Genomic DNA, 72,089 nt, shown 5'->3' with positions numbered 1-72,089 from the left:
AATTACTTTTTTTTTTAGTTTCCATTGCTGGATCATCATCTTCTCCCTTTTAAATATGAGGGTCCCTTGAAGTCCTGTCCTTGTCCCTGTTCTCTTGTCTAGATGTTCTCCACAGCTCCTATGGATTCATCTATCAACTGTGTAAATGACTCAGCCCTTCTCTTTTATTCTGAGCTCCAGACCAGCATTACCAATGGCCTGCTGGACATTTCCTACAGGAAAGACATTTCCTTTGCTATCTCAAACTCCACATGTTCAAATGGAACTCATTATAATCCCCTTAAAAGCCTATCACTCTTCCAAAATTCTCCTTTTCTGTTGAGGACATCTAAGTCTTCTAATGGCCCAATTTTGCAAAGTCTGGGTCAGTTATCAATTCTTCCTTCTTCCTCAACGCCTGAAACCATATGCAATCAGTTGTTAAATTATGTCGATTCTACCGTCACAGTATTTTTTTATTTGAAAAATTTTTAACGAATTAATGAATTAAGAATATTTTTCCATGGTTCCATGATTCATGTTCTTTTCCTCCTTCTTCCCACCCCATTCCTATAGCCAATGAGCAATTCCTTTGGGTTTTTCATGCCTCACAATATTTCTTGTATTTGTCCCCTTCTCTCTCCTCACATAGCCACTGCCTTAGTTCAGACCCTCATCACTACTAGTCTCTTAAGGGATCTCTCTGCTTCTGGTCTCTCCCTTCTCTAATCCATCTTCCAAGCAACCACTAAAAACTTCCTAAATATACATTATATATATGTATATACATATATATGTATATATACATATACCCAATCCCTCATATAACACATATATATGCCTAAACATGTATACCCATATGCATACACATATACTCATCATATGCATATACAGACACTGGTACATATAAGACAAACTGTACAATGTAGAGACACTTAGATATATCCCATATATATATATGTGTATATATATATGTATATATATATATATATATAGTATACTTAGATATATCCCATCCTCTAAACTATATACTCATATAATTCTCCTGTACATATATATTTATGTATATATATATGCACGTAGTATACACATACATCTATTTACTCATACCCATACATGTATACTTCTGCAGTAAGCTCTTCCTGAACCCTCTAAATAATTGTGGTTTGTCTCTTCTCCAATTACCCTGCATTTGTTTCTCTGTTCACATATCATTTATTTCTATACAATATAAGCTCCATGAAGCCTGGGACTGGTTTTTTACTTTTACCTTCGTTTCTCAATGCCTCATATTGTGCCTTACCTGAAGTGAGTACTTGATAAATGTTTTTGAGATTTGGGGGGGCATTAATAGATCTTAAGAAATGGAACCAGATTGACCTTAGTCAGTGCCCCCACAAGGTTCAGTTCTGCTTCTTTGAGATTGTCCATTGGCCACTCCAGGAACATCTGTAGCACACGTTTAAGGCTACACACTGTAGTTACCTCTGATGGGCTGTCCCTGCCAGTTTTTGTAGGAATGTGAGATTGTTCAAAATGAGTGACTCAGCACACCCTCTGGCTGCTCCATTGAGCTGGGATTGTCTGGTGCTCTAGGGAAAGAATCACTGGACGGTGTCCTCTGGCAAAGTCCATAGAATTTTCAGGGCTCTTAAAAGTACTCAGCATTGTAGCTGTTTCTAGCATCAATCAGGACTCAAATTTTTTGGTGTTGCTCAATTTGAACTATAAGAGTCTTCAGAGGGGTTCCCACCATTGCCATCTTTCCAAAACCAAGGTGCCCAAGTGGTTTCTTTTTCTCTGTTTTGATTCTTTTTGTTGAAGGCTGACAGGCTGATGTTTTCTACATTTTTAACTTTGACATTAGAGCCATTTTCTAAAGCAAACTGAGGGCTAGTGAAATGGCAGCTAAGTGAATGTTATTGAGTTGATTTCACTATGCACATTGACATGAAGGTTCAATTCAATTCAACAGACTCTTATTAAACAATTACTTATTACATGGCACTATGCTAGGAAGTTGTGCAACCAAGAATAAATGCTGGGTCCTAGAGAGTCAGTGTGCTTGAATTGCCATTAGAGATATCAAACACGCAGTCCGCCATGCTTATGAATACTGCCCAAACCAGATTAAAATGTAATGGGATGGGGTAGGGGGTTACAGTTAGGCAGCTCAGTGGATAGAGTACCAGGCCTGGAGACAGGAGAACTTGGGTTCAAATCTGACCTCAGATGCTTCCTAACTATGTGACCCTGGGCAAGTCATTTGAACCCAATTGCCTAGTCCTTGCCAATTTTCTGTCTTAGAATTGATACTAAAACAGGAGGTAAGGATTTTTAAAAATGTAATTGGGAAATATTTGATAAAATCAGTAAAATTGCAGCAAAACATGGATAATATTACATAATAAAACTAAGTTGATGTATGGTCCACAGGGATAATTATGTATGGACTAGTGGTCATCATTTCTATTTTATTTTGACATCATTGCTATAAACTATGCTGTTTGGAAATGATTCATCTTGTTCAATAATTTCATTGGCAGGGGCAGTTGGGTGGCTCAGTGGATTGAGAACCAGGCCCAGAGATGGGAGGTCTTGGGTTCCAATCTGGCCTCAGACACTTCCTAGCTGTGTGACCCTGGGCAAGTCACTTAACCCCTATCACCTGGCTCTTGCTGCTCTTCTGCCTCAGAACCAATACACAGTATTGATTCTAAAATGGAAGGTAAAGGTTTTAAAAAAAATAATTTCCTTGACATCAAACTCAATATGCTCATTTTTACATAATTCACCTGGACATTGAATTTCCCCCAAAGCTGCTTTATTCTATGAAAACTCAACAGGACAATGAAAAGTCACAAAAGTACTGATGGAACTCTTTGAACTGGAGGCTAACCCCCCCCCCCAAAATATACTGAAAGAAGTAGAAGGTCACGTTGTCTCCATTTCAGTGAGATGCCACATTCCACAACCTTTCCCTACCACCTTCTCTCATCTTCTCTCTCAGACTTCAAATATCATTTACCCACAGTCTGTTTCTTTGTGGACTCAGGATCTTCTGAGTCAGCTTTATTTATTTGGATTTTTCCACTATTCTTCTGGACCTTTCTTTATTGTTTGTCCTGATGATATGCAATTACATAACCTCCAAAATTTCAGTTGGAAGATGCCATGGAGGTGATCTGTGATCATCCTTCTCATTTTACAAACGAAGCAGCTGGGACCCAAAATAATGAAAAGACTTGCTCAATTAGGTCATATAGTCAGTAAAATGGCAGTCCCTGAACTCCAGTCCTTATTTGGAGTTTTCCAATCTCAAATCTGGGGGTTATTTCTATTAAACTGAGTTCCCCGGGGCTTGCTCAGCTGTGATTGAGCCACACTTAGCAGTTTATTTCCAAAGCCCTAATGTAAACTGTAGGTGCCCTCAGTTGTTATCTTTGACGAGATTACTAGTTTACTGGACTCCTGACTTTGGATCATTTGGCAAATTTCTTTACTATTACTGATTCCCTGACCTGATTACTTATTAACAATCCTTAATTGCTCTTTTCATAATGCGTTTAAGGAACCATTTGGGGGCTGCCAAATGAGTCGATGACTCTAGGCAGAACTTGCAACTTTAGCATCTGGGACAAGCTGCACAGAAGGTGCCCTCAAATCCACTTTTTTGTTCTGTGACACTACAATAACTCTGTAGGCAGAGGATACCAGAAAGGAAACGAAGGATCCCTTCCTTGGTATATGGTGAGGAAGTGTATGCTCAAGCAGATTCTTTTTTTTTTTTTAATTTTTTAATTTTTTTTAAACCCTTAACTTCTGTGTATTGGCTCCTAGGTGGAAGAGTGGTAAGGGTGGGCAATGGGGGTTAAGTGACTTGCCCAGGGTCACACAGCCGGGAATTGACTGAGGTCAGATTTGAACCTAGGACCTCCTGTCTCTAGGCCTGACTCTCAATCCACTGAGCTACCCAGCTGCCCCCTCAAGCAGATTCTTTTTAACCTAATTTTTTTCTAACTAGTTTCTAAACTGTTGTTTCTACAGCCCTGAAGGTCTGCAAGTGTTTTTAGTGCATTTTAAAGGCTTTGCTTTGGGCCCAAACTCCTATAGTTCTGTCCTAGAGATAGCTCTCACAACAAGGAGTGAATATTATAAAATATACCCTATAGAATATAAGTATTTAACAATACATTCTTATTGGTAGATTTTATTTTTATATTTCCTCGATTTTCTCCTGCATTCTTCCCCTCCCAGAGAGCTATTTCTTATAAGAAAAGTTTTTTTTAAAGAAAAGAAACACAGCAAAACCAATTGACACATTGAAGAGATCCCTAGATGATCTTTCTTATCAATTTTAGGAGAAGATCTAATTGTATCATTAAATAATATGTTCCTAATCATAAGAAGGCGTTAGCTCATTTTATGTACTGTTAGCGTTTCCATCCTATCCTGTACCTAAATTTATTCTCTTTGGTTTTCATTTCAAGCATAGTCAGTCTGCTGGGCTCTCTACAGAATAAGCACTTATCATAATTTCTGATTTCTGGAGCCTGCTTTCTAAGATAGCATGACACAAATGTCATTCAAGCTGTAATTGCTCAAGCATGTACTGATAGCATGTTAAAAAGCCTATTTAGGCACTTGTTTGAATTCCATGGTGGCTCATTCCTTCTCTATGCCACTGGATTTCTAAGGCTATCCTTTTAAAAATGAAATTAGTTAATTAAATCATATAATCCAGGGGAAAGTGAAATGCTCATTAATTTATATAAAATTGTGAATGTTTTTCTACATCAACAAATGTTAGTCACTTTTGGATGCTACCTGATGTCTTGTTAAGTTTTCAGCCCCCCTTATCTATTCTGCAGATGTCTTCATTAAACTGATTATGATGACTTACACTTTCTTTCTGAGAAGTTACAAGGAATTCAAACCCCATTCATGCTCCTCCAAAGTCTTCCTGAGCTTGTGAAGGTTGCATTTGATTAGCCATTATCATGGCCAATGAGTCATTTTTGCTAAGGCCTCCAATAGCTCCTGGAAGTATACTCTAGCCTGCCTTAACTAACCTGAATCATTTAGTGATTCTAATAGATTTTGCCATCTTTTGATTAAATTCAATTCAATAAACCTTTACTAAATAACTATTCTGGGTCAGACGCTGTGCTAGGGACAGAAGATATAAATACCAAAGATGGTTCCTGTCTTCGAGGAGCTTGGATTCTTCCAGGGAGAACCAACATGCATAGAGATAACTAAATACAAGAGATATGAAAAATGAATCTAAAGGAATTTCAGGGAAAGAGAGAGAACTGAAAACCTCTTGTTGTGTATAGCATTTGAGCTAATCTTTGAAGGTGATGAAATAGAAATGGAAAAGAATATTCCAGGCATGGGGAACTATCTGTGAAAATGTGCAGAGATGGCTGATAAGATGTTGTGTAAGGACCAACAAATACACTGGTGTGGCTAGATCATAGAGTGTACAAGGAAGAATAGAATATAACCAGATAGGAAAGACAGACTGAAGTCAGGTAATTTAGAAAAGATCTTAAATGGGGGGGGGCAGCTGGGTGGCTCAGTGGATTGAGAATTGGGACCAAATATGGGAGGTCCTGGGTTCAAATCTGGCCTTAGACACTTCCTAGCTGTGTGACCCTACCTAGCCCTTACACTCTTCTTCCTTAGAACCAATACTCAATATTGATTCTAAGATGGAAGGTAAGAGTTAAAAAAAAAAGATCTTAAATGCCAAAGAGAAGGGAAAGAAATAAGCATTTATTAGATACCTGCTACTTTATAAATGTTACCACATTTGAGACTCACAACAATCCTGTGAGGTATGTGTTATTATGATTCCCATTCTTTAGTTGAGGAAACAGAGGCAGAGAGAAGTGAAAAGACTTGCTCAGGGTCACACAGTGAGTAAATGTCTGAGGTCATATACTCAATGTGGGTCTTCTGGACTCAAGGCCTATCATTCTATCCATTCTGCTACCTAATTAATGTTGGATCTCAGAGGTGATGGGCAGCCACTGAGCAGGGTAGTCACCTAATCAGACCTGGGCTTTAGGGATATCCATTTGGCAGTTGTGTGCATGGTGGATTAGAAAACATAGTCTAGATTGAAAGATACTGGCTAGGAAGTCTATTAAATAGTCCAGGAGAAAGATGATCAATTAGGGTAATTATAGCATAAGTGAAGAAAAGCAAACAAATATCAAAGATGTGACCTTGGACAACTCACTGTCTCTTGGGAACTCAATTTCTATGTATGTAAAATATGGGAGTTGGATCTGATAACTTCTCTTGTCCCTTCCATCTATGAGCCCACGATTTATGACCCTATGTTATGGAGGCTAAATCCATAAGATTTAGCAACTGCTTTGATTATGAATGTAATTAAGAGTGAAGAGTTGAGGCGAGCTGAGGTTATGAACCTGGTTAAAAGAAGTAGGAAAGTTAGGAGTTGAAAGGATGGGTTCAAGGGCAAAGATGATGCATTCTGTTTTAGGCATGTTGAAATTGATATTGAGAATGAATAATCCCTGGGGTGTTAAAGTGGACATGTCTAACAGGTCCTGAGCTCAGGGAAGAGATGAAGTCTGAACACACTAATCTAGGAGTCATCTCCCTAGAGATCACTGAACCCATGGGAGCTGATGAGAGAAAAAAGAGAAACGTGATGGAGAAAAGAATAAAAGGCTCCATGCATCATACTGGGATAACTCTACATATTGGGGTGGAACATGAATGATGATTAACTTTGGGGTGCAAATCAGTGGTAAGTAATAGAATTTTGGCATTAGCCAGTCTTGACACCATCAGATTCTTTCTTCCTTCTACTCCCAACTCTATCTTTAATTGGGTCACTTACAATAATACTATTTCAACTCCCTAGGGATATAGAAACCTAAAATGTTATCCCTTTAAAGAGTTAACATACTGAAGATTTTTGTTTTGAGGCTAAAGGGGCAAGCAAGTATCAGAGAAAGTGGCATCTTTCATATTGGTTGCTTCCCGCCCCCCTTCATAGACAAATATTCAAGGGCCATATTGTTTGGAGGGGAAATTGCAGAGAACAAATGTATATTTGCTTATTGGTAGCAGTTATTCAACAGATACTGATTGAGTAACCATTGTATAACATGTTGCACATATATATAAAGAAATAGAAGCTTCTCAAACTAGTTAGATTAGAACTCAAGTCCCCATCTTTCTGGTCAGGACTATTCTCATGGTATCACATGTGTTACCTGGATAAAGTTGATCAGGTCTCAAGTTCAAATGGGTAGGCGTAGGAAAGTCACTCTATGAGATACCCATGATTCACCCAGTGAAGTGAGCCTAATTGCAGGCAATTATAGGAAAAAGCACAAATAGGCAGACTTACACTCAATGAATGCAATTTTTGTCACTGAGACCACAGACTTGATTACTGGGGACACAGCAGACCCCTACAATTTATGGTTACCATAAATGCACTAGATGCAGTCAGGATCACTACCCCAATTGCTGATTGTCTCAGCGATAACCTTGCAAGCCCTGCCTAGAAGAGACAGATGTTTATATCTTTTTCTTAAATAACTCATCTTCTAGCTTAAAATCAATACTGTGTGTTGGTTCCAAGGCAAAAGAGTGGTGAGGGCTAGACAATGGGGGTTAAATGACTTGCTCAGGGTCACACAGTTGGGAAGAGTCTGAGGCCAGATTAGAACCCAGAATTCCCATCTCTAGACCTGGCTCTCAATCCACTGAGCCACCTCTCTCCCTTCCTCCCCACAAGATATTTATATCTATAGGGTGCTAAATGGAAAAGCTGGATGTGGCGATCTATGCTAGCAGTCCCTGCTCCAGGAGATACTAAAGCTGGTAAATCTCTTGAGTTCTGCAGTTCTGAGCTGCAAAAAAGCTAAATCTGATCAAGCATCCCTTAATAGTAATGTGGCAAGTTCTTGGAAATGGAGGCTAGAGGACCAGGAGGAGTGAGCTGACCCAGGCTAGAAATGGACATGTCAGAGCTTCTGTCTTTAATGGGGTTGAGCTCATCAATGACACTATACTTCCAGCCTGAGTCAGGTAGGCAGACCCAGTCTAAAAGACCATACTCAACATAGAATTATAGGATCATAGTTTAGAGCTGGAAGAGACCTTAGAATTCCATTCCCTCAATAAGGAAAGAAGACCAAGAGAGATAAAGTCATTTGCTCAAGGTCATGCAGCTCCTGACGCACTGGTCCCCCACCACCATCCCCACCCTACAACTTAGGCTAGTTTCCACAGAATGGAGGAGTATGGTCAAGCTTGTAACCTTGGGCTTGGGGCATTGTGACAATTTTAAGATAAAATCCTCCCTTGTTCGTCTTGTACAGGACATCAACAATGAGGGGGAGGCAGTAAAGAAAAAACCATTCATGTCTTCTCTATCTCTGGTGGGAAAGTCTGAGGCAGAGGTGAACTTATTCCTGTGAAAAAGAAACCTGAGTAGAAAAGAACTGAATACATGACTATATAGCTATCATATCTGAGGTATACAGAGACAGCTTATGGATTTAGGCCTCTCAAGCCAATTCATAGACTAATAATAGAACTAGGCTACTATAAATTCAGTCAGTAAGTTAGATTGCCTTGGATTGGTATAATTAACTAGAAATCTGTATTTATATTTATATCTTTGTATCCCATAGAGCACTTAGTGTAGTGCTTTGTATATAGATGTTCAATAAATATTTATTGGAGGAAGATGCTGAATTCTGTTTTAGGCATTCTGAGTTTAACATATGCCTTCAGTTATTTCAGTCATGCCTGACTCTTCATGTCCCCATTTGGCAAAGATACAGGAGTGGTTTGTCATTTCCTTCTTTGGCTCATTTTACAGATGAAGAAACTGAAACAGAGTTAAATGACTTGTCTAGGGTCATACAACTAGTGTCAGAGACTAGATTTTAACTCAGGAAGTTGAGTCTTCCTAACCAGTTCTGTCCCTCTATCCTCTGTACCACCTAGCTGCCCAAAGATATACTATTAACATGCTGAAAGACAGACTATTTGCACCAAGAATCTAACCAAGGAGAGTGACCAAGACTATTTTAGAGAGAAAACTCGCTCCCCAACATATCATCCCCTTGCTAACTCCTCAATATATCACTTCTTGTTTATTTGTATTAAATTAGACAAAGCATTTTTAAAACACTTACTACTTGCTAGATACAATGCTAAGCTCTGGAGATACAAAAACAAAAAGAGGGAGCCCAATCTTTAAAGAAGCTTATATTTTAATGAGAAGTCATCACATAAAGGAGAAGTAGAAGAGTGGCTTGCTTTGTTGTTTGTCCTTTGTTTCCTTCCTTCCTTCCTTCCTTCCTTCCTTCCTTCCTTCCTTCCTTCCTTCCTTTCCTACATATAATTTGCTTAGTATAAATTTGTTCCCTCTGAAGAGACCAGGGATTGTTTTATGTCTCTTTTCATATCCCCAACATTTAGTACAGTACCTGGTACATAGTAGGTGCTTAATAAATATTTACTGACTCATCGATAATAGAAGCAGAGAGTTTTGGCCTTCAAAAATGTATAACTGAATGCAGGGGTGGTGGTGGAATTCAGCACACAAAAGGGAGTGAACTAGAAGGGGAGAAACAAAGGCACCCCACCATGGGGTATGGTAGGGAAAGTCAGTTCAGCAAGTTCAGCAGCAGTACTACCTGGGTAGGATGAAGACATAGTTGGACTATGCCTCCTCCTTAAAGTTTGTGGAATGGGGGAAGCTGGGTAACTCAGTGGATTGAGAGTCAGGCCTAGAGATGGGAGGTCCTAGGTTCAAATCCCGCCTCAGACACTTCCCAGCTGTGTGACCCTGGACAAGTCACTTGACCTCCATTGCCCACCCTTACCACTCTTCCACCAAGGAGCCAATACACAGAAGTTAAGGGTTCAGAAAAAAAAATAGTTTGTGGAAGGAAATAAACAGAGGGAGAAGCCTCAAGGGAGGGGAACATACTTCCAATGGGAGAACTAGCCAAGGATAGAGTGAGCTTCCAGAATGAAAAGGTTTCTATATCATGTTAAGAGAAAGCCTTGTGGAGATGAGTCAGCACTATATCCTAGAAAAGAGTGGAGAAGGATGTGATAATACAGTTAGCTTTCAGCAAGACTTTTAGTAAAATGTGTTATATCCTTTCTGACAGGATGGAAATGTGGGATGAATGATAATAAAATTCATTGTATTTATGGTTTTTAGACTCTTTTAGACAAGATCACTGACTAATGGATTGATGTCAACTTCTCAGAGATCTCTAGTAATAGGATGCAAACCTCTGTCCTTGTCACTAGTATATTTCAATGTTTTTCTGTTAAAGGCTTAGCTATGGGCAAAGAAGGTTTGCTTATTACAGATGTGGATAATGTGAAACTGGTAAGGATTAGCTAATCTATAGAGTGACAAAAACATGATCTGAAAAAGTCCCAACTGGCTGTGCTAAAGTTAACAAGATAAAATCTAGTAGGGTGAAACACCAAATTCTACACAGGTTAAAAAACGAAACAAAACAAAACAGGATAGAAGAGATCTGTTTTAACAGCAGTTCATATGAAAGAGACCACTGGTTTTAATTAACCACTGATTCAGCATGAGCCAATAGCACAAAACAACTGCTTTAGAAAGACTAATGCTTTCTGAGACTGTATTTATGAATGTAATGACCAGATCAAAGGAAATAAAAATCTCACTACTTCGGTCAGATCCCTGGAGTATCCCCAGAGGAACATGACTAAGATATGGAAACCAAATCACATTAAAACAGTTGAACGACCTGAGTTTGCTCTCTGAGGAAGGAGAAGACTTCTGGGGATCAGAATAGTGCCAATATATGTTTTAATGGCTATAACACTGCAGGAGGTGATGACATTCTGTATAGCTAGAACCAATAGGCAGGAATTATAGGAAATGTTTTAGCTAAATGGCATGAAAAGAAGTTATAATAATAGACCTGTCCTTATATTAAATGGACTGCATTATAAAGGAATAGGTTATTCAGCAGCAGCTGGATGGCTGCATTTCAGGGATGCTATAAAGTGATTCCCATATTGGATGTGATTGAGCTAGATGACCTCCAGAGTTCCTTCCAGCTCTAATATCCTATGCTTTTATTATTTCTTCTCTGCAGAAAACCAAAAGCTTTGAGAGGCATGGATTAAAGAAGGCACACTGATCCTTAATAATACTGACAAGTAGATCTGCATTTGTTCACACTCCCCCTTCTGACTTTCTGCCAGCTTTCTCTACTTTTTTTCACTCTTCTAATTCTTTCTTTTGCATATTGTAATTATAATGTGAGAACTTGCTCTGAAGAATGAATGAAGCATTTATTAAATGCTTGCTATGTGCAAAGCATTGTACTAAGTGCTAGGATACAAATAAAAAGTAAGACAGTCCCTGTACTCAAGAAGCTCATGTTATATTTGGAGAGACACCACTTATGGAAGGTCTCCGCTGCAAGCCAAATGGAAAGGGACTATGGTCCTAAGGGTGCAGCAGCAAAGCAGATTTATTTAATGCTCCTTATTTAATGTCATTTTCACTGATAAAATAATCAGACTTTGATATTGAATTATTTGGTAGAATCCTTTGACAAGGATTTTTGTGACAAGGACTTTTGTTTTCTGGATCTTCAGTAAGTATGGCTGTCACATCTTCTGGAGCAGTTGCCAGACTGCATTTGCAAAAGGATCACTTCCTAGAATGATGGCTGAGGGCAGGCACTTGCCTGGAATCAATGCTACTCCTAAGGTTCTTGGGTTCAAGATCCTGGACTGAGATAGGGAGATCAGGGTCAAGGTGATGTGGGTGGTTTGACTTGCTCAGCACATGCCCATTTCTCCCTAAGGGTGCAATGCTACTTTAGCTAGACTGGCATGCTGCCATGTGTAGCAGTTAATCTGTAGTTGGAAAATATGGTTGACTCCTTTTCCATAGGAGACGCTTCCCTGGAAGATGGCTGGGAATGTTGGAGTAGAAGTAAGACTGGTGGTCTAGGAGGTGCTACTAAACTCAGGGATCCTGTTTTAATCTGTCTATTAGTGACAGTTGGTCAGTAGCTGTTGCTGATGGTGATGAGGAAGATGGGTCTCTTCTCCACAAAGATTTCTCTCCTCAATGATGGCTATAAAGGCTGGTGTGAAAGCAGGGTTATAGCAGGAAGAACATTTGACAAGGAATTGGGATACTTGGGTTTGAGGCCATAATGACCTCTGTTATGGGCAACTCATTTACTACTCCAGACCTTTGTTTCCTCATCTGTAAAATTAAAGGGCCTGACTAGATAATCTTTAAGGTGCTTTCTAACTACAACTATTCATAAATATCTAGGAGTATCTATGAAAAACTTATTATTTGAATATTCAGAGCATGCTCTTCAGAAAAAAATAAATGGGAGTTTAAAATATGTTATCCATGTGTATTTAGAGGGCATTCTTCAATGATCATCTTGGATTAGAAGCAAGAAGTAGAAAGAACTTTTAGATAAAGGCCAAAAGTATAGAACTGGCATAAAAATTCAGGCAGCGGATCAAAATCTGTACCTAGAAATTAGATAAACATAGAATGTGAAGGTAGCTTAAAGGTCAACTAGTCCAAACCCATCATTTTCCATATAAAGAAATGGAGGCCCAGAGAGGTTGTGTCTTGCTTAAGATCAAGCAGGAAATTAATAGAAGAGCTAGGAACCCAAATCTTCTGATTACAAAACCCACCCACATAATTACCTAGAAAGGAAAATATATTTGAGCAATTGGAAGGAACTAAGTAATGATGAATGGCTTACAGTTGTAACAGGAGGGAAAGAAACAGATCCATTCGGAACCCCACTGTCTTCAAACAAGTAAAACAAACCAAATTCAGAGGGTAGATTATAAAGGGAAGAATAAAAGGAAAGAAAATGAGAACTAGTGACATAGGTCTGGGTAAGGTGAAGAGAGGATAGGTAGTAAAGTGGAAGTATATCACTTGAATTACAGCTAATTGTGTTGATCAGATTCTTTTTTCTTGCCACTCTCTTCATAAAGAGAAGTATGGGGGTGAAGAGAAGAAAAAGCAGAAGAGGATATGATGGAGAGATATACATAATTAACCATCATAAGTAGGGATGGGAATGGGATGAACATAAAAAGGAAGAGGGTAGTAGAATTGATTATAGTTGCTTGTTGAAGTGATTGTCAAGAGGCACCATCTCCATGTAACTTTGAACTGTTTTTCTAGAAAGCTAATCAATGCTTCCCTGCCAACCCCTCTCTCACTTCCTCCCCCCACCTTTTCAGGCTTTTAATTTTATTCTAGTATTTTTGTTTGTTTTTTGGAGTCACTGAACTCAGTTTGGCCCATTTTCATTTTTAGGGAGTTTGCTTCTTGGGTATGGTTTCCATCTTCTGTTCTAAACTACTTATTCTCCTTTTAATATTATTTTCCATACAGAGTTATTTCACTTATAATTTTTCTGGTATATCAAGACTGAGTATTATGAACCTCAGAGTTGCTTGGGGCACTGAGAAGGTAAGTGATTGGTCTTTAACCCAACAGCTAGCATATGTCAGAGGCTGGATACACATATTCTCAATTGTATTGTAGCTATTTTTATACCTGTCTTATGTCCCCAACTAGATTACAAACTCCTTGAGGTTAAGGAGTGTATCTAATTCATCCTGTTATTACCTGGGGGCCTCATATCATGTCTTTAAACCAAGAAGCTTTTAATATTTGTTATTGATTTGAGTTTGGACCGGGCATTTTTCATAATCTCTTGGAACCACTAATAGCAACGAAATGGCTAAAAGACCAAGGGCAAGAGAGAAAGAAAAGCCAAAAAGCATTGACCCTGTGGAAGGTGAACAATTAAACCCTGAAATAATGAGTAGTGGTAAGGTACATATCTTTTTTTTTTTTTTTAAACCGTTACCTTCCATCTTGGAGTCAATACTGTATTTTGGCTCCAAGGCAGAAGAGTGGTAAGGGTAGGCAATGGGGGGCAAGTGACTTGCCCAGGGTCACACAGCTGGGAAGTGTCTGAGGTCAGATTTGAACCTTGGTCCTCCTGTCTTTAGGCCTGACTCTCAATCCACAGAGCTACTCAGCTGCCCCCAGTAAGGTACATTTCTATTACAATCAGAGGACTTCATTTAGTGGCTGGCAAAATATGTGGCAAGGGACAATGCTCTAACAATGTTTGAAAGTTAGAGTCCTGGAAAATTTATCTTCACTTTGGAAAATCACTCCAATTTTATTTTTTGCTCAGTTGATTAAATGACAAAAACAACAGCCACCACAACCAAACACTTTTTCTGTCTCGGTTTCAATGTGAAGTATATTTTGGTGTAACATTGGCGGGAAGGAGACGAGGAAGTAGATGCTTGGAGGGGGAGGTCATTTGTTTGACGGTAATATTGAGAAGGGAATCTTGCCAGGGAGGCCCATTCTCTTTTTGGGACTGTCTCTATCCTCTTCCATGATTTCAGCCAAAGATCTAGTTCCATATTCCAGGAAAGGTCTTTCCCTCACTTTCCCATACAGTTGGAAGCATCTCTTGTCTTCTCAGATATAGGTTTACAGATGAGAGATGATTTCATTAACCTTATGTATCATATGCTGCCTCTTTTCAGGGAAGAGCAATGAAATGAAGATTAACAGGTGTTTTTTTCTTCTCTGGCACTTTGTCGCCGGTAGAAGATTTGTTTTTCTCCACTCGCCCTGGGGTTCCTGGTCAGGGTCTTCTGAGCGCCTGACTCCCTCTGTCCCCTCCCCTGGTATACTCCAGGTATTCTGGCCTCTTCTAGATCCTGGCACTCACCCCATCACCAAGTCCTGGGATATGTATGATTTGGGAAGGGAGAGGAAAAGGGTGGGGGAAGGCGGGGGCTCCCAGGTAATTATTGACAGACTTGCCCACTGAGGGAAGCGGAGGTGGGTGAGACTGCGGGGAAGACGCGGAGAGCGTGGAGGGGCGGGGAGGGAGGCAGGCGGGCGCAGAGATAAAGGGGTCCGGGCTGGGCGCGAGTACCTCATACGCGCGCTCCTCTGTCACCCCGCACGTAACATGCGCCCTCACGTCTGGGCCAGGGCTGCCCCGCGGTGGCAGGCTCTGCCTTTGCCCCTGCTGTGCCTGCTGTGCCTGTTGTGCCGTTGCTGCCTGCACGCTGAGCCTGGGGATGGCGTGCAGACTTGGGCCCGCTTTGCCCGCGCTCCATCACCCGAGGCAGCTGGGTTCCTCCACGACACCTTCCCCGACGGCTTCCTCTGGGCAGTGGGCAGCGCTGCCTACCAGACGGAAGGAGGCTGGAGGCAACACGGTAAGGGCGCCTCCATCTGGGACATCTTCACCCACCGCCCCTCTGCTTCCCCCGGGGACGGACAGCCCCAGCTCCCAGCCCCGTCCAACTCCTGGTCAGCACAGCCCTCTCTGCCACCGTTTCTATCCCATCCCGCCACTGGAGACGTGGCTGGCGATAGTTACAACCACATCTTTCGCGATACCGAAGGGCTGCGACAACTCGGGGTCACCCACTACCGTTTCTCCATCTCATGGGCTCGCGTGCTGCCCGATGGTGGCGGCGTGGGCGCAGGGCCCCCCAACCTCGAGGGGCTGCGCTACTACCGACGCCTGCTGGAGCGGCTGCGCGAACTCCACGTGGAGCCTGTGGTCACCCTCTACCACTGGGACCTGCCCCAGCGCCTGCAGGACATCTACGGAGGCTGGGCTAACCGCACGGTGGTGGACCTCTTCAGGGACTATGCGGAGCTCTGCTTCCGCCACTTTGGTGGCCAGGTCAAGTACTGGATCACCATCGACAACCCCTATGTGGTGGCCTGGCATGGCTATGCCACGGGGAGGCTCGCTCCTGGTGTGCGGGGCAACAAACGGCTCGGCTACCAGGTGGCCCACAACCTGCTCCTGGTGAGTCCCGGAATGGGGGCGATATCAGTCCTAGGAGGCTTTGCAGGGCTGGGAGGGAGGGAGTGGGGGGATGCAGGGGAGGGAGAGATCTAGGGACCACAGACCCAGTGCTGGAAGGCACTTTAGAAGTCTTCTGGCCTAAACTTTTCTTACAGATGAGAAAACTGAGAATCAAAGCAGGGAGATTAACTGGCCCAAGTTCACCCAGCTAGTCAGTGACAGCCCAGAGAAATGAGTTGGAAAGGGGCTTCGATATAGAGAAGTAGAGTATAAGAAGACAAGCGTACCAGATATTCCCATCTGAAAGAAAGGCTAGAATAAAAAGTTGTGGAGTTGGACACCTGAGGCACAAAATTATTCATAGGATTATGAGGAAGGCCATCTAATACAATTTGGTCTCCTTGTAAATGAGGAAAGTGAAGTAAAAAGGTCACTGAGATAGCAAACGTGAGTAGGATTTAAACCCAAGTTATCTGACTCCATAGCTAGCTGATAGTCTGTCTTTCCACTGCTCTAAATCCCCTCTTTAGCACCCCAGACTGCACAAAACTGGTACTAAATTGGAACAGAGAGGGAAAGTAGTGAAATACTTTCTTAGGCTCAGTACTTAAGCTGAAATAGATATAATACTAATAGTAACAATAATAACAACAGCTGGCTTATATACTTCATTTGACTTTAGAGGTCAACTAACCCTGGTACTCAATGGCTCATTAAAATGTTTAAAGTGACTTTCCTAGTAAAAGTGCCTTTGAGATCACCCTGAATTCGTGCCTTGAGCATTGAGATGGATTTGTGAGGGCTTTTTCTTTTGTTTGGAGGTGTTTTTTTGTTTTATACTTATTTAGTTATTGGAGAAGAAAGAGGAAAACCACAGGAGAGAAGTTTTTCAAAAGTCATGCAGATAGCATCAGTAACCAGTCTTTCTTGTAGTTGGTGGATATGGGACATCTTAAATGTTTCCAGTAAGAGCAGCATTCATTTATTCTTAAAAGAAAAAGAAATCACTGTAATAAGTTTATTTGAGCATCCAATAAATAACAGTTTCAAAATGACATTTCTGGGTCATATTGTACTTGACAGTATCACCTGTGGCTGAGTAGCAGACCTACTTGAATTACCATTCCAAATATTTTTGGTTCAAAATATCTTAGAAAATGTCAAAAAAAAAAAAAAGGACCAATATACACATTTTGTTTTAATTGTAATAAGATTGTTGATCATATACTTTTGTGTCTCTGCAGTGTCTTCAGTTTTGAAATCTTCCACAATGAATGAAATAAATCATATTAACTCACTGCCTCATAAAATTAGTTTTACTGGTAAATGGCATAAAATTTTGATATAAAAATGGTTTTAAAAGAGCCAACAGTCCCCATATAGAACAATAGTTGATAATGGGTTAAATATCATATTCTCTTTTTTTCTTCTTAGGTAACATTTCATCTTTTAGGATAGTAGATCTGTGCTGAAAGGTTTCAGCTCATAATCTATTAATTAGATGTGTAGAGCTTCTACAAATATAGTTATTGTAAAAATATTTTATTTGCATTTTATATATGTGAAAGTTGTTTAAACAGTTTTCATGTAAAGCTTATGCTAAAAACTTTTTGTTTGACTTGTAAAACTTAATTTAAAAATCTACACATTTGGACTAGATTCTAAATAAAGATATTAAATAAAAGCTTCATTATCCCAAATTTTGTTCAGAACCAAAAGTGAATCAGTTCAAAAATATAGCATTAGGATATCACAGAGTTGAAATGATAATGTTTATAAATTACTTTATAAAGTGATGTTCACATTTTAAATAATGGCAAAAGCAGCTCCTTAAAATCTGTTCCTCACAGATGGCACCTAACAATAAATAATGTTGAATGTGTTCATGTGTCTATTGAATTTTTCATATCGATGTGTTCATTCTTTTTTGCAATGTTACTTTAGCTAAATGATTTACATAATTTTTTGGGTTAGGGAAAAACAAAAATAGAAACCACAGTATGACAGCTCAATGAAGACTGCTTTTGATGAGATATCATTGAACAGTATTATAATTAAATTACCAAATTCAGATCAGAATCAAAAATAGATACTGTCAAGTTTTAAAGACAGAAGAACCACTTGGAGTACCAAACCTTGAGTAACCACATAGCTTTAGATAAGTGTCTCAGTCTGTATTTTTTAAATGTCTTTTTTTTTCAGATTTATGGAAATATATTATCTTATTTGAAATTACTTACTGATGATTCCACATATAAAATAAGGAATTGTGTTTGCATCATATGATAATTATACATTCTACATTTACAATCATCAAAAAGTCCTGAATTCTTATGCACACTGATCAGTTCCCCCTTTTTATTAGCCTACTTACTATTTATGTTTGTGAGTCCTTTACATAGGAAAAAATCACTGAGTAACAACATACTGTTTATTAAAATAGTGGACTTTGTAACAAAAGGAAATTAGTAACAGATGAACACCTGTTTTTGCTGATGTAGCAAATAGAATGTCAATGGCTATAAAATATTAACATTTTGAACAGAGTTTGAAATGTGGACATCTTGATTTTAAAGAGAACAAATTAACCAGCATATCTCAGATAGCTAAAATATTCTAGTTATGTAATTTCTTTTCTGGGAGCATCTCCTTTGACAAAATCTAAATGTAAACAAAAATTTACTTTTGTATCACAGACAATAATGGCAAGTCACAATATAAATTAGCCCTGTGAGAATAGAATAATAGGTCTGAAGGAGAAAGTAGTAGTATTTTTCCATTTATCTTTAAAGTGTGGGGAGAGATCAAAGAATCTTTCTTTTTCATGAATGGATATTGAATGTATGCTTTCTCATGTATATAAAAAGAAGAATTTTTAAAAGTTCACTAAAAATCACAAATTCCCAAGAATACTGGACAATTAAAAGCAACGTGGAAAGAACAGATGATTTTTTTCCTAGCTACTTTTAATTATTTAAACTTGGATTTAGGTAGATAGATAGTGGATTATAATGTCCTTGAACCAAGAGGTTCTTGGGTCAAGCCCTGCAGAGAACTCATACTGCTAATCTTCTAAGATTGTTAAATTCCAGAAAAGGTGCTGACCTGGATTGGTAGAAGGAATTTCCTCACTAGAGTTCATTGTAGCAATGAAATCACATGGTCAGTCCCTATCTTTAATACTAGATGAATGTATTTTATACCCTGGGCATATAAAAATACAGATATCTTATTTTGATCCTGCCCTATTGGGATTGCTGACATGTTTTTTTTTATACCCTTAATTTTGGTGTATTGTCTCATAGGTGGAAGAGTGGTAAGGGTGGGCAATGGGGGTCAAGTGACTTGCCCAGGGTCACACAGCTGGGAAGTGGCTGAGGCCGGGTTTGATGACGTTTTAATTTAAACTTTTAATGTGTTGTTGTTCAGTTGTTGCAGTTGTCTGACTCTTCGTGACCTCATTTGGGGTTTTCTTGGCAAAGACACTGGAGTGGTTGGCTGTTTCTTTAGCTCATTTGAGAGATGAAGAAATTGAGGCAAACAGGGCTAAGAGACTTACTCAGGTCACACAGCTAGTAAGCATCTGAGGCTAGCTTTGAACTCACAAAGATGAGTTTTCCTGACTCTAGTCCTGTTATTCTATTCACTAGGCCAGCCAACTGCCCTACAAACTTTCAACTAATATTCTGATGATGAATCTTTTAAAAACTTAAACCCTCTTATTAATTATCTTCACATTGTTTGCTTGGTGATTTTATTTAATAAGTTAAATTTTCCTATCTTCTGTAAATTAGTTTAGACTTCTAAATATTATATGACTCTCCTAAAAAACTTAAAACCCTTCTTTTCTGTATTAGAACCAAACATTGATTCTAAGGCAGAGTAGGCAATTGGGGTTAAGTGACTCATCCAGGGTCATCATCCAGGCCATATCTGAAGCCAGATTAGAACCAAGGATTTGTAGGTCCTCTAGGTTTGGCTCTTCATCCACTGAACCACATACTTGCCGCTCTCCTAAAATTTTTAATATCTTCTTATCCTTCTCAAAGTATGGGATGTAAAGCTAGCCATTACTATATCAACTCTTTGTAAGTAGCATTGTTTCTTTCATTGTATTTGTATTTCTAGTGCTTGGCCCAAGATATGTGCTTAATAAATACTCAATGGAAACCTGACTTTTGGTAAGTAGAGGTAATATTACTCCTGACCACTATGAACAAAAAGTAATTATTTCCCATTTGGAGGGTTTCATTAGGTGATGTACAAATAAAAGTCTTGATCTTAGACTTTTGAACATGCTGTATAGTTAAATATATGGCCCATTGCTTTAAGAGCAAATGTTCTCAACCTTGTTTGTGTCATGGACTCCTTTGTCAGTCTGCAGATGCCTATAGACCATTTCTTAGGATGTTTTTAAATGAATAAAATAAATACATGGAATTATGAAGGAAATTAATTCCATCGAAATAGTGTTATAAAAACATTAAAGCCAAATATCTGATATAATAAAGACATTAAAATGTAGGCAAGTTAAAGGGCCTATTACTTTTAGTATTTTAGAAGTAGTGAAAAGTATATAAATGATAGCTCAATATAGTTGCCACATCCATAATGTGATATAAAAACATCTGATTTCTATTGCACAGGTTCTATTTCTAAGTCACAGGTACTACAAATATTACTATGGTTTGTTGCCCACATTTAAAATGGAAGGAAATACTAAATTTCAAATAGAGGTTATTGAATCAAAGACATTATCTTTCTTTCCTTCCTAGATCACAGATTAACTGCAACCTTTCCAAGGACTCCTAAAGAGGCTGGGGGTCTCAGGTTAAGTCCTTCTGCCGTAGAAGCTTAAATCATGTATCTGTGAAGCCATTGCACTAGGCCGTGGCACAGCTAATAGGATAATTTTGATTCTGTATGTGATTGTGAAACAATTTGCATTGATTGTTAAGATGACTACAGCGAATAGATCAGAGTTATAATCTGTTTATTTTGTGAAGGGACACATTCAATCTTCACTATAATAATCACATTAATTACCATTTGCAATTTGCTTCTTGCTCCAAGTAGTCTACATTATTGATTGCTTTTAGTTTATGGATTTTGTTTTGTTTTATATTTTTCTGAATTAGTTTTAGCCAATCTATACTTTGGATCTGGGGTTTTAATTTTTCATTTCTAGGTGCCTTTGCCCTACTAGGCTTTATATTGACATTCTTCTAATTTGTATTTTATCTTATCTTTTGAGGTATAGTATGGCATAGTAGACAGATGATAAACTTGGAGGTCAGAATAGCTGCATTTAAGCCCTCCCTCTGACATTTAACAAACAAAAATCACCATAGAGTCTCTTCATTTTTAGTGAATGCCTCAGGCTACTTTATAAAAATATTGGAGTATTATAGATTGGTTGTAAGAATTTCAGTACCCAACAGTTCTCTACTATGATGAAAACACTAGTCTGGACAGAAAACCAAATGAAAATAAAATAAAACAAAAAGCTTATATTAATATGGTTTGGCAAAATATTATAATCCTCACAATCTAGAAGGTTTGTGGGCTAAATGAGTGTGACTTTCAGTCTCTAATAAAGAGAAAACCAAGCCAAACACATTGTCCTGCAGAATTTGGTTTTATCATTTTAATTTCAAAATCATATTTGCTTGGTTTAGTCACAGCTAAATTATGTCACTATGTCTGAAAACCTATTACTCCTTTGACATAATGTTCTAAGGTAATTCGGTATGATTGTAGCTCTTAGAGAAGTTTGATTATGAAGACTCGTGGTATCCAATTCACAACTCTGAGTGCCACTAACTAGAGTTGGGATAATTCATTTCCATGGCTTGTGTAGTGTTTGAAAATTATCTTTCCTTCTATTAGAAGCCTTCAGAATAAACATGCATAATTGATTTGCAATAAATATCTACATATTGTGATGAATGGGATTTCCTGGCATTAAGATTATGTGTATTTATAAAAATAACACTTAATAAGGGTCTTTTATTTTATTTCTTCCCTATGGGTCACCTAATCCTACTGGTGACTGGCACAATCACTGGGCTTACCTCTGGAAACTGAGGAAGAACCTAGGAGTAATGGGATTAACCTGGTTTTCTTCTTAATTTCATCAAACATTGACAATGTCCCAGACTGATGGTCTCTAGTACTATGCAGGCTCATTTAATTGGCATGTTTGGTTCTAGAGTTCCTTTTTCAATGTGACTAGGGCAGTGAGATGGTACAGTGGACAGAGGTCCAGGCCTGAAGTCAGGAAGACTCGTCTTCCTGAATTCAAATCTGGCCTGAGACAATTACTAGCTGTGTGACCCTGGGCAAATCATGTAACCCTTTGCCTCAGTTTCCTGATCTTTAAAAAGGATTTGGAAAAGGAAATGGCAAAATACTTCAGTGTCTTTGTCAAGAAAATACCCAAAAAACTTGTGAAGATTCAGACATGGCTGAAATGACCAAACAACATTCTGTTTTAAAAAAATATGAAATGTATCATGTAAATACTCTAGCAGTGATTTTATCCCATTTAATGGAAATGATGACTTCTTTTAGTCAGGTTATTTTTAAAAAAATCATAACAGAAACTTCAGAGTGGACAAGAATATGTCTTTGGGAAGAACAAAAAGGGAGGATGAAGATGAACCACCTGAATACATATTAACATTGAGACACTCTGAGATTCCTTAATATACTTTGAATTATACTCTCATTCAGTAAAGGCACAAAATAAGAGCTGGAAGTATAGTATTTACAGCCTTTGTGTCTTTTATCCAAAATATACCAAACAAAACCATTTCTAGTATGCAGCTAAAGAACATATATGGTTACACATTGGTTCCCACTGATTGCTCCATTCGTCTTCCCCACCACTTTAAATTTTACATCTCATTTTTATATCTTCATAGATAAGCTAAGATATTCACAGAGATAAAGCTTATTATCACGTGTGGACTTTGTGTTTTCAAGGCAACAGAACTAGTAATTGCAAAAGATCTGTCTCTTCTAGGCCTAAATATATGACCCCTCTAGTGGAATATTCTTAAGGTCAAGAGTACTCACTCTGGGGGATCAATATCCCATCTCCTTCTGGCACTGACATTAGGTTCTTAGAGTTCAACTATATCTACCTCAGGGTTGTAGGGGTAACCCTCAGGGGTTTTGAGGTTGTTCTAATGCAATTGGTTCAAACTCTTATGCAGTATAATTCCATTAATATCATTTGCCAGTGCCAGAATATAAACATATCATTTATCATTTATCCAACTGATATCACTGATAGACATCATTTAGTTTTTACAAAGGGATATTTACTAAGAAGATGGAAGAAGAGCAGAAGCATAAACATAACTGTACTACCCCCTACCTTGGGCCATAAGAAGAGTGGGCTTAAATTTAATGTGGTTTCTTCCATTTGTCCTGAGTTCACTTCCTGATTGGCATAGGCACCAAACAACGCACTCTCTTGCATGGAGGAATCTGTGTCTCAGGACTTATAATATAATGAATGCATGTTGCTCCTTAGGAATGAGTTAGTTCTTAGATGCAGCAGCCACAGCAATCTTTGTCATGTACTCCCATTCCTGGACCTCTTCTGACACCTGGGAGGGACTTTTCAAATATGACAGGGTCACAGTCTGTTCCATTTTATCTCTATAGTCATTTGCCTAGAACAAGGAAGAATAGACACAAAGAAGCATAAGAAAGAATTGCCATGTCTTCATGACCACATGATGGTTTGGGAGAGTAGGCTTCTGGTGCTATCTGTTTCCCTACCTAGAAGTTGAGAGATGTCCTTTGCTCTATCGCCACCAGAAAAGAGAGTGATTGGATTTCTCCACGGGAACCTTTTTTTATGTACACTCAGTTCCATCTCAACAGTCAATTCAGAGGTTTTATCACATAGTAAATAGACCAGAAATGGTCACAGAATACCTGCACATACTCTGAATTAGGGACAGGCTCCTTCCATTGTGTGTTATTGTGCATTTCTGGAATCAGGATACTGAAGCATCCATGAGGGTCAGCAGCAAGCAGAGCATACTGTACATGCTCAAAAGACTAGGTCTCTCCTGGCCATTCCACCATTTGTATCTGTAGCTACCTAGCATCCTGCTTTGAATATAGTGAGTGCTTTTTAATAAATGTTTGTTGAATTTAGGATAATAAAGGGTTTGGGTTAACCAGCAGCAGATGGGACTTGTCCAGCACTTAGTATGACAGTACTTGGCACATTGTAGGTGCTTGATAAATGTTTATTGAGTTGAATTTTTAAACTCTTAGCCCTATTGGATTTGGCAAGAGAAAATGTCTGAAATAATCTGGATGAGTGCAATAAAAAAATCCCTATTTTTGCCATAGTAACAATTGTAAGACAAGATTAAGTGATTTGCCCAAGGTCACACAGCGAGTAAATGCCTGAGGCCATATTTGAATCCAGGTCCTCCCAACTCCAGGCTTGACTCTCTTGCCACTGTGCTACCTAACTGCTCTCTGGATGAGTATCAATAAAGATAGATACAATCATGGTATTTTCATGAGAGTATACCACTGACAATTTGTATAGAAGGAAGAATTAGATGAAAAATTCAGAAATCAGGTCATAAATCTAGCAGATTACATTGTAGTGGTGGAAAATTTCAGTTATTCAGACATCTGCTAGAATTTTTCCCATGCCAAAAGCAGAGCAGTTGATTGGACTTTATGATCATCTTTCAAAAGGTGGAAGAAGCAACTATTCTTGGCTCAGTTTTGGCCAACAATGAAAGACTAGTGAATGAAAACTCCTCCTTCATACTTAAGTTGGGTATAGTTTGATGCTCACTAGATTTTAGGAGAGCAGATTTCAATGAGTAAAGAAGGAAGAGAGGTAGGTTTCATTAACCTAATATTATACATAGGAAGTCAGCCTAAGAAGGTTGGGAAACTCAAAAGCATAAGTCTGAATATACAAGATTAAATGATTCCAATGGAAAAAAAAATGGTGAGCTGCCCAGTGACTTGATGTAGTTATAGGTCAGCCAACTCAGATTTTCAGAAAGTCAAACATGCATGAAAGCAATGTTGAGAAACTCAGGATAAATTCAGAAGATTAATATGATTCAGTAATTTAATCTTTAGAATGAGCTGAGACTAACAATGAATGACAAGAATGTTAAAATGATCTTGTTTTCTTATGATGGAGGCAAGAGGAAGATAAATTTCAACCACTAAAAAAAAAAAAAACCCTTAAAAAAACACAAAACAAACCCTTACCTTTTGTTTTAGAATCAACACCATGTGTCAGTTCTAAGACAGAAGAATGGTAAGAACTAGGCAATGGGGGTTAAGTGACTTGCCCAGGGTCGCACAGACAGGAAGTGTCTAAGGTCAGATTTGAACCCGGAACTCCTGTCTCAAGACCTGGCTCTCAATCATTGAGCCACCTAGTTGGCCCATTGCTTCTCTTTTCTAAGGAGAATGATCTTTTGATTAGGAAGGATAGATAAAAAATAATTAACATGGTTAAAGCCCAAAGTATTCAAATGATAAGAGTTTCTCCTGCTCCCAGAGTTTTAAGTCATCCAGCAAAGAGGAAGTACATCTTAGAATACTGAAAGAATTGCCAGGTGTGATACTTTTTTGAGATCTCTAAAAGATCTTAGAGAATAGGAGAGGTACCAGATATCTAGAGAAGGGTAAATGTTCCAGTTTTCATGAAGAAGGAAACTGATTAAATCATCAAACTGGGCTGGTGAGCTTGACTTCTATTCTTGGAAAAATTGTATAACAAAATTAATGGATATTTCCTGAGAATTTTCAAGTGAAGCAGTGATTACAAAAAGTGATTTACATGTCTTTGCCAGAAATAGGTGATGAGAGACTATCTTCATTTCCTGTTTTTATAGAACTGATAGATCATGGAAATTCTGTAGATAAGAAGAATAATCTTTAGACTGGAAAGGATAGAATAAATATAGCTAATAGAGAGTTGATAACCAGGATAAGTAGGGAGATAGTAAGACAATAAGATAGCATCTGGCTACCTTTGGCAATTGACCATCCCAGTTGAACTTTATCTTCCAGTATTAAAAAAAGGGCACATTTGGTTGCCAGGCTTTACTCTGTTAGCTTTGAAACATTGTGGACAAGAGAGGCACTGCAGGCTTAAGGAAGAAGAAATCCTCCCCCACTTTTTTTAAAGGAAGAGATTAAAGTTTTCAAACTCTAGACCAGCAAGCTTGGCTTGGATTCTGAGCAAAATTCTAGAACTCATTTAAAAGTGGAACATCTAGAGCAGGAAACAGAAGCCAGCATGACTTCTAAACTGAAAGATCTAATACATTGATTTATCAAATGAATGCTATAGATGCAGTTAACCTAGATGCAATTTTTATGAACACAAAAATGGAGATGTGGGCTAGAAGGTAGTTTAGTTAAGTGGGTTTGAAAGTTGACTCTATAGGGGCAACTAAGTGGCTCAGTAAGTAGAGAGCCAGGGCTGGAGACAGTAGACCCTGGTTTCAAATGTGACTTTCTAGCTGTATAACCCTGGGCAAGTCACTTAACCCTAATTATCTAGCCCTTATGACTCTTTTGCCTTGGAACCAATACTTAGTATTAATTCTGAGAGAGAAGGTAAGGATTAAAAAAAAAAAAGAGAAAGTCTAAATGAGCAAATGAGATTGCCAAGGGTGATCATATAAGGGAAGAGGCCATTTGGAGGGGTGATGGGAAAATTGGCATACTAATGCACTGTTGGTGGTTCTGTGAATTAGTCTTGCCAAATATTCTGGAAAGAAATTTAGACTTGTTAAAAAAATTTCCTGAATTTTGACCCTCAAAATACAACTATTAATCCTATATCCCAAAAAGATCAAATAAAGAGGAAAAATTATCTAAGGAAACAAATCTTGTAGAGAAAAGGCCAGCCATCTTCACCAACTGCCATACACAGGGCAGGAAAGCCAACCTTGTTGAAATAACAAGTTCTCCTGAGGGAAAGGCAAAAAGGCAGCAGGTGCCAGAAGCCATACTACCATCATCACTTTGACTATTCTGTCTCCTCAGACCATGATGGAGATAGACCAGGACCTTCAACCTAAGAGTCTTAGGAATAACAAATGTCGAGCCCAGTGCCCTCAGCCATTATCTTAGGAAGCAACCCCAATGGAAGTGCAGCCTGGCAACTGCTCCTGCAGGTACTATAGCCACAGCTATCAAAGACCGAGAAAAGAAAGATCTTGCCACCAAGTCCTTGCACTGTCAAGCAGTTCAACATCAGAAACTGATATTATTTTATCAGGGAAATGGCATCAAGAAGCAATAACATCTACTTTGCCATTGCACCTCGAGGACTGTGGGGCTTTTATACCTGATTTGCATTTAACACTTTCCACATGTATTGCCACCCCCATTAGAATCTAATTTCTTTGAGCACAGGGACTGTCATGCATTTCTATTTGTATACTTATTGCTTAGCACAGTGCTTTGCACAATATTATTGGTGTTTTTTAAGTTATTTCAGTCATACCCAACTCTACATGACCCCATTTGAGATTTATTTGGCAAAGATGCTAGGATGGTTTGCCATTTTGTTCTCCTTTTTACAAATATTACATTTTATATATGAAGCTATTTGGCCAGATGAAAAAAAACACTGAGGGTTAAATGGCTTTCTCAGGGTCACATAACCAGTAAGTGTCTCAGAGCAGATTTGAACTCATGTCTTCATGAATCCTTGCTCAGTGTTCTATCCACTGTGCCACCTAGCTGCCTTCCTTTGTAATAAGAAACAATATATACACTTCCTTCCTTCATTCATTCATTTAGCCCTATGTGTAAAATATTTATAGAATCCCTTTTTATTAGCAACGGACTGGAAACTAAGGGTATCCCATTAATTGGGAATGGCCAGGAAAATTATAGGATATGAGTTTAATGAAATATTATTAATAATGTAAGAAATGAAGAAATGGCACTTTCAAAGAAACTTGGGAAGAGTTGTATGAACTGATGCAGAGTGAAGTGAACAGAATGTGGAGAAAAATATATGTTATTTGTAAAGAAAAATAACTTTGAGAGACTTAAAAATTCAAATCAGTGCAATAGCCAACCCCAGAGAATCAGTGATGAAACATGCTACCCACCTCCTGACACACAGGTGATGAAATCAAGATGCATTATGAGGCACACATTTCTAGCTACAAGCAATGCACAGTAATGCGCTATTGGTGGAATTGAATCAATCTAGGGAGTTTGGTTTGATTGTGCCTACTTGTTGCAGGAGGTTGTAATATTTGTTGAGGAGAGAAGAACTACCAATAAATTATTATTTTAAAAAGAAAAGATGATGACAAGCATTTTTTTAAAACTTGCAGGAGAGAATAGAGATTAGAAAGGCCTGCAAGAAACAGAGAAACAAAACATTTTCTAAAGTTTTATGATGAATTTGATATATACTTAAAAGAGAAATCAAGTTGAATGTAATAGGTATTTATAGTTTAATATACAATCTTATTTTTCAGTTGTAATTTGCATATAGAAACGTCCATTTTATGCATGTTTGTTAGGTTCAGAACAACAATAAAAATTTTTTTAAAAGATTACTAGGGGTGACAATGGAGGTAAAGGTTTTCAACCTAGGATTAGAGTCTGTGAATTTGGATGTGAAAAAAATTACATTTTTAGTCTTACTAATCTCTATCTAAACTCTATCTAAAAATAATCATTCTGAGGCTTCATGTTCAAAGAACCTTTGGAACAGAATGATGAAAAAAAATCATACCAAGGATAGATCATTGGTGGTAAAACAGTAATAGAGGAATGAGAAAGCCTAATAAATGAAAGAACTCATGGAATTTGATGGTTAGGAGGAAAGCAGAAAGTTGGGGGAAGTGGAAATATTATAGACAGTTTCTCAGGTGGAGATCATATATCTTAAATGTATAAGGAATTTTGTCAAATTTAAAAGGATATAAGCCTTTCAACAAGGGATAAATGCCCAAAGGTTTGAATAGACAGTTTCTGGATGAAGGAATCAACACTATAGAGCCATATAAAAATGTTCTATGTTATTGATTAGAGAAATACAAGTCAAAACAACATGAAATTAATCTCACTATCACATTGGCTAAAATGATAAAAGGGCAAAATAGCAAGTGTTTGAGAGGATGTGGAAAAATGGGAACATTAATACACTGTTGGTGGAACTGTGAACTGATCTAACCATTTGGGAGAGCAATCTTGTATTATGCATAAAAAGTTGTAAACTGTGTATACCTTTTGACCTAGAAATGCCACTATTAGGTCTGTTTCCTAAAGTGATCAAAGAAAAAGGAAAATAACTAACATGTCCTAAAATATTTATAGCAGCTGTCTTTGTGGTGGCAAAGAACTGGAAATTGAGGGGTGCCCATCAAGTGGGAAATGGCTAAAGAAGTTGTGGATATGATTGTGATGGAGTACTACTGTGCAATAAGAAATGATGAGGAGGTTAATTTTTAAAACTCATGGCAAGAGTTGCATGAAATTATGAAGAACAAAATGTGCAAAGAGAACATTATAAACAGCAACAGAAATATCATTTGGATTATGACTTGTGTATGTCTACCTCCAGAGAAAGAACTGATAAATAGAAACAAGCAAGACCTAGTTTTATACACATATATGCTTTTTGTCAAATGATTCCTCTTTCTGTAGTGCAGGAAGAGGGGAAGGGAAGAAGATTAACTTCAATGTAACAAACAAATAAAAAAGAAAACAAAATACAAGAAAAAGGGTAACTGGAAACCTCAGAGACAAAACATTTTAGTAGAGGGGTTATCATAAAAACCTTATTGCATGTGCATGTCTTATCTTGTCTACTAGATGAGGGCAAATATCAAATCTCATTTATCTTATATGCACATATAGGTGGTTTAGGACTACTGTTGAATAAAATAACTCAATTCTCTCTAGATTTAAGCCTTACTGAAAGATGAATAATCATTTCCTAGATGTCAGATGCTTAATGGAACCACTACCTAGAAGCTTTGATATGCCTAACTTACAGAAACATATGCATATAAAACTCAAAGCTTATAACCATCTGATGATGGTGAATCAGGAATATCCCCTTAATGATACAAACAATAGCATTTTTCTTTTGCTTGTGTAAATAGAGTTATAAAATAATAAAAATTTAGTTAGAAAAGCTGTTGAAGGGAGATCGCCATATATATATATATAACATAACATTCAACTTGATAGAGATCTGGGTTTGGGTTTGAGTACTGCCACTTTTTATCTGTTTGATTTTGAATAAGGTTCTTATAAAATCAACTTCTTTCTCACTATTGCCCCCAGAGTATGAGAGAAAGAAAAGTAGTCTGTCAACTAGCAGTTAATTATTTACTGTGTGCCAGGCACTGTGTTAAGTATCAACTGACACATCAGATATATACAAATCATCTAAGCCTGGGTGATTCTAATCAGCTTAGGTCTCTTAGGCTATCTACAGAAATATTTGTAAGGGAATACCCAAACCTCTAATCTCCCCATATACATAATTTTCTTACTGTGGTTCCAGTACCACAGACAGAACAGAAAAGTGTCATCACACCAAAGTATAATAATGGAAGAGATCCCAGTACTCTCATGGGATCCTAAATCATAGATCAAATCATAGAACTAGGTGCCATTTTTAGACAGCAATGTAGTACTTCTATTTGTTCCGCCTCATTACAAACACTTTAGGCATTCTAATAATCACCAGTGCTATGAGACCTTAATGCTGCCTTTTATATGTTGTCCATGATGTTCTTGATCCTTCAGTGTGAAATTACTAGCAGCTGCCCCTAAATCTGGGGACATCTGTTTCCTAGCGCCTAGGAATTTTCTGTTACCTTAAAAGTTTCTTTGTTTATGTAAGATAAGATGTGGTCTTACTGAGGGTACCACAAAACCATTTACCACAAAGTGATACTGAATCTTTCCCGGCCTGTTTTCTCAGTTGTCAGAGGAGGATATTTGCTAGAATTCCTGCAAGGATAACATGAGATAAGGTATGTAAAACATTTTTTAAAAATTATGAAGCTTTTATTACCTCTCTGGTTCCTATACCAAAGTCCCATTCCAATGTCTTGTTTGCCATGGAGGTCAAATTGGGCTCTCAAAGCTACTGCCAGCTATAGCCTGTTCTACCAAGATGGGGAGACTTCAAAAGCAAGCCCATTGACTGCTCTCATGCATTAATCAAACTAACTTTGGAGACACCAATCACTAGGAAGGATGTGATATAGTTAAATTTTTTGGTCATTGTCATTTTGGAAGACTAAGTCCTAGAGAAATTATAATCTGTGTCAGGAAAGGGAATATTAGACAATTCAAATAATGGATTCTGGAATTATTGAAGCATCTTCAAGTATTCCATATGCCCCTTAGGGATAGGGACTACTTTTTCTCCCTAGCAGATTGCCTTGTAGACATAATACAACTTGTCGTTTGATTGTGACAGGTATGTACATAGATTTTTTTTTTGCTAATGTACTGTATCCAGGGAATATTATGATAAACTGATTGAGAAACAGTGCCCTAATGATATAAAGACATTAATGAAAATTCTAAGAACACCTAGTATTCTCTGGGAGTGACTCATACACTGGAATAAGCAAACTCTTTGTTCAACTTCAGAGCAGGGCACCCATTCTGGTTAAATTCATTCTTTTATGCCTTTTCACTTTGCTTCTCCCAAAAAAAGAGAAAATAAATAAGTTTGGGAGCTGTCTTTTGAATTTTATATTCCTGAAATATATGAAGAAGTCTATCCAGTGGCAATGTTGTATTTGTATAATAGCTATTATAATTGGTCATCTGAAGGAATGAGTACAAACATAAACATAGTTTTTGATGGATTACCATCCATTTTACCTGATAAAAGTCCACATTGATAATTGTTTCCTATGTGTTATGTTATTCCCTTGGAATAAGCAACCATTTAGATGGATGAACTCATAGAAATGAAAGTACTGTTGTTATTCTTTTGTAGCTAGTTAAATTTTTAGTGTGGTTCTTAGTGTCTATGGTGGTTTCAAAAATGATTTATTGGGTGTATCTTATAAAAGAGGAAGTGGGAAAAGAAAAGCAATTTAGGACTCAATACTAATCACTGATTTATTATTCTGCTTACAATGCCCTAACAACACCCAGCTACCAAAATAATACCATTAAAATGTATTGCTGGTAATATTAATCACACAGTGTTGTTGTGTTTTTTATTCTAAGAAAGAAGACTTAAATTGTATTCTATCTGTGATGTATTTTGTTCATTTTTAGATTGTTCTTGTTTGCACACTTATATTGACTCCTCTTATCCATCCTATATATCATCCATAAATTTTAAGAGGCATTACCTATAGATAGGGAAGCAATATGCCTATGGTCACAAGGATTAAAAGGTTTGAAAAATGATGACCAGTTATAGAAATTGGAACTTGTGTCTTGATATTAAGATGTAAATATCTTTAGAACAGTGATTCCCAAAGTGGGTGCTACCGCCCCCTGGTGGGTGCTGCAGCAATCCAGGGAGGCGGTGATGGCCACAGGTACATTTATCTTTCCTATTAATTGCTATTAAAATTTAAAAAAAATTTCCAGTGGGTTAAATAATATTTTTTCTGGAAAGGGGATGGTAGGCCAAAAAAATTTGGGAACCACTGCTTTAGAAGGATTCTTGGAAAGAAATATGAAGAGAGAAAAACAAAATAAACAGAAAAAGTAACAAAATTAAAATGACTGAATCTGAGAAAAAATAACAATTATTTTCTTCTTAGGTGTATGTTGGTAGTAGTGTTCACTATATACGTCCTTCCCAACATTATTATTAATGCTACTTTTCATTTTCATGCACATTGAGATTGTTATGCAAGAAGAGAGGGGTATAGAGCATATTGGTACTATCTTTAAAGTCCATATGTAGAGGCAGCTAGATGACTCAGTGGACAGAGAGCCAGGCCTGGAGATGAAAGATCCTGGGTTCAAATTTGGCCTTAGATACTTCCTAGATATGTGACCTTAGATAAGACACAACACCAATTGACTAGCCCTTACCAGTCTTCTGCCTTGGAACTGACGCTTAATATTGATTCCAAGATGGAAGGTAAGGGTTAAAAAAAAGTCCATTTGTGTTGATTTGGGTATACTGATACTCACCAAGGTAAGTATAGACATGCCAGTTGCTCTCTCCTTCCCTAGTAAGCATTTCAACAGAAGTGGAGCAGGGATAGGAAAGGGAAGTGGGGCTCTTAGAATCTACTAGATAAAGTTTTAAGGTCTTTTGATTGAGGAAATAAATTATAGCTGAGAAGTATGTAGCACTTTGTATGCTTAACTCATTCAGTCTTTATAATAATCCTGAAGAGTAGACACTACAGTTATTATTATTGTCACAGGATGGAGCTGAGAAAAGGGGTTATACTATCATTTGATCATATTTCTCTCCTTCTTTAACCCCGAGTTTGACTTGCCCATTGATACTTTGTTGAGAACAATTGACCTCTTAACAAAGTACCAAAGCTGTACTCTGTACTCTTTATAGGTGAAAGATAATTCCCAATTGGCTCTCCTGACATTAGCTTTATTTCACTATGGTTTACAGAAATCAAATGGATTTATCCAAGGCTGCACAGCTAGTAAGTATCAAAGGCAGAATTTGAAACCAGGTTTTTCCTGACTCCAGATCCAGGCCACTTTCTAACACACAGTGCCACTCTTCATGATGACATAAAGCTATCTGGCTCTAAGATTATATAGAAGAGAAGGTTGTTGATAAGAAAAGATAAATAGAACAAGTTGGAAGGATGAGGGAAAAAGTCCAGAAGATAAGGGAAAGGAGTTGAATATGGCTTTTAAAGTGTTAATGAGGTAATAATGAGGTGAGAAAGAGATTGGCATTTCCTGGGTTGATCCCCACTTGCATTTGTTCACAGCAGTTCTCTGTGGGTGCTGATATTATGAAAGGCAAAGACTGAGGATCTCCTCTCTAAGAATTATGGTTAGAATGAAAGTAGAATTTTTCAGTGCACTGGATAGAGTGCATTTTGTTTATATTTCTGTCAAAACCAAGTGTTACCATTTGTATTTCAAGCATAGGCTGGTTTCTCTCCTGGAAGAGTAGGAAAAGGGGCTTAAAGATAGTCTCGCCACTCTCCAGGTCATTTGTGAAAATAACATTTTCCTTAAGAAAATGGAAGAAAGTCTTCTGTGTGAAAAGGAAGAAGAAAAGTTGAGGAAGAATCTCTATGTGTGTGTCACAAGGTTGAAGGGTAGAAGAATATTAAACACAGAAGAAAGGCACAAATTCTTGGAACTAAGAAGCATGAAGCTCTTTCTGAAGAGGAGGGATTTATAGACTAAAGAAAAAGTAGCTGATCTCCTTTAGGGGCATGATGTTAGAGATTCTTTTAGGTGGGAGATCATCCAAGAGATGCCAGAGGAAAAAGAGAGCAGTCGTGGGTGTTGGCAGCTTCCTACTGAAAGGTCCTGAGGGAGCTTTGTTGACATGAAGACAATAGTGAATTCTCTTGTCTTTCTGGGACATGTTTAAAAAGCTTCAAAGAGAACCTCTGAAAACTTGTCAAGCAGATGACTATTACCCACTTCTGGTGATTGATATGAGCAGAAGTGATACTGCTAGAGAGAATTAAAAAAACCCACAAATCATCACTAAAGATGATAAAAATCTTGGGCAAGAAAGGGACAAATCTGAAAAGTGAATAGTGGGCTAGGAAGAGCACCTTCCTCCCAGTGTTGTGAGGATGAAATGAATTAAAATTTGTAAAATGCTTTTCCAATCTTAAAGTACTATATAAATGCTATCATCATCATCATCATCATCATCATCATCATCTGAGACTAGTATTCATATTTCTGTATCACTGTTTGAATGTTGTAGCCAGGCTAGAACACAATGATGATAATGAATTTGCTAGAAGATGGATGGGGGAAGACTTTGAGGAAGTCCCTTCCCTTGCATTTCTTTATTGTAATATAGTTTTCATACACCCAATTATGTGGGGGTTGATGTTTTGGGGATTTTCTAAACATTAAGCATAAAGTACTGGGAAAGCTGATTTGTACACAATAAATGTATAATTTTGTTCAAGTGTATGGGGAAAATTATTAGTAACACATAAATCTAAAATAATATGGAATATGAAATATTAGAAGAAATATTAACTCCATAAGAAACATACAAGTGATCAAAAATTACTTGTAATCAAGTTCTTAATAATTCCAAAAAGTATAGCACTCAATTATTCTTCTCAGAAAGATTAGACTAAATTACAATTGAGACCAATTCTGGGACTGTTAGGTCTAAGTAAATCTGAGGGATTTCCTAATCCTAATAGAGAAAGAAAAAGAGAAGAAAAGGAAGCAAAAGCAAGACTCCATTTCTTGGGCTCAAGTCCAAGTTGTCGCAGCTTCATGGCTGTCCAGAAGAAAAGGAAGCCCAGAGGTTAGTAGGTAACCCCTCTTTTTCTAGGCCATCAGGAAGAAGTCAGAGCAACTTCAGGCATCTCCTATGGCCAGCCCAAAGGAAAGCTGTTGAGAGGCAGAAGAAAAGGCCACCTGGATCACTCCATTCTGACCTCATGCTTACTGCTTCCAATCGAATTACATTGCATTTAGTCAAGTATCCCCTCATTAGGATCGAAACCTGTATCTCAGCTCTTCTTCTTTCAACAGATGTTGACTTAACAGTCCCTCCCAAAAGAAAAAAAAATTAATCCTTTTCAGTATAGGAAAAAGTCATTTTAGGGGGGTTTTGACCATCACCTAAAAACAGAAAAACTCACTAGGAATTACAGTAATTCAACCAAGAGGGACCTTCACTTTCCAATAGAAAGGCACCTCCTTAATCTTTTCACTTGAAATGAAATGGCAGGAGCTGGGTAGGTGGAGAGGCCAGTTATTCTATCTCCATCATTCAGATATTCTGTTAGAAGGGGTCACTTGTCAGATGTGATATTCCCAAAAGTAATAGGAAGCTGGAGAACCTCTGAAAGACCTAACAAGTTTGGTGAGAATGTATTTTCTGAGAGCTGTACAAATTTAATCCAAAGGGCTCAAAGAGGAAGTAGGAGGGAAAAAATTTCCTCTAACCTAGATACCATAAAGAGAGTCACAAAGTAAAAAAAAAAAAGAGCAGGAACGATACTCAGAAGTTCACCGGAGACAAAATCCACAAAGAGTCAGTCATATAACTCATGGCTTGAGATATATGAAGAAAACAAGAACTACATATCCTATTTCAAGGAAAAAAAATTTTTCCTTCCATGTGGCATTTGGTGGGATGAGGACTATGACTATAGTATGGTTCTGTAAGAGTAAAACATATTCAAAAGAAAGAAGATAAAAAAGGGAAAGGGTAGAATTTTACATTTCCTCAGGAAGAAATTATGCAAGGAAGCAAGGAAAGCATGGTGGATATTATGTGGGAAGATATCAATAGAAGTTAAAATGCAGGTAATAGTGACATCAGAGACCACGTGCAGAGGAATAATAGTCATAATAGCTTGTATTTATATGTAGCACTTTGAGGTTTGCAAAGTGCTTTTCATATGTTAACTATTTGATCCTCACGCAACACTCCTGTCAGGTAGGTGCTACTCTCCCTGTTTTATAGGTGAAGAAATTGAGGCAAAGAGAGATTAAATGACTTTCCTAGTGTCACACTTTATAAGTAACTGAGGCCATAGTTGAACTCAAGTCTGCTGATTCTAAGACCTGTGCACTATCCATTGTGCCACATAGCTGCCAATTTCTAAGAAGAAGAAATAGAAGGGAAAAGATCACCAGCCTTGCAAGTAGGCAAGTAGTAGTAGAGTAGTGATACGTTCCATGTTGACATATATTAGAACTTGATCTTTCCCAAAAGAACAGCTAGTACTTTATCGACTTAATGCAACCTTCATCCTTAAAAACATAAAGGATCCAACAATGAAGAATTTATATTTCAGAACTAATTCAGACAAACAAGGCAAGATTGGATCCTGGTAGGTGGAAATAGTGGGATTCTTAGGGAGAAGTGATGACTCCATCTTAGAATTTATGATAAAGAGAAGGAAGTCGGGCATAATCTAATTTGCCCTTTAGATGATGAGAGAAGATTTCAAATTCTATGGGAGAAGTAAGCCCAAGAAGAAATGGGAGTCGTTTGAATGTTTGGAGTCTTGATAATTACTGTGATATAGCATCTCTAATTTAAATGGATATCCAAGTTTTAATGAGTTGCTTTATTTATAGTATCTTATTTGACCTTCATGTCAACCCACGATTATTATTATTATTATTATTATTTATATTTTACAGATGAAAAAATTTCATTCTCTGAGAGGTATCTTGGCCATGATGAATCTAAAATCTAGTAAGAGGGCAGAATTAGAACCCATCTCTTGTCCCACTCCAAGTTCAGGACCCTTTCCAGCATAACACCCTGGTAGTTGACGAAGTATTTCATTCTGGCAACTCTCTTAAAAGCCACCACTAAGTGGAGTCCTAAGAAGTATATCCAGGAAAGGAGGACTCGTGATGTATCTGGAACGAGGGATAACCAATGATAGTAATTCACTGGGAGTCACAGACTCTCAAAGGATTTAGAGCAGGGAATTCTTAACCTTTTTCTGAATATGAATCATGGACTCCTATGGCAGTTTGTTAAAGTCTTCTCAGAATGATGTTTTTACACATGTGATCACAAAGGAAACCAACCAAATTTAAATATAATTATAAAAATATTTTTAACAAAATAAGATGGGCAGCTAGTTGGGCTCAATGGGTAGAGAGACAGGTCTAGAGGAACTGGGTTCAAATCTGGTCTCAGACACTTCCCAGTTGAGTGACCCTGGGCAAGTCACTTAACCTCAGTTGCCCAACCCTTACCATTGCTCTTCTGTCTTGGAAGTGATTGTTAGTATCTATTCTAACACAGCTGAGAAAAGAAGAAAGAAAGAAAGAAAGAAAGAAAGAAAGAAAGAAAGAAAGAAGGAAGGAAGGAAAGAAAGGAAGGAAGGAAGAAAGAAAGGAAGGAAGGAAGGAAGAAAAAAAGAAATAAGAAGAAAACAAGTTCATGGTCTTCAGGTTAAGAGTCCCAGATCTAGATCTAGAGGAAACCTCCAAGTTTGTGGAGTAGATGAACCCCCTTTAACTGATTTACAAAAGGACATGAATAGCAATTATATAGGATGAAAAGGTATAGATGTATTGTGTTGCTGATAGCACCAATCTTGTGATCACAGATTCATTGAAGTATTGAAATAATAAGACCTACACAAGCTCACAGAATGGTTGTGAAAACAGTTAAATTCAATATATTTTAAGGAGCATCTCTGTATAAGAAAGGACTTTCTGATAGATAGGCTTCCATGGCACCACTCTTTACTATAGTTTCCTTGACAGATCTCAAGGAGATAAGTTTCTTCTCCCTTCCTATTCTACTTTTCTGTACCCCTTTAAGTACTCTTCCCCCATTAGATTGTAAGCTTTTTGAGGGGAGGGGCTATCCTGTTTGGTTTTTTGATGAAAGGAGTATCTCCAATGTTTAGCTTAGCATTTTGCTAAATTATGTTATCTATCTATCTATCTATCTATCTATCTATCTATCTATCTATCTATCTATCTATCTATCCATCTATCTAAATGGGTTAGTATATACTGAATGGAATCTAGATATTATTAAAATAACTTTTTAGTCAAATAGAGTGCTAGAATGGTAAGTTAGACTGTTAGAGGACCACCCTGTTTAAGATGATGGCTGTGTGATATATCATTCACAAAACATTGATGCAGGTACCCCAGAAACTTTTGACAAGGTTGGCATTACTATGACTGATTATTTGGTTTTTAGGCAGTCTTGTAACATTCTCTTACTACAGACTTTTCCCTGGTTACACTTGAAGTTACCTGACTTAAAATCATATCAGGATGACTGATCTTTGCTTTGCATATAGTAATCCTTAATGAAAATGCTTTTTCATTCATTCATTCATTCATTCATTCATTCATTCATTCATTCATTCATTCATTCTTTTGTTAATTCATGACTATAGGTTGGGTCGATCTTGAGATTCTCTCTTTGGATATTTGCAAGACTGAAGAGGGATGGGAAAATAATTTCACCATGGACTTTAGAAAGACAAAGACACTTAGAGTACATTCGTAAACAGGTTTCTGTTTTGGGGGTGCCTGTAATCCATTTTGAAGTGACAGTTGTTACCTCAGAGTCATTTGCTTTGTGAAAGGGTATTTATCAGATATGGGATACAGATATCCATATTCTTTCCCCTGGCATTTCTTTAAGGATCACTGGACTAGAGTCAAGGTGAGTTCTGGGTAGGAGAGGGGCAAGTTTCTTCCCCAAACCCTCACCTCTAGTCTGGGAATCTTACTTTCATCTTATTGGAGATTTCTTCTGTTATTGGCAGGGATGGGTCAGATATGGTAACCTGACAGCTGAATTTTGAAATGTGATCAAATGGCCTTATTATTTTAATAAAAATGTTTTCTTGCCTAGCACATATTGAGAGATTGGAGTGTGGAAATAAAATATGTTTTGGAATAAGTAGTTGGTTCTCAAAAATACTGATTAGTTGGGTAGATTGCTGAAACATATAAGATATTTTATGGAATATAGCACAAAAGGCAAAGCATCTGCCTTAAAAAGCTTACAATACAAGTTAGTCATAGACTACTTCATAACTTAGAAATGTGTGGGTGATTTCATGATGTGGATGAGGCTTTCCTTGGACAACTGCACATAAATGAGATACAAGAAGAAGAATATTTAGGGAAGAGAAAGAGTGGATTTGGCTTGAAAAACTGAAAAACTTCCACTGGGAGTGGTGTGAAAATTGGCAGGATTTGATGAGTTTGAGAAATCAAAGGGAAAAAAATAAGAACAGAGGCTTCAAGGAGAATAAGTCACACAAAATTTAGTGGAGCACTTAAACTTGAAAACTGGAAAAGTAAGTCAGAAGAATTAAAAATTGGAGAGCAACTTACTTCAGATAGAAGAGAACAATAACATCTTCAACATCTTTAATGGGCTGGAAAGGAAATATGCAAAAATGAGATATCAGAAAGTCAATAAGAGTTTGTGGTAAAAAAAGGAAATCTCATGCTAACAAACCATTTCTTTCAGTTTCTAGGGTAACTAATAAGTTGTTTTCCCCTATCAGCTTCATTTAGGTGCTGTGGTACCCTGACTCATAGGGAGAACTGGAAATGCCATGCTTGTCTCCAGGAAGTCAAGTTAACTTCTGGGTATAGGTCAGGAGTAAAAAAAAAAAAAAGGATTCTTCTGCCTCCAGGATTAAATACAAGATGCTCTATTTGACATCCAAAGACCTTTATAACCTAATCCCCTTCTACCTTTCCAGAATTCTTATACCTTATTTCCCTTCATGCACTCTTTGATATAGTAACACTTGCCTCCTAATTGTTTTACATGAGCAAGACACTCCATATTCTAAATATTTTTTTGGCTGCCACCAATGCCTGGAACACTATCCCATTTCAGCTCTGAATACTGACCTCTCTGACTTCCTTTAACTCTCAACTAAAATCCCACTTTATTCAGGAAGCCTTTCCCAATTCCTCTTACTTATAGTGCCCTCCTTTTGTTTTTTGTCATTCAATCATTTTTCAGTCCTGTCTGACTCTTTGTGACCCCATTTGGGTTTTTCTTGGCAGAGATTCTAGAGTGGTTTGCCATTTCCTTCTCCAGCTTATTTGACAGATGAAGAAACTGAAGCAAACTGGGTGAAGTGAGTTTCCCAGGGTCATTCAGCTAGTAAATGTCTAAGGCTAGGTTTAAACTCAAGAAGACAAATCTTCCTGACTATAGGCCCAGCACTCTATCCTCTGATTTATCCTTTATATAGCTTATTTTGTATATATTTGTTTGCATGTTGTCTTCCCCACTAAACTGTAAGCTCCTTGAGGACAGGGACTGTCTTTTACTTCTTTTTGTATTCCCAATGCTTGACACATACCCAGTAGACACTTAATACTTGTTTATTGATTGGCTGCTCAAAGATTTGTTTAGTTGTATCTTACTTATTGAATTCCCTTTGTACATATGAGAAAACGACATTGTTCTACTGGCTGATAGCACTTGAAGATATTAGAAACTTCTGGCTCTGGAAATGAATTTTCATTATTTTGCAGTGGTAGGGTGGATGTTTTAGTTGGGTACTGAAAGCAATAATACTGGAAGTCATTGCTGAAATATGTTTCAAGACAGAACAAAAGGCAAACTGCCCCTTCTTTTGCTCTTTCTTTTTCAGGCCCATGCTAAAGTCTGGCATCTCTACAATACATCTTTTCGTTCAACTCAAGGAGGGCAAGTGTCTATTGCACTTAGTTCCCACTGGATCAGCCCTCGCAAGATGACTGAACACGACTTAAAAGAATGTCAAAAATCTCTTGATTTTGTATTGGGTTGGTTTGCTAAACCAATCTTCATTGATGGTGACTACCCCCAGAGCATGAAGGAAAATCTTTCATCTCTTTTGCCAAATTTTACTGAATCTGAGAAAAACTTCATCAAGGGAACAGCTGACTTTTTTGCACTTTCCTTTGGACCAACCCTGAGTTTTCAGCTCTTGGACCCTCATATGAAGTTTCGACAATTAGAATCACCAAGCCTGAGGCAGCTCCTTTCCTGGATAGACCTTGAATATAACCATCCTCAGATTTTTATTGTGGAGAATGGCTGGTTTGTTTCAGGTACCACCAAGAGGGATGATGCCAAATACATGTATTATCTGAAAAAGTTCATTATGGAAACTTTAAAAGGTAGGAGTGTTGCTCACATTAATTTCCATTAAAACTCATTAAGAAGAGAGTGCTAAGTTTATTAAATTCTAATATTTTAATTTTTATTATTTAACAACAATAATATAATAATAACTAGAACTTGTATAATGTTTTATGGTTTACAAAGCTCTTTACAAATATTATCTCATTGTCTCTCTCTCTCCCTCTCTTTTTTATACCCTTACCTTCTGTCTTAGAATCAATACTGTGTGTTGGTTCTAAGGGAGAAGAGTGGTAAGGGCTAGGCAATGGGGGTCAAGTGACTTACCCAGGGTCACACAGCTAGGAAATTTCTGAGGTCAGATTTGAACCCAAGACCTCCCATATCTGGGCCTGGCTCTCAATCCACTGAGCCACCCAGCTGCCCCCTCTCATTGTCTCTTCACAAAAACTCTGGCAAGTGGGTGCTATTATTATCCCCATTTTTACAGATGAGGAAACTTAGGCAGGCAGCATTTAAGTGACTTTCTCAGCGTCATATAGGCAGTAAGATACGTTACAGCAATAGTAGTGCTTAGCATTTATGCAGTACCTTTACAGTTTGAGAAGTTGAATAATTTTACAGATAACCTAATATTAGCTTCATTGTGTGAAAGAGAAAACTGAGATGTGGTGAGCAAAATTCTGAGTTGGGGTCTGAGCTCCTTCTGCTAAATCACCATAAGCACACACAAAAAAAATCCTTACAATGTGTAGCCACTAGTATAAGTGTTTAACTACTATTAGATGATGGTAAAGAGCATACATATGTATATTTAAGAAAGAGTACATTAGAATGTCATGTGAAAATAATTATACAATAGTTTTCTGGACATTTGGAAGCACTATCTTGGAATGAAATGAAATCCAAAGTTCAGTGCTAGGAAATCAGAATATTAGTTTTCAGGTGATGAGGTAATATGAGGGGAGATTTATTTGTGCGGTCAACATTAAGCTCTAGGCTTGATTGCAACCTTGTTTAAATGTTTTTTAAAAATTAATTTACTTAGCCATGCACATCATACTTAATCTTAGTATTTAAATAATAGAATTAGAGATTTATTTTTAAAAAAATTTTAACAAACATTGCTGGGATATTGCCACTGAAAGATACTTTGGAACTAAAAGTGTATCTTTCAAGTTTAGTGTTAGAGAACCATGTAGGCTTAATTATTAATTTGTACTTTTTAAATGACCTAGAAACCATTAAGAAAATGATCTACAAACCATTTAAGAAAAGAAATGATTTTTTCCCCTAATAATTTTGAGATGTTTCTAAAAATCAAGATTCAGTATTATCACCATTATGTAGATTGCCAGATTGGTTGTTATAAGTAAATATCTTAATTATGAGGAGTTGCATTTGTTTTATTTATTTTTTAGAGATCTGGGGACTTTATATAATATATTACTCATAAGACAAATGAGTAATTCAAAGTTATCTTGTCTTTTCTTCCCTCCTCCCCTCCTTCCCTTTCCTCTCACTAGCCATCAAATATGATGGAGTCGAAGTCATTGGTTATACTGTTTGGTCCCTCATGGATGGCTTTGAATGGCACAGAGGATACAGCATTAGACGTGGATTATTTTACATAGATTTCCTAAGTCATGATAAGAAGCTGCTGCCAAAGTCTTCAGCCTTGTTTTACCAAAAGCTGATAGAGAGAAATGGCTTCCCTTCTTTACCAGAAAATCTACCCATAGAAGGGACATTTCCATGTGGCTTTGCTTGGGGAGTTGTTGACAACTACATTCAAGTAAGTCAGCTGTCAAAAATCAACAATCCCATCAAGTTTTGTTTCTAGTAAGTAGTGTTTCATTTTTAGGCTAAAAATAGCTTTATGCGTTCAATTCTTTGGGCCAAAGAGTTCTACAATCATACCTGGCAAACACCAAATTTGATAAATTACACCTTCCACAAAAGTATTCCTACTTCCATAATTAACTTGAAGCAGTTGGAAAAAGAGGAAATAAAATATATCAAGATTTAATGAGAAAGAAATAGTATAAGATTCATTATTCTTCAATAATTCACACTAATCTTCACTTATAAAACTAAATATATTCTTAACCTTAATACTTACCATGGGGTATAATTACTACATAACCATCTAACCAGAGGCATTTGTTGGTGCTCCCACACTCAGTGGAATTCTTTTATCTCTAGTAATTTAAAGATAGTAGTCAATTTTTGTGTTTCATTATATACTTTTAAAAGTAACTGACTTGATTGGAAAAAGTGAGTAGATAAAGACTTTTGAGCCATAATGAAGGCTATTTGAAGGATCATAGAGGGAAGTGAAGTCTTGGCAAAACTGAAAAAGGATGACCCTGACTCCTTTTAAGTCCCATCCAAAATATCATCTCTTATTTCTCTAATCCCCCTCTGTTAACTATTTCCCATTTATCTTGTATGTAACTTGCTTTATCTATTTGTTTGCATATTATTTTCCATAAGATTGGAAGCTGCTTGAGATCAGGGACTGTCTTTTGCCTCTTTATGTATCCCCAGAGCTTAGCATAGTGCCTGGCACATAGCAGATGTTTAATAAATGCTTATTGACTGATCGTGTTAAAGACAGGTTTAAACAGATCTTCCTGGCTCCAAGACTGGTTCTCTGTTATGCCACATTGCCTCATTTTTATATGATTGTAGCAAAATTGGTTGATTTGGAAAGACTCAGCACAATTCATTACAGCTTATTTGTTTGCATGACCTAGAGAACAATAGAAATATAGGAATGTAAGTTCTGTCATTTGTGGGACTACTTTCAGGAGTCACAGTCACTTATAAAGACTCACTAAATGAACAAGTTAAGTGCTTACTATGTGCTAAGTCTTGGAGATACATATGTAAATGGTTAGCAATGGCCAATCAATTTGTTCACCTCCAGTTCTTTCAGTCCTGTAGATCTGGGTTTATGCAAGGTGTCCCAAAAGTCACACTCTTCAGAAAGACTTTTGGGACACTTTGCATGTTGAACAACAATGAATACTGCTGATAAATAATTTAAAAGAGAATAAGAACTGAAGTTTTATTACTCAGGAAATGGAATTTCTTCTCATTATAAAGAGATTATGAGAAATGTGAACTACTTTAGATTGTGGACCTAAATGAGATTTATTCAGTTTCTTATTTGTATATTATGCATATTATGTTCAAAACACTATTCTAGGCATCTTGGAGAATTCAAAGAACTTATTTGTTTCCATAAACAGCTATTACAGGTCTAGTATGTAAAAGACTTTTCCTGTTTAAATCTATGCCCAATTCATTGTTCCTATTCCCTGTCTGTACAAAAATTAAATTCTGATAGATAAATCATATCTGATATCATAAGCTCTAATGGATTAGTCACCTGTCTGAATGCCATTAACTGGATAATAGGTATTCTTCATCCTCTTGGTTTTTCCTTAATGGATTGTTAGGCCAAACATTTGAGTGACTTTAAATCTCACTCAGAAGGTTCTGCATTGTTTTGAAGGGTTTTTTTTAACCCTTAACTTCTATGTATTGGCTTCTAGGTGGAAGAGTGGTAAGGGTGAGCAATGGGGGTCAAGTGACTTGCCCAGGGTCACACAGCTGGGAAGTGTCTGAGGCTAGATTTGAACCTAGGACCTCCCATCTCTAGGCCTGACTCTCAATCCACTGAGCTCCCCAATTGCCCCTGTTTTGAAGTTTGAGCCAGCAAAATAGCACAATGTTATCCTCAAATAAGAAGAGTATTTAGAGCACTTCACCATCTATACAGAATTCTTCTAACACTTAGACTCGGTGCTAAATCTCTGCCACGATAATGGCAAATACCTTAAGTGATCATACATCTCCTTGTTTTGGGGTGAGCTCTTTGTATTGAGAGGAACCTAATATGGGAGGGGGCCATTGTTGTGTGTTGCTGGAAGGATGGCCAAATAGTACTCTTCTAGCCTCTTTTCCTCTCATCTTTCTCTGAGGGAGACTTTAATTCCTGCCAAGAGGGGAAACAGGAGATTGGGTCCAGAGACCACTCTATTCTCCTTAGAGAGATGGGGTACCAGGCTAGAATTAGATCTGTCTGCTCTCTTCAATATTGTTTGTCAAGGAAATATGATCAGTTTCAATCTAAGTAATGAGAACTGTCATTCTGAGGAGAAAAGAGAACCCAAAAGGGAACCCACCTCTATAGGCAAGGTGTGACTCTTTTCCCACTAAATTGTGGATTCAGTTCCACAATAAACACACATAGAAAATAACAAAGAAATCCATTTATCCAAATCATAGCAAAATAGAAATAAGACAATGTATACACGTAGGAGAATATATAGCAGTTAAAACAAAGTGAAGGAGTTCTTCCATTGGGAGTCAGATAACTCAGCTCAACCAAAAAAGTATCCTGGATCTTACCCAAAGTGAAATTCTACTGTCTCTAAAATAGCAAGTTCAGAATAAGGATGGGATAGAGATTTACCTCTCCTCTTATGTCTTCCCAGAATCTTTTGCTTTAACAAACCTGGAGTGTTGTTGGGATCTTCTGTCTTTTCTCTCAAAGCTGGAAGCTAAGAGTTCCTGAATGATGAGTTCCCAAGGGAATCTGGGAAAGGCAGGACACATTTATCTCTACCAAAAAGGAGAATGTTCCATACCAAGTAGCTTTGGGACAAGGGGTCAAATAGTCAACAAACTAAATTAAAGAAACTACAAAGGCAGATCTTGTATTCTCTATATCTTTTATTCATTTTAATGAATAAAATAACCTACTGTAGAGCATCAGTTTTGAAGGCCTGCCTTTTTCTTTGAGGCATATTCATATCATTTTAACAAATATTTATAGAAATGGAAATAGTTTGTTTTAAAAACCTTATAGATCCTTTCTATCTTCTGTTTGATGTCTTCCATTCAGTTTCATGTTTAAATGTCCTAGATTGATTTTGTTTATTTGGAATTTCTTGCCAAGTTTTCTTTTAAAATTGTTTTACCTTCCACTGCTTTTTAATATTTTTGAGGTAATAATGCTCAAAATCTTTCATTATTTTTCTCTCAGATTTTATAAATGAGTTTATATATGACAAACTTATGTTGCCCTTGGTTTTCATATCTCTCTGACAAGTATGTCAAGAATTTGCCAACCAATTTTTAAGTCTTTGAGGTTCCTCATTCCAGTCAAATCAGTTAAATTATGTCAGTTAAACTTCTGCATGGAATTATTGCAATCAGTACCTATAAACTTTCTTCCATTAATTTTTTATCTTATTTTTTGTAATCAATTTCTTGTTTGGTAGTCTAGATTGGACTTATTTTAATTTGACGTCCTACTTTTTTCCAGGCTATCAATATCTTTTTTTTGTTATCAATAACTTGTTTGGTAGGTAGGATTGGATTTGTTTTAATTGAATGCCCTATCTTTTGCTATTTTATTCTTTCTTCTAACTTTATGCTAATTTTGATCTCCATTCAATAAATCGGTGGTTTGACTGTACAGACAGCTGATTCAAGAAAGTTTCCCACAGTAACAAGTCATCTTTTGATGAAGAAAACAGGCTTAACTCCCTTTGGGAAATTGCAGAGATCCTTTAATGACCTCAAATTTTCTCTGAAATAAAACCCATCTTTTGGTGCCAGTATTATGCCATTGTTGTTGCATGGCCACAAATCTTGAAATACTACAGTTTTCAAAACATAAAAAATGAATAGCATTTAGAAGACAATAAAGAGAGCAGCCTACAACATATAACAAATAAGAAACTCCTGAAAGGAATTATATTAAAGGATAGTATCAGAGATGTATTTGATAAAAACAAACAAAAAATAAGATGGGATGGACAAATGACAAGAATGAGGACAAACCAGTTGACAGCCTTGCAGTGATAAGAGAAAGTGAGGAAGTCCTCCAGCATGTTGAGTACTCTCAATATGGCAAACCTGTGGGAAAATATGAATAGCAATCACAAAAGATGGGGAAGCAAGAATGGGTTCCAATCTGAATCATTAGAGAGCACTTTTAAATCTGCAAGATCACAGATCTATTCACATATTTGAGTGCATGTAAGACACTATGTGCAAAGCAAAAGGAGAAAGACAATAAATACTGAGATATAAGCAAGAAAAACAAAATATGTTTATAGATTACCATCTTATAAGGCAGGTTGAATATGAAATTTGTATTTTAGTATTGGAAGGGGACCTTAGTGTACATCTACTTCATTCCATATCTGAAAAATAATTCCCAGAGTTATATACCCTAAATTTTGTTATCTAATTTCTCCTTGAAGATCTCCAATAAAGGAGAACCTACTTCCTCCCAAGTTAACTTTTCCCATATTGGGATTGCTTTTATTGTCAAAAGATTTTTCTTCACATCAAGACTAAATTTGTCTTTTGGTATTTTCCAGAATCAGATTTCCCTGTGTTGATTCCTCTGCCTACTAAAGAACAAAATTATCATTAAGGCTAGTCAAGAAGTTATTAATTCTTCTTTTGGAAGAGAGAAGGCTCTAGCAAATATCTGAATAATTGAAGCCTCTCCTTCCCTAATAACTATTATGCCTCTGTACCAGATTGTGATTTAGTTCCCAAATTGCTCATGTTTTTCTTCTTTTTGTCCAGGTGGTCAGTGGTATATTCCCATGATAAAATAATTTCTATTTTTTTCCTTTTACTGATTTTCATACAAAACGTTCCTTCTTTGGTTCCTGAATTTTCTTATGTTAGTATATCTTTTTATCATGCAACATTCCCCCCAGACCTTTTATTTCTTTTGTTTCTTCGGAATAAAGTAGTTATAGTCTAATCGTGCATTTCATCCCACCAAACATCAGTGATTGATATGAGGTCAAAATTACTTCCTTTCCATAGGATCTCTAATTCTTCTTGCTGTTGCCTAAACTTTGGGCATTGGTACATATTTGAAACCACAAGTTCTTCTACTGACTCCTTTCCTGGCTTTCGTCTCTGAGAATTTCTGCACCTTTCAGCTGAAAATCTTTACCTTCATTGTACTTTCAGTGGAATTATGTTTTGGGGAGATATACATAGACATTTTTCTTCAATTCCCTTCTTTTTTTAAAGATTATAATAAGGTATAAATTTACTTAAATAAAGTCTTTACCAGCCCTAGATAGACACCATCCCTAGCCAGGAATTTGGCCTCCTTCTATTTTAAGTTGTGGCCCAGAAATCCAAATCACATTCTTAGACAACATATTCTTAGCCAGCTCTTTACTTTCCAGATCATTTTTAAGGATCTGAACTGAGTGACTGTGGGAATGGAGAAGGAAATGAATATGAGAAATATTATGAAAGCAGAAGTAATATAAGAAAGTGAATGAATTTGGTAGAAGCAGGAGAAATGAAGTGTAAAGGATCATTCTGTTGTTTTCAACTTTGAGTGCTGGGAGTGTATCTGGTGTTTAGTTTTTCAGTTTATGCTCATCTCTTTATGACCCTATTTGGGGTTTTCTTGGCAAAGATTTTGGAGTGCTTACCATTTCCTTCTCTACTCGTTTTACAGATGAGGAAATGGAGGCAAACTGGGTTAAATGACTTGCTATCACTAAACTTTAAGTGTCTAGGACAAGATTTGAACTCAGGAAAATAAATCTTCCTGACTCCAGACCCAGCACTTTATCCTTTGAACCATTTAGCTGCCCACTGTGTAAGGATGGGGGATAGGACAAAAAGAACCATAAGAAGGCTATTGGTGACAGTTGGTGACAGTTAAGACCAGGGGAGATTCTGGGTAATTCTCCGGAGGAGGAAGGGGAAGGAAGGACTTCCCGTGGAGGACAGAGAGAGGGAGAAGGAGAACATCTCAGCTTGCATCCAGTCCTGAGGGCTTCCTGAAGATCTTTCTTTGGACATTGATACCCCAATTCCCTGGTCAAAGGCATCCCATCACTTCTCACCCAGCAAGACTTCTACCGTCAAAACAGCTAAGTGTTTTGGGACTCCATTGTGGGAGCGATCTCTTGGGGTCCTTCTCCCATTACCCAACCTTGCTGAGAGACCATTTCCAGTCTAACTTACAATTATAGAAAAGGGTAGAAATAGAAACAGAAGGAGAAGGGACGAGGGGGGCTATGCTTAGGAGTGGGAACCCTAAAGGCTCCAGCTTGAGTGACAGACTCCATAGAAATAGAGAAGAGGGCACCCCAAAATCCCTCTGCCCTTCACCCCTTTCCCAATCCCTATACTGAGATTAATAAAAGCCTTTCATTAGTCAGATAGCATTCCAGAGTGCCTGAGAGATGAGGGGGAGGGGAATCACAACTTGATCTGGCTGCCTCCATCTTGGAGCCAGATCACCTGCTGTGAAGTTGGCTGATCTTGGGGGAGGCTTGTATGAACCCTCCCCTCGTTCAGAATTGGATTAGAGTGCCCTACCTCATCTTAAAAGGAAGCCTCGCCCCCAACTCCTGTGGGGCGGCAGGACCATCCACATCACCCAGTTTTGGGGTGACACCCCCCAAAGTCTTGGCAGTGCATATTCAGCAGGAGGGGAGAGCTAGGAGAGAGTCTCACCTTATAGACTTTCTCTATCTCCCCTCCATCCCTAACATTGGTTATTGGTTCTCATTATTCTTATAACTGGGAGCATGGTAGTTCCATTAATGGAAATAAAGTCCTATAGCGCAGGCTATGGTGTACTCTGTAGTGACAATTCAGAGGAGCCCATTATCACCAGCTAGCTCTCAAATGCTTACTTTGGCTCTTTTACATGTTAAATAACACTTATCTTTCCTGCTTCTGGGTTTGATCTCTCTTTTTGTCTTCTAGTAAATTATTAAGCTGGACAAGTTTGCACATCAGTCTTGCTGAGTGCTCTTCAATCAAGTTATTTTTCAAAATTTGTGCCAGGACCCCAAATCAGTATTAGCTGCTAGAACTCTTTACAAATTGAACCAAGTATCTCTTTTCTTCCAAAATATCTAGGATTGCAGCTGCTGCAATCCCACCCCCCCTTTCCTACTCAGGCAACCTGTTATCACCCAGAATTCTCCTCTGGCATCCTAATAGTCCCATGACTATGGACTTCTCTCTTCATCCAGGGGACTATCTAGTTATATTCAGCCCTTGTGGAGAGAGTATGATGCAGTAGAAAGGACTCTGGATTTAAAATCAGAGCGCTGGGATTCATATCCTGACTGCCATTTGGTTGCCATGAGATCATGGATCTCACTGGGTCTCTGCCTCCTCATCCATAAAATGAGATCATTTTTTCTTATGACCTCTAAGGTCCCTCCCAGCTTTAAACTCATGATTTTATGACCTTTCTTTTCACAGTTGCTGCTACTGAAACCTGATTATTTGAAATGCATGGAACTGTGTCTAAAAGATGAGGTGATACTGCCTCCTAAAGACTATAAGTTTCCATCCACTGTCCTTGGAAAATAGGTGGGGATCCTGGAAAGCCATTAATATTGGGGGGGGAATATTTAGATCACCTTCATTGAACATACTTGCTGTGGTTCTAGGGGGTCTCAGTTCTTGAAATTTATTTTCCTTGAGCCTATTTTCGTATTCCTTGAGCCTATTCTCCAGATTCTCTAATTTCCTACCATTCAATGACAGGGAAAGATGAAGCTGCCTTCAGTGTGAAGGTATAATTGATGAGTTGTCCAGGCAGTGACATCCTTCCTCAGAAACCTTGAATTTATGAATGAGCCCAGCTACTTTGATTCAGATATAGAATACTGGAATGGACTTACTATCACAGCAAAGTTTATTTACTTGCTTCAAGATGTTAGGAGTAGGGGCAGAAAAGTTCAATAGGCAGATGGAGAGGAGATCCAGTGTCAAAACATGTAGCACCAGCCTGCCTCTCAGCTTCTTCTGCTCCTTTACTACTCTGTTATTGTTTTTCTTTTTCCACTTCACACCTGGTGATTCAGCTCCACCTGCTGCACCACAATTGATTCTTTTTACTATGTCTGGGCTTATTCACTGCTAGTCTTCCCACCTCACTTGTTTTCCTGGCACCACTAACTAGCCCTTGGAACTCTAACCAATCTTTCTCCTTCTCAAGAAGCATTACAATGCTAAGAGTCATGGAGGGAACTTGCCATTCTTATCTTTGTATCTCCCAGCCCTACAGTATTCTCAACTCCTGAGATTAGGAGGATCTGGTGGGGAAGGAGACAAAATCTAAGGAATAGCCAGAGAGGGAGGAGGAAAATGACAGAAGAAACTGAGTGAGGGTAAAAAAAATAAATAGAAATAGTGATAATTTGTATGATCAAATTTGTGTAAAATATCAGGGGAGATGTGCATTCAGTATTAATAGATAGGAAGTTAGCATCATTGATACGTCTAGCCAACTTCAGAGCTTCAAAAAGTGACATTTTCAAAAGAAACTTTAAAAAGAATACTAAAATATCAGTACCTTCACACTAGTTTGAATCGATGTCTTTCTTTGGTGTACCACATTTCCATTTAAATTAGTTATGGAAAAATCACAATAAACAAATGCTATTATAAAATCACATTATAATATGTCATTATCTTTCAGGGCTTAAGTTTCCTTATTTGTAAAATATAGAGGTTGGCCTAAGTAACCTCTGAGGGTCTTTCCATCTATAGACTATCAATCGTTGCCTAGATATGCCTATTATAGTATGTCAAAAATAATTTTATATGTTTGGAAATTAGAGGGGACAATTCTCAGGGTTTTAGGAAATGAGAAATTATTTTTAAAAAATGTATAACCTATATAGAAAAAATTGTCTACATAAAATATTTCTTTAAGCCTTTTTTTGGTTAAGGCAAAATAAAATTGTTTTCTTAATTGTAGATATTTTAGAAAATTCTGACTTTGTTAGCAGCCTTACCCCTATCAATTCACTTATTTCTGCTTGTTGTATCACCTCATGCCACCTTCCTTATCATTTCTGACATTAGCCCCACTTATTGTTTTGACTCTAGAACACAAATCAATTGAATGGTCATGCAAATCAGTCTTTCACATGCAAGCCAGGAATATCTCACCTTTATTCTAATTCAGAAATTCTTAATCTGGAGTCTGTGAACTTAAAAAAATTATTTTGATAGCTTTATTTCAATATTGTTGTTTTCCTTGGTCTTTCTATGTATTTTGCTTTATGCATTTAAAAAATGGGGTCACCCAGAATTCTGAGAATGGCTTCACTACACTGCCAATCTATGGTGTGAAAAAGGTAAAAGAGCCTCTACTGCGCTATAAGGCACTCTCTATTTACCTGTCTTGGATGCTTCATTGTGACTTGAAGGTGACCCTGAGATTTCAAAGACTGTACCAGAGTAAAACAAGCTCTGGCATGGCCCACCCAACTGGAGAAGTACCTTCTATAAGCCAAACAACTGTTCTGTCAATCATCCAAGCTAAGTTTGCAGAGGCTCATCAGCGGTCATTTGGCCACTAGTCAATGAATGTCTTTGATGACAGCAGTGTATGAAGCCAGACTACTAGAGGTAGAAGGGTTGTAGTCATTGGTGGTTGAAGGACTCTCGAATGAAAACCCAGGTCTTGTGATGTACTGAAATATATACATGAGTGCAAATATATAATTTATATAATTTTTTTTTTTACCTAGAAGATTACCAGTTTTGTACTCATGCCACCTTTGTCCTTCGTGAGTCAGAATGGCCAATTCTTACCTAAGTAGACGTTGATAATTATCACGTAATAGGTAAGGTTTTTCTACTGGAGACAGGAGAAAATGAAATTAAGCTGAAACTATATGTTCACTTTGAAACTTAAGGAAGAGCTTAATCTTCTGCAGCTCTCTAGTCTTTGAGGAAGATTGTAGGCCTCTCTTTCTACTGAACTCCATAGTGGTTTTATATTATGTTTTATTTAAGGAGGAGAAGAAAGAAGAGGAGTAAGGAAAGGGAAAGAGGAGGAAAAGGAGAAGAATAAAAAGGAAGAGGAAGAGGAAGTGGAGAAAGTTAATTTCTTAGGATGGGAGGATGTTGTTTTTTCAATAGGGAATAGGTATTTTTATAGCACTTACTATGTGCCAGGGACTGTGCTAAGCACTTGCCACAAATATTACCTCATTTGATTCTCACAATAACCCTATGTCCTATTATTCTCTCCATTTTAGAGTTAAAGAAACTCAGGCAAAGCTGGTTATGTGACTTGCCCACATAGGGTCCCACAGACAGTAAATCTCTGAGCCTAGATTTGAACTTCTTTTAAGATTTGCTAAATAATAATGGGAAACAATTTTGTTAATGTTGGGAAGTGGCTCTACCTCCAATACATGAGTAATAGCATACAAGAAATGCTATATAACTTGGGAACCAAACCATCTGAGTCCCTAAATATGATTAAATGACCTGATAATCTACACAAGCAAACTGTGTTGTTCTTATTGTAGATGATAGTACAGGTTTTTCCTGTTTGAATACAGTCCTCATTATCATTAAGACTGAGGCACTTTGCAAGAGGGCAAAATTTTCAAAATTAAGAAAAAGGTTATTCTTTAGTGGCTACCAAATTCTGAATTTTGAACATACAGAAACCCAGCTGGAATAGCAGCTAACACAATTCTTTAAAATTACCTCTGAATATACAACACAAAGAATTTACTCCTTTCTAGGCAGCTAGGTGGCATAATGTATAGAAAGCTGGGCCTTGAGGCAGGAAGTTTATTATCCACAATAAGAGCTACATAGTTTACTTAGGTAGGCTTATCAGTCCTTTTAATCATAATTATGTATCCAGATGGGTTGGTTCTCAAGCTATAACATTTCTTGTGGAGGCATAGACATTTCTTTACATGAACAAAATTCCTCCCATTTCAATTTAGCAGATCTTAAAGCAGTGTTGGTTTTTTCCCCCCTTCCCATCTACTATATTCTGTATTAGAGCTCTCTAAGAAAAAATGTATGAAAATTGAGATTCAATGGCCTGGTTTACTTTTCCCTAAATAATCCATTACAAATTCCTTGATATTTGGGAGAGTTTTCTCAAACCGTAATGTCATTTCTAATTTTAAAATATTTTGTAAAAATATGTTATTATAGAAATCATAGCTGACAGGCTTAGTTTTAAAAAAAAAGAAAAAAAGAAAAGCCAAACACTTTTTCATATTGGCTATCATCAAGACTAAAATTAGAAATCTTCTAGGCTGCTGCCTTTGGGAATTATCGCCGGTATAAAATTTTTACTCAATTTTGGGTTCTTTTAAAAGCTAACCAAAAAGTTCACAAGATGTATATTTTCTCTTCAAAAAGGGCAGGAAAACATTTTCTGCAGCAAGGCCAAGAAAGCATGATTTGTGGATGCATCACAATGGAAAAATACTTCTGACATTATTCTTGCAGTATTAAGGGAAATGCATGCACTGGTAATCTACAAGGGACAATTCTCCAGAAAAGCAATTTCCCTCTGACATGCAGCTTTTTATTACTTTCCTTTATAAGAGCAGTACTGACCTCCCCAGAGAGAACCACAGCTGATTTTCAACAGCCCTGTAAAATTCAACAGAACCTTTACTGCACATTTGAAACTGTGATTAGGCTGACCCCTGCTTTTGGAATGGGGATGGAATAGAGGGTCAAACCAAGACACTTGAACTCGAAAAGAATTCTTTTTTCTAAGTTTTAAAGAAAATATGGAGGCAGAGTAAAACGCAGGGCATTAAGTGTTGTGCAGTTTTCGTTTCTTAGGGAGTATAAACTCACAGGACAATAGTGTTCTTGGTTTTCCTATTTTAATAATGTTCACTTGTTCTAATGATTCCTGTTCATTTCCAATAACTATATTTTAAATTAGTTTTTATTTTTATTTTAATTCAATTTAATTGTATCCTTATATCATATAGTGTTATATATTATAAATCTATAATATATTAAAGAAAATTTAATTAACAGAATTAAACTTATTTATTTAAATTAATTGTATTGCTTAACTGAAATTGCTTAGCCCTAGAAAGAATTTTCCCTTTGGCAGGTGTTTTAACTACCTTTCTCTCACTGGTGGGGCAGAGGGGGTCCAGGTGTAGACCTGCAGCCAGTGGGACTTTCTCCTTGGATTGTTTTAGAGGGGACAGGGAGTATTTGCATTCCTGCCAGGTATAGAAACAACAGAGTTTGGCATCTAACTAATAAAATAATGAGCTAAAATAGGAATGTATTAGATGATAGTTTGGAGTGAGCTCTTCCCTTGTGGTGCTGTATACTTTCTATCTCTCCCTTCCTCACAGTGACCTCTAATGCCCTTTAGTCAATGTCTTCTGACCTCTGTTTCCCAGCTCCATAACAATGCCCTGCCACACTTCCCCTTTTCCACCATCTCTCTCCTGGGAAGACAGTTTGTGCAGCTTGCTACATGTGTGCTTTGAGGTACTTGCCCCAAGCACAAAAACACTTAGCTATGGCACTGTCAGTGTACAAATTGCCACTGTCAGGGTACACTTGGTACAAATCTCCAAAAAAATTATAGCTACACTAAGACTTTCAGGACATTGTCTTTACTACTATGCACACAATAATTATTCAATAAATGCCATATATTTTCAGTTGATATTTGAATAAGCATATATTTATGTACATACACATATGCACACTCATTTAACTTTTTCTAAAAATCATTGATTTTGGCTAAGATATGCTCATTCCACTTAAAAGCCTAAATCACCAATGCTTTATTATTCTATATGATACATTTTCTATCAGTATGTTGCTTCCATCATTGAGCAGTTTTGTTTCGTTTTGTTTTGTTTTGTTTTGGTGTATCTTGTAATTATGTAGCTGGGAGGCAATAAATACTCTTGGTGGTTTTTTTCATGTTAAGATGACCTCAGAGACTAAAAGTATATGCTTGTTTGTGGCAACTGTGTGTGTATAATAGGCAGGTGATCACAAGAAAGAATCCTGCCTCTTCTATTTTGAGACATTCAAAAAGATTTTTTTTTTAAAAAAGCATATTCCACTCACTTTTTCTTTCATGATTGATTGTTCTGTTTAATGACTTTGCTAAGCTTATTGAATTTTCCAGGTCTATGAAGTTAAAACTAATGTTTTCTTTACTCTTCTTAGGTAGATACAACTCCATCCCAGTTTAATGATCCAAATGTTTACGTCTGGGATATCCATCAGAGTAAAAAGCTTATTAGAGTTGATGGGGTTGTGACTTCCAAAAGGAAGCCTCATTGTGTGGATTTTGCTGCCATCAGGCTCCAGATTTCTCTGCTTCGGGAAATACATATAACTCATTTTTACTTCTCACTCAAGTGGGCACAGATTCTTCCTTTGGGGAACCAATCTCAAGTCAATGAGACGATCTTACATTATTATCGCTGTTTTGTTAGTGAATTAGTTCGGGTCAACATAACACCTATTGTTGCTTTATGGCAACCAGCCACTGAGAATCAAGGTCTTCCCCTTCTTTTAGCTAAACATGGAGGCTGGGAGAACCCTCTGATTATTCATTCTTTTGAAGAATATGCCAGACTGTGCTTTAAAGAACTTGGCCAGTATGTCAAGTTTTGGATTACAATGAATGAGCCTCACATACAAAATTTGACATATAATGCAGGACATAATCTTTTGAAGGCTCATGCACAAGTATGGCATTTGTATGATCAAAATTTTAGGAGATCTCAGAAAGGTAAAATATCAATAGCCTTACAGGCTGATTGGATAGAACCCGCCTGTCCTTTCTCAGAAAAAGATAAAGAAGTAGCTGAAAGAGTTTTGGAATTTGACATTGGCTGGCTTGCTGAGCCCATTTTTGGCACTGGGGACTATCCACACGTGATGAGAGAGTGGCTGAATCAAAGAAACAATTTCCTTTTGCCTTATTTCACTAAAAGTGAAAAGAAGTTAATCCAGGGATCATTTGATTTTCTTGCTTTAAGTCACTACACCACTATCCTTGTGGACTGGGAAAAAGAGGATCCAGTGAAATATAATGACTATCTAGAAGTTCAAGAAATGACAGACAGCACATGGCTAAACTCACCCGGTAGAGTGGCTGTGGTGCCCTGGGGATTACGCAAGATGCTTAACTGGTTTAAGTCCAAGTACGGAGACATCCCTGTGTACATAATAGCTAATGGAATTGATGATGATCCTCTCGGGATGCAAGACAAATTGAGAACATATTATATACAGAATTATGTTAATGAAGCTTTAAAAGGTAAGAGTTCCAAAATATAAAGTGATATTAGATTTTATATGAGTGTGCAATATTCTGTTTATGTATACATATTAAAATATGAACGATATGCTGATGATGTTCTTATATGCCTAAAGTGGTTGGTCAGTCCCTTAATCCTAAGCAAAAAATGACCAATTCTCTGTGACTATATATGTATACACACATATATATATAGTCATAGAGAATATATATATATATATATAGTAGGTCTTTTCAAAGTGTGTTTCTCAAAGGAAAAAAGAACATTGGGATTAAGGTAGCTAGATGTGGAAGGACACGCGTCACTCCTGAGAATATTTAAATATCCTCTTTTTAAAAACACTTATCTTCCAACTTAGAATCAATACTAAGTAATGGTTCCATGGCAGAAGAGTAGTAAGGGCTAGGCAATTAGGATTAAGTGACTTGCCCAGGGTCACACAGCNTATATAGTCATAGAGAATATATATATAGTAGGTCTTTTCAAAGTGTGTTTCTCAAAGGAAAAAAGAACATTGGGATTAAGGTAGCTAGATGTGGAAGGACACGCATCACTCCTGAGAATATTTAAATATCCTCTTTTTAAAAACACTTATCTTCCAACTTAGAATCAATACTAAGTAATGGTTCCATGGCAGAAGAGTAGTAAGGGCTAGGCAATTAGGATTAAGTGACTTGCCCAGGGTCACACAGCTAGGAAATGTCTGAGGCCAGATTTGAGGCCAGGACTTCCAGTCTTCAGCCTTGGCACTCTATCCACTGAGCTATTTAGTTGCCCCCCCAAGACTCCTCTTTAAGCCATGAAGGTAACCACAAGTTCTTCAAGGGTATGCCATGATAGATTCTGGCAGATTTTGACCAACAAAAGTTTTAGAACAGATTATGTCTGCTTCCTGAGGATCAGCTTAGCTAAGAATGGAGAAGCATATCGCTAGTACATTGACTACTAGGTCATTAATTCCTTGGCTTTTGGGACCCATGAAACTGAAGAATACAATGCACTTCTACTTCCATAATCATAGTGGCAAAGAGGTATAAATGGAGATATAGGGTGCTAAGAATCGAGTTTCTAGTCAAGATGAGGGCATTAAGGAGAATCTTCTAAATGGTAGAGAAAATAAATGCTGACATGACTCCATATCTGCATGAGTAAAAAACTTGTTATGAGAGTTTTGGAGAAGAGAGGCATTGTTCTCTTTCTTCTTTGAGAGGTTTAAAACTCTTTCTAGGATCATGAGGAGAGAAAGGCTTTGGAAGATATCTACCATGTAGGGGAAGCTGACTCTTCAACATAACTCTGCTTTTCTTTCCTTTTTTTCCTCAGTGTTGCTCTCAATTAATTATTCATTCCCCCTTAATCATCTTCTTCCTCATCCATCATTGTCTTCCCTCATGAGTTTGCTGTTTTTCCACACCAAACTGTGGCTACATGTGTTTAACTCTTTTATCCATTTCAGATAAGAATAATGCCCACCCTCTCCACCCTTTCCTTCATGTACTCATAAACTCTAGGTTTGAGAAGTAATAAGTTCTACTCAGTTGTTCCTCCTTTTTTATATTAGTATATATTTTTATCCTCCCTTTTCCATCTTCTCTTAAAACCTGCAGAAAACCAATTCACTCATAGGTCCTCTATGTTTCTTATTTAACTCTTTCAATTCATTTCAAAGACATTAAGGTTGTAAAGGGACACTTGTTTCTTCTTACCTGAGCAGAATATTAGCAATATGTTATGATATAGTTACTTCTAATTGCAAAAATAAATTTACCCTTCATGGTTTCTCTTGACTCTCACATTTGCATTTCAGAGTTCCTACCAAGCTCTGACCTTTTCATCAGAAATAAATATAAATCTTTTATTTTGTTAAAGATCTATTTCCCCCCAGTATTATATTCAGCTTTTCTGGGTAAGTTATTCTTGTTTGTAAGCCTTTGTGGAATAATTTATTGCAAGATCTCATCTCCTTTATGCTAGAAGGTGGTAGGTCTTGTATTATCATGATGGTGGTTCCCTGGTACTTCAATTCTTTCTGTCTGCTTGCAGCATTTTTATTTTGAAATAAAAACTTTGGATTTTGACTATGATACTCCCCAGATTTTCCATTTATGAGGCAATTAGTGGATCCTTTCTATATTTACTTTGCCTTCTAGATAAATCTGTGAAATTTTCTTTTGTGATTTTTTGAAGTACAGTGTTCTTTTAAATTTTTTGATTATGATTGTCAGGGTATCCATTAATTTTCTTTTCTTTTTCTTTCTAAACCCTTACCTTCCATCTCAAAACCAATGCTGTGTTTTGGTTCTAATGCAGAAGAGTAGTAAGGGCTAGGCAATGGGAGTTAAGTGACTTGCCTAGAGTCACACAGTTAGGAAGCGTTTAAGGCTAGATTTGAACCCAAGCATTTCTGTCTCTGGGTCTGGCTCTCAACCCATTGAGACACCTAATTGTCCCCATATCCATTGATTTTCAAATTATCTTTCCTTGTTCTATTTTATAGTCCATTAAGAAAATCACATATCTTGCTTTTCCTGTTTTGTTTTCTCCCATCTTTTGATTTTATTCTAACATTTCTAGCTTTCATTAGATAGTTGATTTCTCTTTGGTCTGTTTTAACTTTCAGGGAGTCCATTAGTTAGTTGTGTTAGGCTTACTGCTTTATTTTCTAAGCTTTTAATTCTCTTTTCAAGTTTTTCTTATTTTGTTTTATAAAATCTCTTTGTTTATTCTAGATATTCATGCAGTATTTTTAGACAATCCATTTTTTCCCCTTGAGTCTCTGCTTTGAGTTATTTCCAAAATACACTTTGTATTTCTAGGCTAGATTGTGGGCATTTCTAAATCTACAATACTTTTTGGCTATACAAGTGATGTCTTCTTTGGTTTAACCATTTTTCCGGCTTTAATTCCTGATTCGGAGCTCTTTCTCTTCCTTTGCTTTTGGGTGTGATGATTAACCCTTTTTGGTCTCACCCTGGGTAATATGGGTTCTTTGCTGATCTCCCCATCCCAGAGTTAAGCTTTTTACATTTTTGAAGTTCAGAGTTCTGGGGTTTTAGGGCTTTCTGTGGCATCTCAGGACCACATTTTGGGGAACTTGGAGTCCATGAGTTGTTATACTGGATTATACTGGTATAAGGGCTGCTACACCATACTTACTGATTGATACTGCTCCCCAGGTTTTTTCAAGAATGCCCTGGGTATTTCTCACCCTGCTGAGGATCTTTTAGGGGGAGCTTTCACTTCTGCTTCTTCTAAACATAGATATTTACTGACAGTATGTGTTGCTGATTGATCTATGAGCACACTGGTAGTCTCCAGGCTTGTTTGATACTGACTTTGCTGGTAGTCCTCTGTGTTGTTGCCTGTGAGCTTCAGGCTGGCTTTTTGTATAATTCTGGAATGGAAGTAGTCACTTATTTAGTTTCTCATATTCTGTCATCATTTTTTGGTCTGGTGTGAATTTCAAGTTTTTGCTGGAGTAGATGTGTGGAAACTAGGGGCAGAGTGATATTTGATTCTCTTCAGTTATCTATCTTGTCCAGAATTCAATTTTTTAATATATATTGTTTTTTTCTTCATAGACATGAATTTTTTCTTCAGTGAGATGATTGGGATTTACTAAACATATTGAGAACTAAATAATATACCACAAAAGGAAACTGACTATGTAAACTATGTCGGAAATATAGTTATTGATGAATGAGTTATTTTTAATCATCTATCTGTGCAGTAAGACTATTGACTTACTAGTCAATACTAAAATCAATATCAAATTAGAAAAAATAAAAATGAGAAAACCATTTGACTTACAATTAGACTACCTCTAAATGACCCATTTAAGCAAGCTATTGATGTTTTTTAAAAATGGGAAATGGATAAGAGGACAAACATTGACAAAGACTATCAATATTTTCTATGGAAGCGGACCAATATAAATTGAAAAGATTACAGACTCTTAGAAGTAGACTCAGCTGGTAAAACTTGGTCTCTTTGTAAAGCAAAAAGATGTTTCAGTCTAAGGTAACATAAGTTTAGCATATAAATTTGTTGCTATGAATGCTGGCAACAGATAATTAAAGCATATCATCCCAAGGGTGAAACTGCAAGGACAATAAACAAATAAAAAAAAAAGATCTATCAAGATCACTATAACAAAAGGCAATGACCTTCAAAGTCCAGCTGAATCTAAGGGAAACATCATGAGGATTTCAAGAAAGGAGAAAGGAACTATCAGGAACCAAGAGCTGTGAGTTACTCATTTGCCACAAGTGTTCCTCATATGTCTACCTCATCATCACTGCACTTGGAATCTGATAGGACTCTCTCCAGAAACCTTGTGCAAGGGGAGAGTGTAGCTCTAGAATAAGAGGAATGTTTTGTACCAGCTGCTCTTATAATACCATCTTGGCAAATACCTTTGCTAAAAGCTAACAGATACTGATAATATCAATAGTTAATGGGAGATAAATGATTGGGTGCTTCTGAGCTATACTCCTTGAAAAACTCAGCCTTCCAAAGTTACCAGTAGAACCCTCAGGGGAGATGTACTTATTTCCCTATGTGGACCCTAATCTGTGAATGCTCATTTGAGGGGAGTGGTTCCAGAGGGACTACTGTATATACACATCTTAGACAAACTCTACATATTGACCAGGAGGTAGGTCCAGAACTGAATATAAAGGCAAGAGTGGAATAGATAATTTGGGGGGGGGGATAATATAGTCCTTTTATCAACCCCAAGTTTTTCCCTGAAACAACCCCAATATCAGTATTTTTCTGGTAATGTTATATGCAATGCCAACTGTAGTTTCTAAAGAATTGAAGGTGTATGTTACCTAGAGGGCAATGGATATACATGTTGGGCATGAGTTAGACAAAAGCACATTATTACAGATAAAGAATTGGGAAACAGAAGCAGTATAAAAGATATAAGAAAAATACAGCCTGAAAAAGAGATGAGTCTCTGATGTAGGGAGAGCCAAGGATAATTAAATCAGAGCTTGCATGTTCTGTTATCAGTGCAATTTCAGGAAATCCCCAGCATATTGGGGAAAATCTGTGGGAGGACACTGAGATTAAAAATTAATATCCAAACATTCCAAGCACTATATTTTATAAAGTTTATTAATAATAACTTGAAGTGAGGGAAGAAAAACCTCAGTAAAGAAAGCCTGCTTACCCAGCCACACACATGGGGGAAAAAAAAGAGAAAAAGAGGTGGAGTTACAACAACTATATACAATACTCAAGCACACAAGGTGGGGATGAAAGAGGAAAGGAATTCTGGGAGATGAAGTCTAAGGGATCAAGATTTTCTAATTATACAACACAAAGATTTTTACCTGATGAAAAGGCATGAAAATTTTGGGGTTCACACCATTGAAGGGAGAGCCCTTATTGATGAGATCATAGATCCAAGGAAGATTAGAGGAACTATCCTACATCCACAGTAACATGGGTCTTCTCACTAATTTCAGATGACTCTGAAATCTTGCCTTTTATTGCCTCCTTAATGATCTTATCCTTTGGCATTAGGAAACGTGAAACTTGGTTAATTATTTTCATTATTATGAATGTCTTGATTTGATTTTTTATGGTGGTAGTATAACCTTTATCTTTTTTCTTTTAATATTCATTAAAATTTTTTTGAGTTCCAAATTCTCCTTTCAACCTCTACCCCACCCATTGAGAAGGCAAACAATATAATACACATTATGTATGTGAAGTCACGCAAAATAGATTTCCTTATAAGCTATGTTGCCAAAAAAAAATAAAAGAGAAAAAAACAAAGTGAAAAATATTCTTTGGTTTGCTCTCAGAGTTCATCAGTTCTCTCTCTATAGTAGAGAGCATTTTTCATAAGTCCTTTGGAATTGGTTGATTAGATTCTTTTTTTAAAAATTAAAGTTAAAAAAAACCTTTTGATTTTGGATCCTCTCAGTTTCAAGAAATTTAGAACAAGAAATTCAGAGAAGGTTTTCCCCATTCACTACCTAATTAAGAACATTATTAACTGTAGTTAACTGTAGTTTTATTCAAGTTGGGTTTCGGTGTAAAGGGTCTTAAACAAATTTTGTTTTATGTATCATCATGAGATTGAGAATTGAGCAGAAGTCTAATTAAAATTTTTATTTATGTCTAAATTGGACAGCTATATATTAGATTAATTTTTAGTGGTTATTACTTTGACTTATCAATGACTGCACTTTGGAGAAGTTATTTTATAGTAAAACAAAATCCCTCAAGAATAACACAATTTTCAAACATTATTGTTATCTGAGAATTTAGTTATAATATCCTCAGCTTTAAGGGAAAAGAAAGAATTTGTTTGTTGGAAAGGAATTTTAGAGGTCTTGCCTTGGTCACTTCTTGCCTTTGTGGTGTTGGGCAAGCCACTTCACCTCCCAAGATCTCAGTTTTCTCACCAGGAAGTAGAAGAGATGCTTTTTGATTTCATATCTTCTGACTCCAGTGCCCATTGTTCTAGTCCCTGACCTCCAGAAGCTCAGCATTTACATCATATTGAACTAATTAGATGATTGGAAAATGAGTCCTCCCTAAATTCATTACTCCATGTTTATATGATTTGACAGAAGCAAATAATAACACATTTTGATACTTATAGGACTGGCCAGGAGATTTAACAAATTCTTGAAATTTTTTGCATATTTAATTTTTTCTAATTCTATTTTTGGTTTAATTGATTAATTTTTTAGAACTTTTACCTTCTGTTTTAGTATTAAGACTATGTATTGATTCCAAGGCAGAAGAGTAGTAAGGGCTAGACGACTGGGGTTAAGTAATTTGCTCAGGATCACACAGCTAGGAAGTGTCTGACATAAGATTTGAACCCAGTACTTTGTATCTCCTGGCCTGGCTCTCTATACACTGAGCCACCTAGCTGCTCCCATTTTGGGTTTTATTAAAACATTATTAAATGTTTTTAATTTATTTAAACTTTAAATTTACATTAAAATTTTAAAAAAATTTATTTAAATAATTTAAACTGGCATTACCAGTTTCCAGGGTGACATTAAATGTATTTCCTTAAAATAACTTTTTTGGCACAGTATTTTAATAATCAATTTTCTTTCCTTTCATCCTCTCTCTTTTATTTTTCAGCCCATACATTGGATGGTGTCAGACTTTGCGGATACTTTGTTTATTCATTTAATGACCGCACAGCTCCCAAGTTTGGCCTCTATCATTACGCTGCAAATCAGTTTGAGCCAAAACCTTCCATGAATCATTACAGGAAAATTATTGACAACAATGGTTTTCCTGGTCCTGAAACTCAGAGAAGATTTTGTCCAGAGGAATTCATCTTATGCAATGAATGTAGTTTTTTTCAGACTAGAAAGTCTTTATTAGCCTTTATAGCTTTTCTATTTTTGGCATTTATTGCCACTCTTTCCCTAATTTTTTACTACTCTAGGAGAAGCTAAAGTAATTAGAAAGAGTTCTGGACTTTCTTTTCCCCCAATCATCCTGTTGGGAGTTCTAAAGAAATTATGCACGGTATTTGCTATTATTTTGGGGGTTATTTGCATACCCAGATATTGTGAAACTGATTACACATGACTTCTATAGTAAAACATTCTTTTTGTGCTGCGTAGCAAAAATTTTGTAAGAGATGATTGTTTTCAAAATTTTGAATCTGAATATCCCTTTTCAAATTTAGTAATTGAACTACCTTTTTTCTTTGGATAAAATCTGAAATGTAAATTTTAAAATAGAGACAATCAAATCTATTAAAATTACTATAATTTTTAAAGGCATGAATTAGGGGGAAGCCTGAGTATAACATGCACAAGGCTATAGAATGGTAGCTTTTCATTGGAAACATTCTATCTATTCATCCCTATTCCTAAATGGAACTGTTCCAAATAGAAAAATCAGAAACCTTTTGATTGAAAGACTGGAACCAAATTACTTGACCCCAGCTCAACACCATAGTACATCATGGCAGAGACCTCTTAGCTGATCCAAAAATTTTCCATGAAAAAGGTGATGAAAAAATATAGAACAATGTGGGGAAAAGTGCCTACAAAATTGAAAAACATGCAATTTATTCTGAAGTAATACTGATACTTACAAAGTTGATGCATGTTTTTTTTTAATTGAATAGAACTAAGTCTTATCCTCCTTATAATAGGGAAGGAACATGAAACATAGTGCATGAAGCATAAAATTTAGAATGACTTGGGAACAAAGAATGGGGAGAAAAGGCTAATGTATAAATAATTACCCTTAAGTCTGATGGTCACAACAGATGATTTATTGTAAATTTCTCATATTTATATCATGAATGCAGGCCTTGAAATATGAGCTTATCTTGCATGCAAGAAGGAAGAGAATCCCAAGTTTCAAAGAGCAAATCATGCTGCATTTATGTAGGTTCCATAGTTTGGATTTTTAGTGTAGATATTTAAACATCACATGACTAAGTAGGCCTGATTCTAAGATATTGGAAAACTGAACACAAAGGGGCTGGGATATCTATATCTATATATGTATATATATTTGTGTATAAAAGATATACTATATATTATATTATATATTTTTTGTTTTTGCTGCTAATAATTTGGGACTAATCTTTAATTATTTGTTAGTTCTTGTCAATGGAAACTTTCAGTGAATCCTAGAAATGAATTTGAATTTTTCTCTGTACTTTTAAATAGGACATTTAAATTTTATTACTATTTCACAGTTACAACCATATATAGGTCATCTGAGTTATGTCATGTTTATATTCTATTAATCAAAGTTTTAAGGAACATTATTTCTTTCTGTATAACTGAATCTATGTAGTAACAGAATTATTATACTGTATTATGAAATATGATTTTTTTTGTTGTTTGATCATTTTAGTTGTGTCTGACTATTCATGATCCCATTTTGAGATTTTCTTGGGAAAGATACTGGCGTGGCTTGCCATTTCCTTCTTCAGCTCATTTTATAGATGAGGAAACTGAGACAAATAGGGTTAAATGACTTGCACAGGGTCATATAGCTAGTATCTGAGACTAGATTTGAATTTAAGAAGATGAGTCTTCCTGATTCCAAGCCCAGTGCTTTATCCACTGAACCACCTTGCTGCCCATAAATTAGAGTATCATCTACTATTCCACTGAAGCTATTTTCCTAATAGAGGTTTCACTATGGAAATAAACTTGGATTTTATTGGTATAGAGAACACCTTGGTGATGCAACTTCCTTTTTTCATGCAGACTAGCATGTTCTCTACAACTTAGAATATTAGAGAGTTGTCTGAAGTCCTGCAAGTGACTTGGTCACATAAAAGGGCTTGTGTGTGTGCCAAACGTAGGACTTGAACTTAATTCTTCCTGGTTCCAAGATAGCATTTAATTTTCTATATGACACTGCCTCTTGGGATACATAGATTTGGACATTATTTGCATAGAGAACATAGTTAAAGTCATTGGAGTCAATGATACACTAAGATTAGAAATGGAGAAGAAAAAAAGGAAAGAACCTTGGAAAACATCTACCTGAAGATGTTAGGAAGAAGAAGAAATGGAGAAGAAGCCATTGTAGGACTTGGCTTTTGTCACTAAAAGAATATGGTTAATATTTTAAAATGTTTTCCTTAGGCTTAATGTTGGGAGATCTAGAAATTCAATAATAATTAAAGGGCCTCTTAAACGTCCCTGAAATCTATTCTATGTAGACTGGTAAATACAAGGATAAAAGTTTATATCCCTAGTTCTTAAAACATCATTCAGAATCAAAGAAAGAGTTAAACTTTCAGTTCATTATATTTTCCTCCTTCTACTCCAACAAGTAGAATTATTCTTTCACTCATTAAATTACAAATAGAAGGTACCAAAGATATATTTAATCTGAATTGCATTGTTATTAAGGGTATGCACTCATAAGTAAGATCAAAGGTCTCTCCCCTTCTCCATTCCTTATAGTTTTTTGGCCTTTCACTTCCATTTAATACTGAAAATTATTCTGACTAAAGAATGCATGGAATTTTATTTTATTTTTTCACTTTTTCATTTTTATTTAATTAATTAATTTAGAATATTTTCCCATGGTTACATGATTCACATTCTTTGCCTCCCTTCCTCGCTCTCCCCTCTTGGATCTGATGAGCAATTCAACTGGATTTTACATGTGTCATTGATCAAGACCATTTCCATATTATTAATATTTGCAATAGAATGATTTAAAGTCAACATCCCCAATCATATCCCCCTCGAACCTTGTGATCAATCACATGTTTTTCTTCTAATGCATGGAATTTTAAAAGGCTGACACTACAGCAATGGCTATAAAATGTGACTATTTCATCATCTCCTCCTCCTCCTCATGATCTTAGTGTCCTAATTCCTCCCTGTTCTCCCAGTGCATCTCCCTCATGAAAGTGTCTTTATGTCCATAGTCAAAGCCACATAGTCTGTCATATTGATTCACTAGCTAGCTCCTCCCTGACTTTCCATCGTTACTAACCTATTAGTTTTTGATCTTGGATAACCCCTACTATCAGTTTTCCCTGCTTATGCTAGTGAAAATGGATTTCTGCTTATTTCACTCACTATAAATTTGTTCCATTACCTAATGAGGCCCTCACTACTGCTCAGCAATCCTATTTTACACTTGGGTTTTCCTTCTTTAATTTCCCACAATATCAGATTAAACTTTTCCTCTCTCAAGCCCCCAACTGTACTCCTAGCCCCACACTTGCCACAACAGACCAGTGTCATCTCCCACGTTTCTTTTTCTTGCCCATGCCCATGATTTTGTGCTTCTGCCAAACTGGAACATCCACCATCCCCTATACATGGTCACCATTCTTTTGCTTCCATGTCTTTCATGTCTTTCCTCATACATTCCTTGGGCCAAGAATGCCTTTTCTTACTTCTTAACACGTTGTTGTTGTTGTTTCATCATTTCGTTGTCTTCAACTCTTCCTTTGGGGTTTTCTTGGCAAAGCCATTGGAGTGGTTTGCCATTGCCTTCTCCATGTTAAAATGCTGCTCTTCTTTTAAAGCCTAACTCAAAGGTTATCTCCTCCATGAAGCTTTCCTTTCCAAATTTCCCCTGGCAATCATGCCATTTCTACCTGCAAACTGCCCACGGCACTTTGACACACTCCTAGGCACCTATGTGCTGAAGTTTTTTTGGTGGAAGTGTCGTATTCTTCTGCTAGACTGAAAATTCACACAAAAGCAGGGATTTGCCTATCAGACCTTTGTGTCTACTTAGTAACAGTACAGTGCACTGGATGTTGCAGATGATTAATATATATTTATTGAAATGAGATTAGAAGTGGTATTTGTATATGGGAAATGAATATTCAGATCAATATGGAAATGTGATTATTTTTATTCAAGATAAAAGAACAAAACTCTTGTCATACTGACTCATCTTTTAGCCTGTTATATTCAGAATTACATTTGCTTTCTTTTGTATAATGGACTACACTGTACATTGATAATGAAAAATCAAATTATGTATGGAACAGATTAGTATTGACTTTGTTTTTTTTGTAAAAGTTATGTTAATTTATTGCTCCTCTAACTCCCCATGGTACTATATGTTCTCTCTGAACCCATTAACCAAGATTCACCTTGGATATTCAGGGAAGTAATGTTGAGCTTTGATAAATGTATTATAATAAGTAGCCATATTATTGCTAAGTCTTTGTTTTTATTTTAGGACTATGAATACTTGAAAAATTTTGCTTAGTAACCAAATTTCTAACAGGTCAATTTAGCTGTGTGGGTTAAGTAGAACGTTATTGAGCAGAGTATGGGAGGGATATGAAACTTAAGAGTGTTTAGCAGCTTGGTGGCTTAGTGGATAGAGTACCAGGAGGTCCTGGATTCAAATGTGGTCTCGGAAACTTCCTAGCTGTATGATCTTGGACAAGTCACTTATACTCCATTGCTTAGCTTTCTGACTTGGTAATAATACATTGATACATACTGATTCTAAGATGGGTTTTAAAAAAGAAACTTAAGAGCACTCTGGTTGGAAGGTCAAAACTTCAGGGAATGAAAGGTATTCATTTCTAAAGTCAAAGAGAAAGGTTAAAGCATTGAAAAAAAATTCAAACATATTGGCTGACAGGGAATGGAAAGGATGCTAATTTTATTGCTTGAGGACATACCCACAACTGATGAAATTAGAGCTCTATTACATTATTGAAAATTCAGATATAACCAAAACATCATGTGAATTTTGTGGTTCTTCAGGGAAAAAAAACATTCTAAGGTCATTCATTGCCTCCAGGAGCTAAACGGGGCTCTGTCCTTATGAAGTCAGTTCAAGGGGAAGGAGAGAGAGTTCACATCAGGGACCAAAGTAATTCTCCACTTCTGTTTGTTGATTACCGACGCTAAGTTGGTGAATGGAACTAAACAGACTCAATTTCTCAAACTATTTATATCAGTTCATCAAAGTAAATGCTCTAGGGATTTCTGCTGCATAATAATATTTTGTTAGTTTATTTCTAGTTACTATTTGTCCCGAGAAATAATTAAACCATTTTTCTTTAAAGATAAAACATAATTCAAACTTTGATGAGTGAGTGACATTTGACACTGTGAAACAGTGATTGACTGGAAAGCTGATGATGGTTATCACTGACCATGTCAGATGGAAGAGGATTAATATCTGTCCTGAGTTGAAGTGACTAACTTACTGGTGACACTGACTAGCTAAATTCAGGAAGGGAGGACAATATGGATGTCATTTAAAAAAAAAAACTCTTATCTTCCATCTTAGAATCAATGCTGTGTTTTGCTTCCAACTCGGAAGAGTGGTAAGGGCTGAGCAATGGGGGTTAAGTGACTTGCCCAGGGCCACATAGCTGGGAAAGTGTCTAAGATGAGACTTGAATCCAGAACATTCTGACTCTCAATCCACTGAACCACCTAGCTGCCCCCAGCAACTAATTTTTGAATCTTTGGTTTGCATTCAGGCTACTATCTCATTCTTATGTGGGTGAAAATTACTTCCAAAAGTATTCCTATATAAACATAGAAGATTGATATTTGCCAACAGTATACTTCATGTATATGTGTGTAAATGTGTATGTATATATATAAATACATATATATATATATATAGTACAGTATTGAAGAATGTATTAAAGATTATCTCTACAAATGCTACCTATGGTTTCCTTTGATGCTATAATGCGTCAGTATTATGAATTTTTTGTTACTTACCTACTAAATGATGAGGATGCAAGTTTCAAAGGTGATACTGAAAAAAATGTAAATAGACAACCACTTGCATATTGAGTCCGAGCACTATCTCACTCTAATCCTGATACAATTATCACTCTTTCCCAGCTCATTGCATTTCTTAGTAATTAAGAATATAAAGTACGTAATTTTGTTGGCTGAAGGATTCTTACTATGGTAGGGACAAATTTGATTAGTCCTGAAATCTATGCTGTTGTTGTTGTCTTCCCGCCTCTCCCACTCCCTCCTTCCCTCTCTCTTTCCTTCTCCTCCTTCCCTCTCTTCCTCTTTCCCTCTTTCTCTCTCTTTCTTTCTCTCTCTCTTTTTACCTCTCTCTCTTTCTCTCTTTCTCTCTCCCTCCACCATCCTTCCCTCTTTCCCTCCCTTCCCCCAACCTCTCTCTCATTGTAGGATTTTGGAATTTTGTAGGTTTCTCTAGGTTGACTTAAACTAGTAGAAATGAGTGTTTTGATTTGCTTTGCTAATAAAATGGAACATTGTCTAGATTAGACTTTCTGCAAAAGACTCAATGGACTCTCTAGGAAAGTCTGCCAGGAGAGATTTCCAGCTCAGTATGATGCACCATCTGTTCTTTTCAAAGAATCACATCAAAAGTATCACCTTTGAAACTTGCAAGCTCATCATTTAGTAGGTAAATAACTGAAAATTCATAACACTGATCCGTTATAGCATTAAAGGAAACCATGGGTAGCCTTTGAGGAGATAGTCTTTAATATGTCCTTCAATGCTGTGCTTTATACATAAAGTATACTTTTGGTGAATATCGATCTTCCATGTTTATTTGGAATCTCTTTGGAAGTAGATTTTGCCCCCCAGAAGCATAAATAATCAAACAGTTGCATTTCTTTGTATGAGGTAGTGGTGTAGCCCAAATGTAACCAAAAGTATTTTTAGATGTACTTGGGTACACTCCACATGTAAATTAAAGCCTTGACTCACATCCAAGGTGGTTATTAGATGCTGAGCCTGAAGCATCTGAAGATCACATTAT

The 72,089-nt window shown here is 36.9% G+C and overlaps 1 protein-coding gene across 1 annotated transcript; it reads left to right on the top strand.

Moving 5' to 3' along the window:
- The first annotated feature begins 14,773 nt into the window (after positions 1-14,773).
- KL (klotho) lies at positions 14,774-66,719 on the top strand. The gene is made up of 5 exons (XM_044668268.1): positions 14,774-15,920; positions 41,243-41,753; positions 43,242-43,510; positions 56,752-57,853; positions 64,977-66,719. The coding sequence occupies exons 1-5, from the start codon at positions 15,063-15,065 to the stop codon at positions 65,297-65,299; spliced, it is 3,063 nt and encodes a 1,020-aa protein (XP_044524203.1). The 5' UTR covers positions 14,774-15,062; the 3' UTR covers positions 65,300-66,719.
- The last annotated feature ends 5,370 nt before the right edge of the window (positions 66,720-72,089 follow it).

Source organism: Gracilinanus agilis, chromosome 3 (genome assembly GCF_016433145.1).
Source record: "Gracilinanus agilis isolate LMUSP501 chromosome 3, AgileGrace, whole genome shotgun sequence".
Taxonomy (NCBI): Eukaryota; Metazoa; Chordata; class Mammalia; order Didelphimorphia; family Didelphidae; genus Gracilinanus; species Gracilinanus agilis.
The sequence above is the reverse complement of the archived record's forward strand: the minus strand, read 5'-3'. Positions and strand labels throughout refer to the sequence as shown.

What these genes read in the sequence shown, in the direction of transcription:
- KL (XM_044668268.1), top strand. Translation starts at nt 15,063, where the DNA reads ATGCGCCCTCACGTCTGGGCCAGGGCTGCCCCGCGGTGGCAGGCTCTG. An exon ending in TGGCCCACAACCTGCTCCTG is followed by an intron (nt 15,921 to 41,242) that starts GTGAGTCCCGGA and finishes TTTCTTTTTCAG; the next exon opens with GCCCATGCTAAAGTCTGGCA. An exon ending in TTGTTGACAACTACATTCAA is followed by an intron (nt 43,511 to 56,751) that starts GTAAGTCAGCTG and finishes TACTCTTCTTAG; the next exon opens with GTAGATACAACTCCATCCCA.